Source organism: Bufo bufo, chromosome 10, assembly GCF_905171765.1.
Source record: "Bufo bufo chromosome 10, aBufBuf1.1, whole genome shotgun sequence".
NCBI classification, from domain to species: Eukaryota; Metazoa; Chordata; class Amphibia; order Anura; family Bufonidae; genus Bufo; species Bufo bufo.
Genome location: NC_053398.1, coordinates 67,636,412 through 67,708,500, shown reverse-complemented (window position 1 = coordinate 67,708,500; position 72,089 = coordinate 67,636,412).

The following is a 72,089-nucleotide window of genomic DNA, read 5'->3' as shown; positions in this document are numbered from 1 at the left end:
GGGCCAGTAGCACCTCCTCTTTCTTGGCGGATGCCAGACCGAAACCGCTTAACGAAAAACCGATGGAACCGTAGGAACAGGAACCGAACACAGGAACCAAAGAAAATAACAGTCTGGATGCACCCTGGATACAGCAGACTAGGGAACTGTATGGACGTAACTCAGGTACAGCAGATTAGATGTTCATCCTGCGAAAATATAAAGTGCATGAAGAGTGTGTTAACACCTCTAGAGGTAGAGAAGTATGCATGATTCAGAATACAATCACAAAAATCCTAAATGTATTAACGTACGCAGGATTAAGAATACAATCATCAATCTTAACTTTATAAACCCATAGGGTAGATAACCCAAAGTAAAAATGTCAAGGGGGGGGGGGAAAGAGAGTGGTGGGCAATACTCGCCTCCGTGTCTTTCATAAAATCATGACTTTACGTCATAGACTAGGAAAATCATACAATTTTATTTCAAGACACGGAGGCTCCTATTGCAGGTTCAAAGCTGAGAAACAATATAGGAAAAAGTGTGTGGCTGAGGACGAAAGTAAAACTCTCTAAACGTAGAAACTCTGGACCAACAGAAATCCTCATGATGTCCTCCAAACGAGCGCCGGCCACAAGCATAGAAGTGGATGAAGCGCTCCGCGAAGAGTAGGCGGTAAAGACGGAAGTGTCCACTCCTGCTAGGAACATGATCCATTTGACCCAGCGCGCTAGCGTGGTGGAAGTGACCGGAGCGAAAGGTAAACGGAAGGAAAGAAATAACTGTGGAGAGTCGGGAGAGCGATGCAGAGAAGTTCTCGCTTCATACTCACGGAGACAAGCCACCGGGCAAAGAGCCGGAACTGTTGGGAAACTGGGATACAAGACGGAACGGATTTGCGTCTTGGTCCGACGAGTGATATTAAAGATAACACCCTCGGGAGAGAAGGATCTGGCGTCATAGTCCAGAGCTCGAACGTCAGACACTCTCTTAAAAGATATGAGACAGAATAGAGTGACGAGTTTAGCAGATAACTGACGAAGGGAAAGTTCAGAATTGGAAGGCCAAGAGGAGAAAAAGGATAAGACCAAAGAGACGTCCCACGAAGAAGAAAATCGAGGCCTGGGAGGACGGGATAATCTAGCGCCCTTAAGCAAGCGGCAAACCAATGGGTGTTGGCCCGCCGGGCGACCCTCAAAACCCTGGTGGAGTGACGAAATAGCGGATCTGAAGAGGTTGATGGTACGATATGCTTTTCCCTCCTCAAACAAGGACGTGAGGAATTGGAGAATGTCCGTTACAGGCGCTGAAACAGGATCCACACTTTGTGCCAAGCTCCAGCTAGCCCAAGATCTCCAGGCTGCTCTATAGGCTCGTCTTGTGCCGGGAGCCCATGAATTCTCCAGAAGTCTTTGAGTTGCCTCCGAAAACTCATAGCTGGCTCCGGCAAACCTGATATTCTGCAGGCCAGCAGACGCAGGGAGACGTCCGCGAGAAGTGGATGCTGAAGACCTCCTGAGTCGAGGAGGAGAAAAGGGAACGACGGAAGAAGTAAGGGAGGAAGGATAAGTAATTCCAGAAGTTGAGGGAACCACGACTGGGAACTCCAAAAGGGGACGATGATGACGACGTCCGCCAATTGATAGCGCACCTGATTGAGGACTCGAGGAATCATGGAGAAGGGGGAAAGGCATAATGAAGGACCAATCCTGAAGGAAAGCGTCTACCGCCTCTGCGTCTGGGTCCGGGCGCCAACAGAAGAAACGGGGGAGTTGCGCGTTCAGACGGGAAGCAAAGAGGTCAATAGAAAATGGACCCCAGAGTGATGAAATGCTGGAGAATACCTGAGCGTCCAATTTCCAGTCGCTGCCATCCTTGAGATATCGAGAGCTCCAATCCGCCTGAACGTTGTGTAGGCCGGGAAGATACTCCGCAACTACCGTGATATTCTGGTGAAGGCAGAAGGACCAGAACTCCTTGGCCGAAAGAGAGAGCATGGCCAAGCGAGTTCTGCCCATGGCGTTTACGTAACGGACTGCCGAGACATTGTCCATACGTAATCTGATGCAAGCTCTGGCAATGCCCTTCATGAAACTGCGAATGGCAAACGAGCCTGCAAGAAGTTCCAGCACGTTGATATGGAGAGAGGTCTCGTCCTCCGACCAACGGCCGCCGGTGGATACTTTGCCGCAATGTGCTCCCCAGCCGAGGAGGCTGGCGTCCGAATCCACTGTGAAATCTGGTTGTAGACCGCAAATAGCCTTCCCAATCCAAGCTTCGAGGTTGTGGATCCACCACTGGAGCTCGTCTCTGGTCTCCGGGTCCAATGAGATCAAATCTGCATAAGAGGCCCCCGCCTGAAGATGGGCAGTCTTCAGGCGTTGTAGGGACCGGTAGTGGAGAGGAGCCGGGAAGACCGCTTGAATGGATGAGGAGAGAAGACCGATGATCCGGGACAAATGTCTCAAGGAGAACTGAGGCATGGCTAGAGTTCTGTGCAGTTCCTTGCGGATCCCACGAATCTTCGACATCGGAAGGCTGAGTGTCTCTGCCATGGAGTCCACGAGAACCCGAGGAACTCCATCGTCTGGGAGGGAATCAGAATCGATTTCTCGAAATTGATGAGGAACCCCAGGCGAGACAGGAGGACTGTAGTCGAATCCAAGTGACGGAGAAGGGTTGTGGGTTCCTGGGCCAACAGGAGGATGTCGTCCAGGTATACTATTAATCGAATCCCTCGGCTGCGGAGCCAAGCCACAGCTGGGCGCATGAGCTTGGTAAAGAACCATGGGGCTGAGGAAAGGCCGAATGGTAGGCAGGTGAAGCGCCAAATCTCGTTGTTCCACGGGAAACAAAGAAGATCTCTGGAAGACTCTGCAACCGGAACGGTGAGGTACGCGTCCCTGAGGTGGAGTTTTACCATCCAATCTCCCTTGAGCAGGAGGTCTCTGAGAAGATGGATGCCCTCCATCTTGAAATGCCGATATCGGACAAATCTGTTCAGTGGACGAAGATTGATGACTAGGGATGAGCGAACCCGAACTGCATAGTTTGGGTTCGTAACGAATTTTGGGGTGTCTGTGACACGGATCCGAACATTATCGTAAAAGTCCAGGTTCGGGTTCGGTGTTCGGCGCTTTCTTGGCGCTTTTTGAAAGGCTGCAAAGCAGCCAATCAACAAGCGTCATACTACTTGCCCCAAGAGGCCATCACAGCCATGCCTACTATAGCAAAATAGCAGTACCCTAAATCTGGTGTTTCAGCTGTGGCTAGCCAATTGTAATACTGTCTGCTGTCTGCCGAAGCACAGTTTTTGTTCTGGGTTGAATACAATTCCCAACTTAGCAATCCCCTAAATATTTATTTTCTGCTGTATCAGGCCAAGTTTAAATTGATCCATAAAAGGGTATATTAGATTGAAGGTGCAGATAGTGTCATCCTCAATAACTTCACACGCTACCGTGCATTTCCAAGTTTAAATAATTCTGTCCATAAACGTATACCTGTCACCCAGCGCCTAAATAATAGGCCTAAAATTTATATTCAGCTCAATCTGTGTTTATTGCTGAGGCTGGTCAATTTATTTAGTGTCCGCCAAAGCACAGTTTTTGTTCTGGGTTGAATACAATTCCCAACTTAGCAATCCCCTAAATATTTTTTTTCTGCTGTATCAGGCCAAGTTTAAATTGATCCATAAAAGGGTATATTTGATTGAAGGTGCGGATAGTGTCATCCTCAATAACTTCACACGCTACCATGCATTTCCAAGTTTAAATAATTCTGTCCGTAAACATATACCTGTCACCCAGCGCCTAAATAATAGGCCAAAAATTTATATTCAGCTAAATCTATGTTTATTGCTGAGGCTGGTCAATTTATTTAGTGTCCGCCAAAGCACAGTTTTTGTTCTGGGTTGAATACAATTCCCAACTTAGCAATCCCCTAAATATTTTTTTTATGCTGTATCAGGCCAAGTTTAAATTGATCCATAAAAGGGTATATTAGATTGAAGGTGCGATAGGGTCATCCTCAATAACTTCACACGCTACCGTGCATTTCCAAGTCTAATTCTGTCCGTAAACGTATACCGGTCATCCAGCGCCTAAATACTAGGCCTACAATTTATATTCAGCTAAATCTGTTGATACTGCTGTGGCTGGTCAATCTATTTAGTGTCTGCCAAAGCACAGTTTTTGTTCTGGGTTGAAATACAATTCCCAACTTAGAGCAGAAACCACAAATTTAGGGAATTACCACAAATACTAGGCCTACAATTTATATTCAGCTCAATCTAATGTTACTGTTGTGCCTGTATTAGTGTAATACGGTACCTAATTAGATAGCCAGATAGTGTTAGGTGCCTGTAAAAAAAGGCCTGAATTTGAATTCAATACATTGGGCCAAATAATTTATTTATTATTGTGCTGAACGGTAACAATGAGGAAAACATCTAGTAAGGGACGCGGACATGGTCGTGGTGGTGTTAGTGGACCCTCTGGTGCTGGGAGAGGATGTGGCCGTTCTGCCACAGCCACACGTCCTAGTGAACCAACTACCTCAGGTCCCAGTAGCCAGCAGAATTTACAGCGATATTTGGTGGGGCCCAATGCCGTTCTAAGGATGGTAAGGCCTGAGCAGGTACAGGCATTAGTCAATTGGGTGGCCGACAGTGGATCCAGCACGTTCACATTATCTCCCACCCAGTCTTCTGCAGAAAGCGCACAGATGGCGCATGAAAACCAAGCCCATCAGTCTTTCACATCACCCCCATGCATATCAGGGAAACTGTCTTGAGCCTCAAGTTATGCAGCAGTCTCTTATGCTGTTTGAAGACTCTGCTGGCAGGGTTTCCCAAGGGCATCCACCTAGCCCTTCCCCAGGGGTGGAAGAGATAGAATGCACTAACGCACAACCACTTATGTTTCCTAATGATGAGGACATGGGAATACCACCTCAGCACGTCTCTGATGATGACGAAACACAGGTGCCAACTGCTGCGTCTTTCTGCAGTGTGCAGACTGAACAGGAGGTCAGGGAGGAAGACTGGGTGGAAGACGATGCAGGGGACGATGAGGTCCTAGACCCCACATGGAATGAAGGTCATGCCACTGACTTTCAGAATTCGGAGGAAGAGGCAGTGGTGAGACCGAGCCAACAGCGTAGCAAAAGAGGAAGCAGTGGGCAAAAGCAGAACACCCGCCGCCAAGAGAGTCCGTCTGCTACTGGCCACCGCCATCTGGGACCCAGCACCCCAAAGGCAGTGTTCAGCACTCCATCTCACAAACATTTGAGAAAAAGCATAAATTCCCACCTAGCCACCCTCGATCCCTGGCCCTGAATGCCAGCATTTCTAAACTACTGGCCTATGAAATGCTGTCATTCAGGCTGGTGGACACAGACAGCTTGAAACAGCTCATGTCGCTTGCTGTCCCACAGTATGTTGTTCCCAGCCGCCACTACTTCTCCAAGAGAGCCGTGCCTTCCCTGCACAACCAAGTATCCGATAAAATCAAGTGTGCACTGCGCAACGCCATCTGTGGCAAGGTCCACCTAACCACAGATACGTGGACCAGTAAGCACGGCCAGGGACGCTATATCTCCCTAAATGCACACTGGGTAAATGTAGTGGCGGCTGGGCCCCAGGCGAAAAGCTGTTTGACGCACGTCCTTCCGCCGCCAAGGATCGCAGGGCAACATTCTTTGCCTCCTGTTGCCTCCTCCTCCTACTCGGCTTCCTCCTCCTCTTCTCCCACCTGCTCATCCAGTCAGCCACACACCTTCACCACCAACTTCAGCACAGCCCGGCGTAAACGTCAGCAGGCCATTCTGAAACTCATATGGCAGTTGTGGTGGGGTATAGAACAACAGACCGATGAGTGGTTGCTGCCGGTGAGCCTCAAGCCCGGCCTGGTGGTGTGGCGATAATGGGCGAAATCTCGTTGCAGCTCTGGGACTAGCCGGTTTGACGCACATCCCTTGCCTGGCGCATGTGCTGAATTTGGTGGTGCAGAAGTTCATTCACAACTACCCCGACATGTCAGAGCTGCTGCATAAAGTGCGGGCCGTCTGTGCGTGCTTCCGGCGTTCTCATCCTGCCACTGCTCGCCTGTCTGCGCTACAGCGTAACTTCAGCCTTCCCGCTCACCGCCTCATATGTGACGTGCCCACCAGGTGGAACTCCACCTTGCACATGCTGGACAGACTGTGCGAGCAGCAGCAGGCCATAGTGGAGTTTCAGCTGCAGCACGCACGGGTCAGTCGCACTGCGGAACAGCATCACTTCACCACCAATGACTGGGCCTCCATGCGAGACCTCTGTGCCCTGTTGCGCTGTTTCGAGTACTCCACCAACATGGCCAGTGGCGATGACGCCGTTATCAGCGTTACAATACCACTTCTATGTCTCCTTGAGAAAACAGGGCGATGATCAATGAGGAGGTGGCCCGGGAGGAGGAAGAGGGGTCATTTTTAGCACTTTCAGGCCAGTCTCTTAGAAGTGACTCAGAGGGAGGTTTTTTACAACAGCAGAGGCCAGGTACAAATGTGGCCAGCCAGGGCCCACTAGAGGAGGACGAGGAGGAGGTGGAGGAGGATGAGGATGAAGCATGTTCACAGCGGGGTGGCACCCAACGCAGCTCGGGCCCATCACTGGTGCGTGGCTGGGGGGAAACGCAGGACGATGACGATACGCCTCCCACAGAGGACAGCTTGTCCTTACCTCTGGGCAGCCTGGCACACATGAGCGACTACATGTTGCAGTGCCTGCGCAACCACAGCAGAGTTGCCCACATTTTAACGTGTGCGGACTACTGGGTTGCCACCCTGCTGGATCCACGGTACAAAGACAATGTGCCCACCTTACTTCCTGCACTGGAGCGTGATAGGAAGATGCGCGAGTACAAGCGCACATTGGTAGACGCGCTACTGAGAGCATTCCCAAATGTCACAGGGGAACAAGTGGAAGCCCAAGGCGAAGGCAGAGGAGGAGCAAGAGGTCGCCAACGCAGCTGTGTCACGGCCAGCTCCTCTGAGGGCAGGGTTAGCATGGCAGAGATGTGGAAAAGTTTTGTCAACACGCCACAGCTAACTGCACCACCACCTGATACGGAACGTTTTAGCAGGAGGCAACATTTCACTAACATGGTGGAACAGTACGTGTGCACACCCCTCCACGTACTGACTGATGGTTCGGCCCCATTCAACTTCTGGGTCTCCAAATTGTCCACGTGGCCAGAGCTAGCCTTTTATGCCTTGGAGGTGCTGGCCTGCCCGGCGGCCAGCGTTTTGTCTGAACGTGTATTCAGCACGGCAGGGGGCGTCATTACAGACAAACGCAGCCGCCTGTCTACAGCCAATGTGGACAAGCTGACGTTCATAAAAATTAACCAGGCATGGATCCCACAGGACCTGTCCATCCCTTGTGCAGATTAGACATTAACTACCTCCCCTTAACCATATATTATTGTACTCCAGGGCACTTCCTCATTCAATCCTATTTTTATTTTCATTTTACCATTATATTGCGGGGCAACCCAAAGTTGAATGAACCTCTCCTCTGTCTGGGTGCCGGGGCCTAAAAATATGTGACAGTGGCCTGTTCCAGTGTTGGGTGACGTGAAACATGATTCTCTGCTATGACATGAAGCCTGAATCTCTGCTATGGGACCTCTCTCCTCTGTCTGGGTGCCGGGGCCTAAATATTTGACAATGGACTGTTCCAGTTTTGGCTGACATGAAGCCTGATTCTCTGCTATGACATGAAGCCTGATTCTCTGCTGACATGAAGCCTGAATCTCTGTTATGGGACCTCTCTCCTCTGCCTGGGTGCCGGGGCCCAAATATCTGACAATGGACTGTTCCAGTTTTGTGTGACGTGAAGCCTGATTCTCTGCTATGACATGAAGACTGATTCTCTGCTGACATGAAGCCTGAATCTCTGTTATGGGACCTCTCTCCTCTGCCTGGGTGCCGGGGCCTAAATATATGACAATGGACTGTTCCAGTGTTGGGTGACGTGAAGCATGATTCTCTGCTATGACATGAAGACTGATTCTCTGCTGACATGAAGCCAGATTCTCTGCTATGGGACCTCTCTCCAATTGATATTGGTTAATTTTTATTTATTTTATTTTAATTTTTATTCATTTCCCTATCCACATTTGTTTGCAGGGGATTTAACTACATTTTGCTGCCTTTTGCAGCCCTCTAGCCCTTTCCTGGGCTGTTTTACAGCCTTTTTAGTGCCGAAAGGTTCGGGTCCCCATTGACTTCAATGGGGTTCGGGTTCGGGACGAAGTTCGGGTCGGGTTCGGATCCCGAACCCGAACATTTACGGGAAGTTCGGCCGAACTTCTCGAACCCAAACATCCAGGTGTTCGCTCAACTCTAGAGCCAACGCAACTTGAGGGACCGACTGGTGCATAGCTTTTTACAACCTCACCATCAGAACACATGGCGTTCACTGGCCATAAAGGGGATGTACAGATGTAGTGGTTGTGTGGCTTGCGGGTTTATCCTTGTGGGCAAGACATTCTCAAGTACAGTCACCAAAAGAACATATTACATCAAAACATTAATTAATTTCAAAACCACGGGAGTAATATACCTGGCATGTGGCCTTCAAAACAAGGGTAAAGCTGTACGTAAATCGAGACGTACGCAATAAGAAAGAGACACCAATCGCAAGACATATGAATGACATCCACTCCAATGACCCATCTGTCATTAAGTTTCAAGGGATTGAAAAGGTCAATCACCTAGAGGAGGCGACCTGGATAAGAGGCTTCTGAGAAAGGAGCTTCAATGGATCTTCCGCCTCAATATGGGGACTCAATGAAAGGAGCAGCTATGTCTGCTTTATTGAATAATCTACTTTTGGCAAGAGTACCCCTCTATTACCTGACCCATTCAATTCCACGTACGCTTACACATAGACTCTAGATTGACTGTCACCACTCTAGCCAATCGGATGAGTTGGCAGAAGTGGTGATCGGTGAAAATCACATAGTGGGGATATTCACAACACAGCCTTTAATAGTGGTATCTTTGAGATGACTGCAGCTTCCGTCTTCTTGTAAACCATGGGGCTGTATTAGAGTTTATGTAGTATAGAATCTGTTTCCATGGTATGTTACCATACTTCTGTCACCTCTCCCCTATAGATGACTTAATAGTATCAACACATTTACCATACTTGTGATCCATATGTACCAATATATCCACTATGTTGTGCTTAATACATATGCCGAACGTTCAGTATATGGCGACTGATGGATTTCTACCTGAGAGTGACTGCAGATACAGGCCTTATAATCGTGGTCATATGAACACATATGGCATTTATATTCACGGCTATGCTTTTTACCGCGATATGAATACATCCCGCATTGGAGATGTGGATGGCTTACTGTCGCGGTCATGAGCTAAGAAATACACCGTGATTGAAGGGTATATTTGCGGACATTTGAATATGCTTGCAGTCATTTTAATATTTTTTTATATATTTAATTAAGCCCTCAATCCTGATTTACAGGAAAGGATGTTGTAACTTTCGGTGGGTGTCATGTACATTCACCCTGCCGGCTTTTCATCATTCCTGCAATGGTATTACATTTTAATCTATTACATCAGATCAATGTTCTGAGCTTGACTGTACCGGACAATCTACCTGTTCTATTTTTATCCCCAGCATTATTGTTTGATTTTGTAGCCGCCTAAGGGTCCCTCTTATACATTGAGGCAAAAACTTTTCTGCCAGAGGGGATACATGAGTAAGGTGATGCATCGGGACTCAGGGTATCAGGTTGACACACACCCCTCCTATAATTGGTCACCTTAAAGTTAGTGATCCCGCCCAATACTATCTCTGTCCTGTTAAATAGCGGCAGATTCGGCGGGCGTGTATGGCAATACGAGTGCCGGTGAGCCTCCACGCCACATGTGCTTTACCGCTTGGTCTCTTTCTTACATACAATAACCTAGTGTCCATCTTCTGGAAAGCTCCTGATAAGGCGTTCGTAATATGAACGCATGAAACGCATTGAGCTAGAAGGGCCACGAGGCTGCAATGTGCAGCTGATAACTAGAAGCAGTGATATTCACGCTCCTCTCCTCAATAATGTATGTAGTATTAGTACAGACTAGTTTGACAGGAGCTTAGATTACAGATACCTAGTCAATGTGTATTTTACACTGTAGGGAGAGACTTGTGCCTTATTCTTACCCTAGAAGATCAATTCCATAGTAGGGCATGCAACGGAGCATGGTATGATAGTTCATGGGCTTGCCTGGATCTATAGGTCCTAAGTGAGGGCGATAAGTATTCCCCTCACTGAAACTGCCTAAGGAAATATACGTGCAATTATTCTACCTGTCTGGCGATCACAAGTTATGCAGGGTGGAAATTAGTGCTTTTTGTGGGGAACATATCTAATACTCCTAATACTAATACTCATACAAAATTAGGGTTCAAGAGGAGGGGGACTAAAAAAGTCTATATGTACCCTGATAGATACATACTTGTGTTGTCATGTGATATAGGTGCTTTTTATGTCACACCAATGAGCTAGTACACACGACAGTTCCCCCTATCTGCCTATTTTCCTGACAACAGGACTAATTGTGTATTATTTTATTAACAAAACTAATAAAGAGTTTATTATTTTAAATTTTTAAACGTCTTACATAGATAGTGAGATACTTAATTTATAAAGACGGCAACAAGTTCAAAATACCTTCAGTTAGCCTCTCTCTGAAGAGACCCAGGGTATTGAAGCTTTAATTCTTATTTTGGCCAGCAGGTGGCAGGCCAACATAAGAAATGAGCAATTCTGTACCAATATGGATATTTAATAAACATAGTGGTACAGAATTTTAAAAAATACACCGTTTTAAAGCCTCAAACACGAGCTCCAAAACAATTATAAAAAGTAAAAAAATATATATATAATCTGTAGAATAACAAATTAAATACATAAATAACAAAAAATATAAACATCATGGGCATCACCGCGTCCGAAAACGCCCGTATTATCAAAATATAAAAATATTTCTCCAATATGGCGAATGACATAATGGAAAAAAGGGTAAAAATGACTGATTTGCCATTTTTTCATTGCTTCTCTTACCCAAATTTTTTTATAAAATCTGATCAAAAAGTTACACACACTCCAAAATGGTATCAATAAAAACTACAGATCATTCTGCAAAAAAAATTAGGCCCCCCCCCAATAGCTCAGAATATTGTGATGTAAAAAAAGATTATTTTTTTTCCAAAGTTTACATTTATTTTTACCCTATTTAGAGATAAAAAAAAACTATACATATGTGGTATTGTTGTAATCATACTAATTGGGAGAATGAAGGGAATCAGTTTTGTTGTTATGTGAACGCCGTAGGGACAAAACCTGTAAAGCCGTGGAGGAATTGCGTTTTTTTTCCAATTTCACCCCATTTGGATTTTCTTTCTGCTTCCCACTACATTGAATTCTATATTAAATGGTGGCATTAGAAAGTACAACTTGTCCCGCAAAAAATAAGCCTTCATACAGCTTTGTGAACAGAAAAATTCAAAAGTTAAGCTCAAGGAATATAGGGAAGAAAAATGAAAACGCAAAAACGAGGGTTAAACCTTTTAGGGCAGTGTTCCTGAACTCCAGTCCTCAGGACCCACCTACCGGTCACGATTTGAGAATATCCCTCAGAATGAATACCTGTGGTAAGTCCTAATGCACTGACACTAATTATATCACCTGCTCAATGCTAAGTAAATCCTGAAAACATGACCGGCAGGTGGGCCCTGAGGACTGGAGTTGAGGAACCCTGTTTTAGGGGATCGCAATCCCTTGACATTACAAGTGACCAACTGCATATTAAAATAAACTACTAATAAGGGTTATTCTACTGCAGGTGTTCAATAAGTCAATGAAAGAGGTATGTATCAGGAATGAGAGTTTGATTGTAGGCTCCAAGCTAAGAAAGGCAACCGTCACTGTATTGTAGACCCCATCTGCCAAGCTAGTGCTATGGTTACTCTGGACAAAACATAACTGTGAAAGAAAAGCAATGAAAACTAATGAGCATGAATCAAAGTACTACCACCATTCTGGTACTTCACGCTCTCACTCCCCCTTGAAACTAAACACAACAAAAAAGACAAGGCCACTTATCCACATATTGAACCATAGTTTGCTACAGTTCTCCCTTTCAGGCACAGTAGTGTTGCTCTTTGGCATCACTGGGCGATCTGTTTGGCCTCCTTGCCACTATGATCCCTCCCTGGAAACGGGAGGAGTAGAATGATCATTGAGGTAGGTTCCCTGTGCAAAGAAAGCCTCTGCCTCCGATGGATTCTTGAATGATTGAAAAGTTTCATTACTACAGCACACGTGTAGGATAGCAGGATAGACCAACTGGAGCTTAATGCTGTGCTTGCATAAGGAAGATCATACTCCACTAAAGACTATGGTATGCCCTTATGCTATCTTTGTCCAGAGTAATCCAGGTACTTCATTATGACCTGTGACCAAGGCGGTGCGCTTTTTCCATTTTACGTGGGCCTGGGAAGCCTAGAGCTTGTGGTAAGTCCTGTTCACAGATATGCCTAAATGCTGAAGCAGGAATCATCACTGGTAGGCCCACTATTCATAAATTACTCCTGTTTTCAAGGTCGTTGAACTCTTAACTGTGTCATGCAGCGCCTTAATCTGAATGTTGGTTCAAACCAAGTGCAATACGCCAGTCCTTCAGGGGGAGCGAGATTGAGGTCACGGGGGTCAGTTAACAGACCGAGGGTTGCTCTTAATACTCACAGTTGGTAGTATACCCTGGGCAGGCGTACAGCAGTGATGAAGAGGCCGGCACGTAGATCCTCTGGGGCACTCTCTAGATATAGGGACCAGGCCGGGTGATAGGTGAGATGCCCTGGGTGTTGAAGGTTTAGCGTGCCTGTGGCAAGATCCCTTACAGTTCGTGACGCCAGTGCCGGTAATGGTGGCACACCGATTGTTAGGAGGAATAATGGAGGTACACACGATGGTAGTGAACTAGAATTCTTCTTTACTGAACAGATCAACTATGTACAAACTCCAGACAGTTCCATAAGAAGAATATTTGGTAACAGGCAGGCTCTACATTGATGGCAGGTAGAATCCTAGCAAGATAACTCAGGGGGAATTAAACTCACAGATCAGGCTGTACTTTCTGCAGATCCTGTCTGGCTTTCTCCAAGGCCCGTATGCCTAATAGCTGGCTTTATCCTTGGGTAGGGAAACCTCCTCTGGTATAAATCCTCTTGCTGAACAATAACCTTCTGCCCCTCAGCTTTCCACTTGGCTGGTTAGGATTAGCACTGCTCTGTACTCTGCAGGGTGCAGGATGACTTCAGGAGGAAACTTCTTCTCCTGGACTCAGGTTGGGAACCTGGACTATCTAGCTGCATGGTAGAAACGGATGCTCAGCTACTACCTGACTAAAGTCAACACTGGCCTCTCACCCCCTCTCCCTGGACTGGACCTGTCTATATATACTAGGGGGTTCCCTAGCTCCCTCTACAGCTCAGGAGGAGAAACTACACCCCTAGCAGGCCTGGAACACAGGAATTAACATGAAAATATGCATTACAATGCAATACCAAACACCATGAACATGTTCCACAAGAGGTAGGGAAGAACATGACCCAATTGACCCTTGAGTAGTGCCCACCTTTACGTAGTGGGACACTACATACACCACTGCTTTGAGGTTGCCCGACCTCGGCGCAACACAGGGGGCCTGCCCAGCTGGAAACTGTGACGTGAAAGACAAAAATGCAAAGCAGGCATATACAACAACCACTACATTTGCAATGAAATTAACAGGTAGCTCCGCTGGCAAAGGACAAGTGCGGTGAAAAGGGACGACGTTCTCTACACAGGACGGTACATGGAACGGGGGCGCTGACCTGGTACAGCGTATCAGGAATAACCAGGATAGTCCTTAATAATGAAATACAATAGTCCCATAAAACAGCATCTCAGAGGCCCACATGAGTCGTGGTCATCTCTGGGCACAGTTCTTGAATTAATATTGCATATAAAAGTCACAGCACAGAACTCTACATCTCAGGGATACTTTCTCCTGGTAAGTCCTGGTAAATAAAAGTGAGGCTGTAATACCCCTACTCAACCTGAAAAGGGGGTTAAAAAGGGGAAAAGTTTATATATGACTGATAATGTACATGTCTACTGTCTACAAAAAAAGAAAAAGATTGTAATGTTAATGTTATAAACAATGACTGAAAATTGTTAATAAAGAAACATCTGATTTAAAAAAAAAAAGGGGAAAAGTGCAAAGCAGCAGGCACAACTTGGAATGGCACTTCAAGCAGGCAGGAAGTTCTGGAAAACAGCATGGCAGAAGAGCAATGGAATTCTCAGTGGCCTTACAATCACCACTGGGCCGTGGAAAAACTGGCAGCAGCTCAATATGCCAAAAACATAGGACTCCTGTCCTGAAACAACTAAATTGACTGTGAGGGTCCCTCAGCAATTATGGCCTAGTAGGCCTACTCACAGGTAGGCGTCAAATTCGTCCTGATCATCAGAGGTAGTGCAGCCTGGTTCCGCTCTGAGTCTTGGCCTGGGACATGGATTGACACTTGGCTGGTCCCACAAAACAGTATTGTCTGGAAGCTGAAATGCAAATGGGCCTGTCCATTGTACCGGCTCTGCAAGTCTGGAAGTTATTGATACAGGAGGCTCCACAGGTCTGGGTGTCGTTTGTCCTGTACGACGGACCCGACTTCTGACATAACGTTTTTCTGCTGGCACAGTGACAGTGGCCGCCGAACTGGTGGCGACGGCATCCTCCGCTGCAGGCCTGGGGACAACAGAGTTCATGGACGAATCGCCATCATCATGTTGGATTTGTGTTACTCTGGACGCAGCAATTTGTCGCAGGCCATCAAGGTGAACTTCTAACCTGGCGATCTATTCTTCCCGAGTCTCTTGTGATGCTCCGCAGCAGAGATCCGATACTATTGCAGCATGGACAGGAGACGATTTTCGTCTTTTTCCTCGCCGCAGGACGTCAAGGGCTTCATGGAACTTATGCATATTCTCTAATTCCGCTTGCGTCTTTTCTCTGCGAGGTTATTCAGGTGAAGGATAGGGACTCACCCATTTCTCCAACACCGTAGGCTGCCAGAAGATGTTGGGGCCTGTGAATGAACCCCTCTCTTGGTAAGTATTGCGAACTGGCTCAGACGGAATCTCCGGCTCGCGTCTGGATCGGTGGGCTCATCTGTCTCTTCCCAGTCCTCCGGCTCCAGCTTGGGCCAGGTCACTGCAGTCGCGTAAGAACCCCTCAGGCCCTCAGCAGGGGTAAATTCGACCTCCTCTCCTTCTCGGAGGTTGTGCAGGTATTCTGGTAAATAACTGCACTTCACGGACCTCCGGTTTACATAAAGGTCTCGGCCGGTAGAAAAGTCCTTTATAAAACCGAAACCTCGGCCTTTATCAAAGGTCACAACCGCTCCCATCGTTCTCTCCAGACGGGGCTGGGTATTTGTATGGTGCTCGAACACAGTCTTTGCGAGCTCCTCAAAATAGATCTTCTTGGCTGTGGTTTTGCGAATCGCAGCGGCACGTATCTAGGCCATCAGCAGGGGACATTGTGCAGAAGGCCTAATAAATCCTTTGCGTGACCCGGGGTGTGGCTCGGGCTGCAACCGTGGTGGGGAGCAAGTTGGCCTCTCCGGTCCCGGAGTATAGGCAGGTGGTTGACCTCTCTCTCCGACCATCTCGTGCTCCGGGGTCTTGTCTGCAGGTAACGCCATTCCGGCAGGAGAATCTCCACTCTGCAACATGTCCGGTCCCTCTATTGCACACAGCGGGCAAGCACGCAGGACTTCGCACAGGACCTCCCACTGCTCCAGGAGGCCGCCCCCTAGGTACTCCAACATGGGGAGGCGGAGTCCATATTGAAATCCATGCAAATTAAATGAAGAGGCGGTGGAGCAAAAGTACAGTCCTCCCCGCTCTCTCTTTCTCTCAGCGGAAAGCGCCAAATTTTTCCCGCCAACAAAATGTAGTGATGGCGCAGCAATAATTCCAGTCAGCTTAGGCGGCCATCTTGAAACATAATGCTGTCAATTCACTGACAGCAAGCGGTGGCTCGGAAACCAGCAAACAGTCCACAATGTACAGTTTCACACCGCAATTTTCCACAGTTCTTTGGAAACCCAAATTTTCAGATAAACAGATAGGGCATCAATCACTTAGTAGGCAATTATGGCACACAGTTCAGATTCTACTATGGCATAGAAATATTCGCATCCTGTTCGTGACGCCAAAATATGCAATACGCCAGTCCTTCAGGGTGAGCGAATGTGAGGTCATGGGGGTCAGTTAACAGACCAAGGGTTGCTCTTAATACTCAAAGTTGGTAGTATACCCTGGGAAGGTGTACAGCAGTGATGAAGAGGCCGGCACGTAGATCCTCTGGGGCACTCTCTAGATATAGGGACCAGGCCGGGTGATAGGTGAGGTGCCCTGGGTGTTGAAGGTTTAGCGTGCCTGTGGCAAGATCCCTTACAGTTCGTGACGCCAGTGCCGGTAACGGTGGCACACCGATTGTTAGGAGGAATAATGGAGGTACACACGATGGTAGTGAACTAGAATTCTTCTTTACTGAACAGTTCAACTATGTACAAACTCCAGACAGTTCCATAAGAAGAATATTTGGTAACAGGCAGGCTCTACATAGGTGGCAGGTAGAATCCTAGCAAGATAACTCAGGGGGAATTAAACTCACGGATCAGGCTGTACTTTCTGCAGATCCTGTCTGGCTTTCTCCAAGGCCCGTTTGCCTAATAGCTGGCTTTATCCTTGGGTAGGGAAACCTCCTCTGGTATAAATCCTCTTGCTGAACAATAACCTTCTGCCCCTCAGCTTTCCACTTGGCTGGTTAGGATTAACACTGCTCTGTACTCTGCAGGGTGCAGGATGACTTCAGGAGGAAACTTCTTCTCCTGGACTCAGGTTGGGAACCTGGACTATCTAGCTGCATGGTAGAAACTGATGCTCAGCTACTACCTGACTAAAGTCAACACTGGCCTTCCACCCCCTCTCCCTGGACTGGACCTGTCTATATATACTAGGGGGTTCCCTAGCTCCCTCTACAGCTCAGGAGGAGAAACTACACCCCTAGCAGGCCTGGTACACAGGAATTAACACGAAAATATGCAATTGACCCTTGAGTAGGGCCCACCTTTACGTAGTGGGACACTACATAAGTCCTCCTTGGCAAGTGAGATCCTCTGCACAAATTTATCTTGCAGGACAGCAATGACGCCATTGCGGCCTTCGTTTTCACTCTGTTTCCTCCTACTTTGGAGCAAATACTTCTCCATGCACAGTACAGGTCCAGGCCTGAGATATTATCTCGATATTCTGGTCACAATGAGCCCATGGGAGATATCACAGTGCTTCAGATGGCAACCAAAATGGTCGACAAGACTTTTTAGTTTTGCACCCATCTGCGACTGGACTGCCACCACGCCGCAGCTAAACACTCCTAGTATTACTCCAAGGCATGAGCCTTATGCGGTAGTAAAATCCCAACGCAAGTGGGCATGAAGATGTCATTGTGCGCCTGTTCCGGGATACAGCACCATGACGTGTGCACACCTGCCTCACCATTATGGCCCGTACCATCTACGAGCGAGCGCCGGGACACAAGTCCGTATTAGCTTTTAGTTTTAGTTTTTTGTGTGTGCCAACTTTATGGGACATTACTGTGGGGCACAGGAGGACATATTACTGAAGGGACAGTGGGGCGGCAAACTACTACACAGAGGACAGTGTGGGGGGAAATTACTACATGGGGCAGTGTGGGGGAAAACTACATGGGGGGCAGTGGGGGAAAACTACTACATGGGGGGCAGGGTGGGGGCAAACTACTACATGGGGATTACTATGTGGGGGTAGTGTGGGGGATGTTGCTTTTGGGGAGGCACTGTAGGGGCATTTCTATTATAGAAACATATATGGGGAGATTATTTTTGGGGACACTATACAGGCATTATTACCTGAAGCACAATATAGGGTGTTATTACTGGGGGTATTATAATTGCTGTAGACACTATAGGGACATTTGGGTCAAACTGGTGTAAAGTAGAACTGGCTTAGTTGCCTATAGCAACCAGATTCCACCTTTTATTTTTGACAGCTCCTTTGGAAAATGAAAGGTGGAATCTGATTGGCTGCTATGGGCAACTAAGCCAGTTCTACTTTACACCAGTTTGATAAATGACTCCAATTATGTCTACTAGGGTCACTATTTTTTCAGCAGTATAGTACCTTGGACATTGGGGAGCACAACAGGCACAGTATTGGGAGTAGCAGCAGGATGACATTGTTTGGACACTAGGATAGGGAGAATGATTGAAAAATGGAGAAATCAAACGTGTCTGTGTAACAAACTCTGTAGAGACGAGATGCGGCTGAAAGAATTTGTCATGGTGGTCTGGGACAAACGGAGGAGAAGAGGAAATGTCACTGGATGTAAGGCTACTTTCACACCTGCGTTCGGTGCGGATCCGTCTTGTATCTGCACAGACGGATCCGCACCGATAATGCAAACACTTGTATCCGTTCAGAACAGATCCGTTTGCATTATTCTTTAAAAAAAAAGTCTAAGTCAAAACGGATCCATCCTGACTTACATTGAAAGTCAATGGGGACGGATCCGTTTTCAATTGCACCATATTGTGTCAGTGAAAACGGATCTGTCCCCATTGACTTACATTGTAAGTCAGGACGGATCCATTTGGCTCCGCATCGTCAGGCGGAACGGAGACCAAACGCAGCCAAACTGATGCATTCTGAATGGATCCTTATCCATTCAGAATGCATTGGGGCTGAACTGATCCATTTTGGGCCGCCTGTGAGAGCCCTGAAACGGATCTCACAAGCGGACCCAGAAACGCCAGTGTGAAAGTAGCCTAAGAGGAATGTGGTGCTGTATTCTCCTATATATAGTGCTGGCTCACTACTGTGATCTGCATCTCATCTTCTCCTCCAAGTATTTTTTACTATAATTATATGTATTTTAAATTTGGCGACTAAAAATTTTATTTGGCTCCTAAATAATTCAGTTTAGGAGCCAATGGCTCCTAGGTATTTTTTTTTGTCTGGAGAACTGTAAAATCAGAAGGTAAGCTGTAGGAGAGGTGAGTGAAAAGCTCAGCGTGTCACTCCATACCAGCACCAGAACCAGAAATGTAATAACTAGGAATTGTCACTATTGAAAATTGCTAATTATTCCATTTTCTTTTTTTATATAAATAAAAGTGAAACATATTGACTCAAATTTACCACCATCATGAAGTACAATGTGTGAGAAGAAAACTGTCTCAGACTGGCTTAACCCCTTAGGGACCGGGCTCATTTTCACCTTCCTGCTGTCACGACCGCTATCCCAGCAGCAGTCGTGTCGCACCAGACGGAGGGGAAGGGGGACCCTTATCTACGGATGGGAATAGAATGGCCACCCCTGACTAACCCTAAGCTGGCACCTGTCTGCCCTGATACCCTAGACGGGGTGTGAACCCTTGCGGCGAGCAGGATGCCTAAACCCTCAGTCACCCTAACAAGCCTAGAGTGGGGAAAGGCCGATGGGAGCACTAGTCACCATCACTCATGTCTAGGAGAACAGCAGGGGAAGACAGCAACAAACAAACTATAGCAGAGATAGACTTATCCAGTCACGAGCAGAGAAGGCAATCCCAATCACGACAGTCCACGCCGGACAAGAGCTCCACAGCAACACCATCAAACGATCTCCTTCAAATTTCAGAATAGAACTGGAAGTAAGGACTATATCTGGCAATGACTGCAAGTGAAACTGAAACTAATATAGTAGCTGGGAGTGGCAGACAGGACTCACCTGGGAAGGATGCCTACAAACTCCTAGTCAGGACAAAAAGGTTCACAAGGCAAAACCCGGATGACATACCCTGAACCATGGAGCAAACTCACAAGCTATCGCGAGTAGCAAGTCGCTGCGACCTTCTCCTCCCAGACCTGTCTGGATCAGTCACAGTCGTGACACCTGCCCAGGCCATTTTTTGCAAATCTGACCAGTGTCACTTTATGTGGTGATAACTTTAAAACGCTTTGACTTATCCAGGCCATTCTGAGATTGTTTTTTCGTCACATATTGTACTTCATGACACTGGTAGGTAAAATGGAGTCAAAAAAATTCATTTTTATTTATTAAAAAATACCAAATTTACCAAAATTCTAATTTCAATTTCTCTACTTCTATAATACATAGTAATACCTCCAAAATAGTTATAACTGTACATTCCCCATATGTCTACTTCATGTTTGGATCATTTTGGGAATGATATTTTATTTTTAGGGGATGTTACAAGGCTTAGAAGTTTAGAAGCAAATCTTGAAATTTTTCAGAAATTTTCAAAAACCCACTTTTTAAGGACCAGTTCAGGTCTGAAGTCACTTTGTGAGGCTTATATAAGAGAAACCACCCAAAAATGACCCCATTCTAGAAACTACACCCCTCAAGGTATTCAAAACAGATTTTACAAACGTTGTTAACCCTTTAGGTGTTCCACAAGAATTAATGGAAAATAGAGATACAATTTCAAAATTTCACTTTTTTGGCAGATTTTCCATTTTAATATTTTTTTTCCAGTTACAAAGCAAGGGTTAACAGCCAAACAAAACTCAATATTTATGGCCCTGATTCTGTAGTTTACAGAAACACCCCATATGTGGTCGTAAACTGCTGTACGGGCACACGGCAGGGTGCAGAAGGAAAGGAATGCCATACGGTTTTTGAAAGGCAGATTTTGCTGGACTGATTTTTTGTATATTAATGTTTTATTAGGGTTTTTCCAGAATAATAAAATCAGCATTGAACAGTGTCAACGACAAGAATAATACCAGTGGTGCAGTACAGAAAATAAGCATAAGAGATAATTTTCAAATACATAGACTGAACAAAAAGGCAAATGTATAATCATATAACTACAGGCATCCAAACGAGAACAAAGAAAAAAGACAATAGACATAGGAGACAAACAAACGAGACAGCGGGGGGGGGGGGGGAAGCATGGTGGGGGGGCTACAGCATAGCGAGGAGGGCCTAAACCCTGGTGTCTCGAAACAAGGATGTGGAGCGAAAGTCATCCCAGGGGCCCCAGGTCTTCACGAACCAGGACGCATCTGAGGGCGTTACACTGATAAGGTCTTCCAACCTCTGGTAGAGAGCGATTTCCTCAAACCACTCCTCAGGGGAGGGCAAAATTTGGCCAAAGGAAGAAAAGGGCGCTCATAGGGTGAGTAAGTTCAAAAAACAAGCCTCCAAATACAGGAAAAAGTGGTTACACTCACCTGTTTATTGTTGCACCTGATGTTCAGTGCAACTGTAATGGAGGCGGATAGGGGTGATAGAGTTTGACTGGTTGGTGCTGCCGATTTCATCCGTGTTCACCTTTGGCGGGGGTCAAGACGCCGTCTGGGTCAGTATATGTGGTATGTTTCCACTGGACTTGGAGGTCAAGTGGAGGGGTGGACATTAGGCGCAAAGACACAACCAGAATTTTGCAAACCAATAGGTTTTTATTGTTACTGTGACAACGCGTTTCGGGGTTTTGCGGACCCCTTTCTCAAGTCTAAAAAAACATATACATACAGTTATAAAAAACACAATAATCAGAACACACTGGCTTCGGAACTATTACACCCACCAGTGTGTTCTGATTATTGTGTTTTTTATAACTGTATATATGTTTTTTTAGACTTGAAAAAGAGGTACGCAGAACCCCGGAACGCGTTGTCACAGTAACAATAAAAACCTATTGGTTTGCAAAATTCTGGTTGTGTCTTTGCGCCTAATGTCCACCCCTCCACTCGACCTCCAAGTCCAGTGGAAACATACCACATATCCTCAGGGGAGGGGGGAGAGGTGGATTTCCAGTGTCTGGGGATCACCGCTTTCGCCGCCTGTATCATGTATTTCAATAGAGATTTCTTATAAGCTGGGGCATTCAGAATGCTATCAAACAGCAAAAAGGTCTCTGGGGAGTTCTGCATGGGGACCCTGGTGACCTCAGTGACCGTTTTGTGGACAAAGTCCCAGAAAGGGCGCAGCACACTACACTGCCATCAGACATGGAGCATTGTGCCCTCCTCTGTAAGACATCTCCAGCAACGATCCGATACTGTCGGGAACCATCGGTGGAGCAGCATCGGCACTCTGTACCACCTAGAGACAATTTTATAACTCTTTTCTTGAGCTTTGGTAGAAATCGTGGATTTGTGAGACAAGAAACATTTGTTCCATTGAGCAGGGGTATACTGCCTCCCTAAGTCACGTTCCCATGCCTGGCAAAACGGGGGAGGGCACAAGGACCGCCGGTGTATAAGCAGCTTGTAAACAGAAGATACAGGACGTAGGACCGCAGAGGGGGAAAGACACATCTTTTCAAAGTCCGTTAGGTTGCGGGATAAATTATGAGTCTTGGCCAAAGAGGAGTGGAAATGAAGAAGCTGTAAAAACTCAAAAGAGCCACGTGCGGAGGGGGTCGGAGTGTCCAGTATATAAGATAGGGGCTTCAATGCAGAACCTGAGAGGACATGACACAACCGGAGTGGGCGGCTCCGCGTGCCCCGTAAGGAAGGGTCCAGTCGACGGGGCCAGGGGAAAGTTGGGATGGTCAGTTATCGGCAATAAAGGGCCTTTAGGATCGATTAATGACGCCGTTCGGTTTATGGAAGACAGAATCAAAATGGTCTGGTGCGCCGTAAAAGACAGATGTGAATGCGAGGGGCATGGTAGTCCCGCCAACCATGGGAGGGCAGTAATTGAGCCAGGGGCAGAGTCCCGGGCAGTATGAACCCAAGCCTTAGACATGTCCGTGCGAAACATGTCCAGTAACCGGGCATACGCAGTAGCGTGGTAGTACAATCGACAATCAGGTAGGCCCACTCCCCCCATTTTCCTTAGGACGTGTCAAAACTTCCCATTTTAACCGTGGTCTGCCGGGTGCCCAAACAAACTGCGTGAAGTGCTGGACTGTACAGTTGTGACCAGAATGTGGAGGGAATACGGAGGGGAATCGTCTGCAATAAGTAAAGCAGTTTAGGCAACAGGTTTATTTTCAGAATACTAAACCAGGAAAAATCACTTCTGCGCCAGCCATCTAGATCTTTTTGAAAGCGCTGAAGGAGGGGTATAAAAGTCAAGGAAAAGAGCCGCGAGAGGTCAGAGGTGATTCTCGTGCCGAGATAAGTTATCCCAGCGGGGGGCCAAACAAAAGGGAAGGAGCCCTTAAGGGAGGAAGCCTTGGGTTTCCGGCAGAGTGACATTAAAAGCCTCAGATTTGGACATGTTAATTTAAAAATTTGTCCTAACACCAAAGTCAGAGATCTCTTTGAGCAAGGAGGGCAAGGAAACACGGGGGTTAGTAATATAAAGGAGGAGATCATCGGCATATGCCGCACATTTGTGTTCCCGTGAGCCTATCCTAATCCCGGAGATGTCTGGGTTGGCTCGGATGGAGGCAAGAAGTTGTTCCATAACTAGAACATACAGGAGGGGAGATAGAGGGCACCCCTGCCGCGTCCCATTGTGAATCGGGAAGGAGGAGGAAAGGGTTCCGTTAATCTTAACCCCGGGCTGTAGGGCGCTGATATACAGACAGAACCTTAGACAGAAACATCGGGCCTACACCAATGTGGGATAAGGCAGCCTGGATGACTGGCCACGCTATCCTGTCAAAAGTCTTTTCAATTTGGCATAATCGATAATATCAAGGGTCCTAAGGGTGTTATTCCGGGCCTCCCTCCCCGGCACAAATCCGACCTGATTATTGCAAATTAAAAAAGGCAAATGAACATTCAATCTATTCGCCAGCAATTTGGCAAAGATCTTAAGATCTACATTTAAAAGAGAGATAGGACGATAACTGGTACATAGGTGCAGGTCCTTACCCGGTTTTGGGATGACAGTAATATGGGCCTCTGTGGACTGCCCCGGGAAGGGAAGCCCAGGAGACACCACGTTGAAGACCGACAAGAGGACCGGGGACAGATCTGTGGAAAAGGTTTTATAAAAATGGGCAGTAAACCCATCAGGGCCGGGGCTCTTGCCACCAGGTAGGGTCTTGAGCACTAACTGGAGTTCAGCGTCCGTAAATGGGGCCTCTAGACTGGATGAGTCAGTGTCTGACAGTTTAGGGAGCAAATCGGAGGAGTTAGAAGGCATGCCTGTCTGCTGTACTGGGGTGTGGGGGAGATTATAGAGTTGCGAATAAAAGGTGTGGAAAGTGGCAGCTGTGTCCGGGTGGTGTGTACCATGCGATCTCGAGCCGTTTTGATGGTGGGGATATGGGAAGCAGCCATCTTCCCCCGGAGAGCTCTCGCCAACATACGACCACTCTTGTTCCCAAACTCGTATAATTTACTCCTGCAAATTTGCAGCATACGTCTATAAGACAATTCCAAAAGGAGCTTAGCCTCCATGCCTGCATTCTGGAGGTCGCGCAGGGTTTGCAGAGAGAGTGCTCGCTTGTGGGCAAGTTCCAGTGAGGAGACCTTTTGCAATGCAAGTTTAAGGGAATGGACCTTCTCTTTTTTGAGGCGGGAACCGTGTCTGATAAGAACACCCCGAAGGACACATTTCATAGCCTCCCACTGCACAGGAAGCGGGGTGGGATTGTCTCTATGGTGCGCTAAGAAATGTTTTATGCTATCGGTGAGGTCAGCAACACAGACTGCGTCGAGAAGAAGGGACTCATTAAGGCGCCAAGTCCACTCCTGTTTGGCCAAAAATGGGAGGGTCAGGGAGCAATACACCGGAGCATGGTCGGACCTCAAAATGTTACCAACATGCGTGGCGGTCAGCCAGGACAAGGCCGGTTGTGGGAGAAGGATATAATCAATACGACTATAAGAGTCATGAGGAGCAGAATAAAAGGTATAGTCCCTGTCTGCCGGATGCTGAAGACGCCAGGGGTCTCTCAGCTGCAACTGAAGCAGGGCACGTTTGACTTTTTTTATGGTGGAATAAGGGAGTGATGTGCGGCCTGCAGAATTATCAAGGGTAGGATCATGGGTCAGATTAAGGTCCCCACATAGAACTAAAGTCCCACGGATCACTGGAGCTATTTTGTCCAGCAGATCCTCCACGAAAGAGGCCTGATTCTGATTGGGGGTATATACATTAAGGAAGGTGAATTCCCTACCCCCTATGAGCAGCATAAGAGCTAAATACCGGGCATCCTGGTCGACCGTACAGTCCAGCACCTGGTGAGGTAAAGACCGATGGATCGCTATGGCGACTCCCTTTGTCTTATTAACTGGGTTATTCGCAAAGTGCCAAGTCGTGTAGTGTCGATGACGGATGGCTGGGGCATGACCCACCTTAAAATGTGTTTCCTGGAAACAAACAACCTGTACCTGCTGACGGTGAAAGTGGTGAAGCACCTGGGCTCTTTTCTCTGGGGTGTTAAAGCCCTTCACGTTGAAGGATGCAATCTTCAAGGATTCCATACCTGCAGGGAGAGGGAAAAAACACCAAGTAAGGGGAGGCAAACAATTGACAAAAGACGAGGGGAAAACGAAAGGGAAAGGAACAGGAAACAAAAGCAAAAAGGAAAGCAGAAATGGGAATAGAGTGACCAAAGGGTCAAAAGAGGCTATCACTTGGGACCAGGCGCCCCATGGGAAAGTCTCCGGGTCTTCGGGAGAAGCGTCAACCAGACAGGAGCTACTCGTTACGACCCCGGTAGGTATGAGAAAAACTGAGAAAAAACACAAAATACAACAGCGCCAGCCACATAAGGTTCAAGAAACATCCAAAAAGGGGCAGGCAGAAAACAGAGAAGGGTAAACAGATTCCCCATTTGAGGAAGAGAGATACTAGAATATAGTAACAATCAGCATCCCAAAGAAGGGTCACAGCAAACCCCTCAGGTAGCAGAAAGAGACGGAGAGCTGCGTTTCGGCCCATTTGCACGGGTATGTCGTCGTCCCCGCTGGGTAAAAGGAGGTCATTGGTCATGCCCCCAACTGGTGGTGAACGGGTCGTCCCAGCGGTCCTGGAGCATATGGAAGGATGGATCACCAGGGACCCAGGTCCACATGAGGTATGTTCAACTGCTGAAGAAAATGAGGAAGGTCCGACGAGTCTCGGAGGGTAGTCTGCTGTCCCTTAGGGCCCACGAGGAGAGCAAAGGGGAAACCCCAACGGTAAGGAATGCCATGGTCCTTAAGGAGGGACAGGAGTGGACAGAGAGCGGCTCATTGCGCCAAGGTGTGGCGAGAAATATCTTGCAGCAGAATGAAAGGAGTGCCCTCGTAGGACAAGGACGACGACTGCCTCGCTTTCAGTAGGATCTGTTCTTTCACGAAATAGCAGTGAACTCTGCAAATAACGTCCCTTGGCTTTGAAGGATCCGGAATAGGAGGGGGTAGCACCCTATGAGCCCGGTCAATTTCAATGTTGGCGCTAGGTGGGGGCGCCCCAAGAGTCCATTGAAGATCTTCACCAAGTTATTGCGACGGTTCCTGTTTTCAACATCATCCAAATGATGGTGCAGGATGTGCAATTGAGTATCATAAGATTGCATTTTCTCAGCCAGCGATTGCACAGTAGCTGATAAGGAGACATGGTCCTGTTGAAGAGAGTCCACTCGAACACCCAGTGTGGTCATCTCAGAGCGGACCTGGGCGAACTCTTTTTTACATTCTTGTAAAATATCAGCTGCAAAGCTGGAGAGATCCGCCTTAGACGGCAGGGAGCATAGCAGGTTGCGTAGATCCGCCATAGTGGGCGGCCGAGAATCCTCGTCCAACGACAGAGCGGAGGCGGGAGGCCTCCGAAAGGGCTGAGGAGATCCCTGCGGGTCCGCGATGGCAGTGGAAGCTGAGGCACGCGGGTTAGGAGAGGCAACTCCGCCACGGCGCGAGTGGGATCCATCCCATGAGGAGTTCGTAGACCAGTGCGGTGACGCCGCCAAAGATGGTTCAGGGGAGTGAGAGGGAGGGCGGAATGGGTCCCACGGAGAATGCCGCACCAGAGCCGCTTCAGGGTACGGGGACAAAGCTGGGCTGGAGGCCCGATCGGGATCGGATGCGGCAGTGTGGAGGATCAAGCAGTCCGGAGGCCACTGAGGAGACTGTATGGGAGAATCGGCGCCATCTTGCAGGCGCATGTCGCGCTCTTTCAGGCTGGAACTCAGCACGGCAGGCTGTTTAGCAAACAGCCGAGGTAAGTCACCCTGGGAGGATGGCAGGGGAGCCACAGACTTGGCTCTGGTCTTTTTGAGAGTTTTCCCCATGTGGAACGAGTGGCTGGCACTGAGGAATACCGAGGTAGCAGAGGAGCTCACTCCGCACACCTCCTCACTCCTGCATGGCCAGACACGCCCCCCGCTGGACTGTTTTTTTGACACCATGTTCCATTTGAAGCCCCCCTGATGCACCCCTAAAGTAGAAACTCCAAAAAAGTGACCCCATTTTAGAAACTACAGGATAGGGTGGCAGTTTTGTTGGTACTAGTTTAGGGTACATATGATTTTTGGTTGCTCTATATTACACTTTTTGTGAGGCAAGGTAACAAGAAATAGTTTTTTGTTATTTACAACATTCATCTGACAGGTTAGATCATGTGGTATTTTTATAGAGCATGTTATTACGGACGCGGCCATACCGAATATGTATACTTGTTTTTATTTATGTAAGTTTTACACAATGATTTCATTTTTGAAACAAAAAAAATCATGTTTTAGTGTTTCTAAATAAGTGTAGGGGCACCGCGCACCTCCACTGGGCTACTGCACACTATACTGGGAGACCGCTACTCGATACCAAACTATAAGGCAAGATTTACCTTGTTATTTTTATTGGTCCTCCTTGTAGTTGCTTGTTAGTCCACGTGTGGAGTCACTTTACTTTTATTCTTCAGAGAGCTCAACAAGGATCTCCGCTGATTGTAGGCAAAGTTTTTCAAAGCTTGCCCCGGCCGGTGGCGTAGCTTTTACTTTAGTTTTTCGCTCATGCTCACAGAATGGAGCGGGTGACGTCACCAGAGCTACGGTTCCTCACAGACACCAAAAGGGATCATCTAATGCGTTTCTAGCACTACGGTGCTCTTCGTCAGGGATTCATTAAGGTGCCTTCTTTGTCTACCTTTTAACAGCTACGATCCTTGTCTGTTTAACCCTTCTTCTGCTGTAAATAACTTAATCAAACTAGGGTTATTGCGGGTATCGAAATTTCGATACCCAATCGATACTTTTCTCCCGGTATCGATACGATACCGGGATTTCCATTTTTTCGATACTGGGCTGCGCTGCTGCGCAGTCTAGTATCTCTGAACATGAGCGTGCTGCTGTCGGTGCACTCATGTTCCCTCAGCAGCACAGGGGAGAAGGAAGCAGTGTCTCCCTCCCCCCTGTGCTTGTCACGGTGGACAGTATACAAGATACACAGAATACCACCATACAAGTGTCTAGGCAAGAAGCTGGGGATAAAGGTCACCTACTGACAAATCCCTACCAGCTCTCCCTAGACTTCTATGCACACGTTCAGACCCTGAAGGTGGGAATAAACGTGTCCCCGTGCCTGGGCTGAATATTCCCTAAAATCCCTAAGATGGTGAAAGGGGGAAAGAGACAGCCTGCTCCCTCAGGACCTGGAGGGGGCAGGCATCTCTCAAACAGCCTAGACAGACAACCAGACAACCACAAGAAAGAAAAACCAACTTATCTTGTTACTGAGCAGGAACAGCAAATCTTTCCTTCCTTCCTTCCTCTGAGCCAGACAGAAGCTATAACCCGCACAGGACACTGGGAGTGGGCGTAATTTAAACTCAAACCAACGACCCCACCCAGTGCACCTGAAGGGAGGCGGATACAGCTCAACTCAAAACAAAAACAAAAGGCTACACACGTGCTGCTAACCTGGCAGACCTCCGCACATAACCTGAGCAGGGCATGACAGTACCCCCCCTTCTACGGGTGACCTCCGGACACCCCGGCCCAACTTTATCCGGGTGGGATCTGTGAAAAGCCCTCACCAGTCGGCTGGCACTAACATCCACAGCCGGAACCCAAATCCTCTCCTCAAGGCCATATTCCCTCCAGTGTACCAGGTACTGAAGGGAACCCCGAAGAATTCTTGAGTCGAGAACCCTAGAGATCTCGAACTCTAAATTTCCATCAACCAGAACAGGGGGAGGAGGCAATGGCGATGGTTCCACCGGTTTCACATATTTCTTCAGTAAAGACCTGTGGAACACATCATGGATCCTCCAAGTCTGCGGAAGATCCAGACGAAACGCTACTGGATTGACCACCGCAGATATTTTGTAAGGTCCAATAAATCTTGGACCCAGTTTCCAAGATGGTACTCTCAGTTTCATATTTTCAGTAGATAACCACACCAGCTCACCCACACACAGGTCCAGACCAGTCATACGTCTCTTGTCAGCCATTCGCTTATACCTCTCACCCATCTTCTCCAAATTCACTTGGATCCTCCGCCAGATAGAAGACAAGGCAGAAGAAAATCTCTCCTCCTTTGGCATCCCAGAGGAACTAGTCCCAGAAAAGGTACCAAACTGAGGATGAAAACCGTATGCGCCAAAAAATGGCGACTTACCTGTGGACTCCTGCCTACGGTTATTTAAAGAAAACTCTGCTAGGGATAAGAATGAGGACCAGTCCTCCTGATTCTCAGCCACAAAGCACCTCAAGTAGGTCTCCAGTTTTTGATTAGTACGCTCTGTCTGCCCATTCGACTGCGGATGAAAAGCCGAAGAGAACGAAAGTTGAATGCCAAGCCGAGAGCAGAACGCCCTTCAAAACCTGGAGACAAACTGCGTGCCCCTATCAGAAACCACATCCGAGGGAATGCCATGTAATTTCACGATATTATCAACAAAAATCTGAGCAAGAGTCTTGGCATTGGGCAGACTAGCTAACTATACAAAGTGAGCCATTTTACTAAAACGGTCAACAACCACCAAAATTACTGTTTTCCCGGAGGAACTCGGCAGATCCGTAATAAAGTCCATAGACAAGTGCGTCCAAGGACGAGACGGAATAGACAAAGGAGGAAGTGAACCAGAAGGTCGAGTGTGAGCAACCTTTGACCGTGCAAAGGTTTCACAAGCTGCTACGTAATCCTTAACACTCTTACGTAACCCGGGCCACCAGAACCTCCAAGACACAAGATCAAAGGTGGACTTACCACCAGGATGTCCAGCAAGGACAGTATCGTGATGTTCCTTGAATACCTTGTATCGCAGTCCATCAGGAACAAACAACCTCCCTGGGGGACAAGAACCAGGAGCCCCCTCCTGGGCTCCCAACACCTCCATCTCCAATTCGTGGTACAGAGCGGAGACCACCACCCCATCAGCCAAAATCGGAGCAGGATCCTCTGAATCACATCCCCCAGGAAAACTGTGAGACAACGCATCTGCCTTGATGTTTTTAACCCCCGGGCGAAAAGTAACAACAAAATTGAACCTGGTAAAGAACAGTGACCATCTAGCCTGTCTAGGATTCAGACGCTTGGCGGATTGCAGGTAAGCCAAATTCTTATGATCAGTATATACCGTAATGGGATGAGACGCCCCCTCCAACCAGTGACGCCATTCCTCAAAGGCCAATTTGATGGCCAGCAATTCCCTATCTCCTACATCATAATTCCTCTCGGCGACCGAGAGCTTCTTGGAAAAAAAAGCACACGGAACCCATTTGCCAGGAGATGAACCCTGCGACAGCACTGCTCCAACCCCCACTTCTGATGCATCAACCTCCACCACGAATGGCTGAGACACATCGGGCTGCACCAGAATGGGAGCAGACGCAAAGCATTCCTTAATAGTCGAAAAGGCCTGCAATGCCTCATCCGATCAGACAGAGACGTCGACACCCCTCTTAGTCATATCGGTCAGAGGTTTCACAATGGTAGAATAGTTCAAGATAAATTTTCTATAATAATTAGTAAACCTCAAAAACCGCATCAAAGCTTTCTGGTTCTCCGGTCGGTCCCATTCCAGAACCGCCCGGACCTTTTCGGGGTCCATACGAAAACCAGAGTCAGAAAGCAGATATCCCAGAAACGGAAGCTCCTGCACAGAAAACACACATTTCTCCAATTTGGCATATAATTTATTCTCCCGAAGGATCGACAAAACCTGTCTCACGTGATCCTGATGGGTCTTCAGATCAGGAGAGTAAATTAGAATGTCATCCAAGTAAACTACCACGAACCTCCCCACAAAATGATGGAAAATGTCATTGACGAATCGCTGAAATACCGCTGGTGCGTTAGTTAAGGCATAACCAGATTCTCGAAATGACCCTCGTGCGTGTTGAAGGCTGTTTTCCTTTCATCCCCTTCCTTGATTCTGATCAGATTGTAGGCCCCTCTTAAATCCAACTTGGAGAACACCTTGGCTCCAACAATTTGATCAAAAAGATCGGAGATCAAAGGAAGGGAATACGGATCTCGGACCATAATACGGTTCAATTCCCGGAAATCCAAACAAGGTCTCAGCAATCCATTCTTTTTCTTTACAAAGAATAAACCAACTGCAACCGGAGACTTAGATGGACTAATATGACCTTTTGCCAAACTCTCGGCAATATACTTCCGCATGACCTCTCTTTCAGGTAGAGAAAGATTGTAAAGCCGAGACTTTGGCAACTTAGCCCCTGGGATGAGATTAACTGGACAATCATAGTCACGATGAGGGTGCAATTCCTGAGCCCCACCCTCCGAAAAGACATCCGCAAAATCTGAGAGATACTGAGGTAAAGCCGTAGTAGACACACCAGAGATAGATGTGCCAAGACAATTGTCCGAACAAGATTCACTCCAACCAATGATCTGTCTTGCTTGCCAATCTATAATTGGGTTATGTTTTGTCAACCACGGTAAACCTAAGACTATAGGAGCGGTCAAGTCCTTCATGACAAAACAAGACATGATCTCAACATGTGAATCACCCACCCTTAACTGAATACCATGAGCAATATGAGTGAGACTCCTTTGAGAAAGAGAGGAAGAATCAATTGAAAAAAACGGAATCTCTCTTTCTAAAGTGTAAGTACTTAGACCCAGATTTTGAAGAAAAAGAAAATCAATAAGGTTTACCCCAGCACCACAGTCAATGAATACTTCAACAATAAATTTTCTTGAGTCTAGCGCCACCATAGCTGGAAGGAGAAAACTAGAATTACAGGGAGATGCATACCTGCTTGCTCCACCACCTCATTCACACTACCAAGAGTTTTTTTCTTTAAGTAAACCTCTTTGTGATTCTTTCTCATCAACATGCGGTTTAACAAAAGGACAAGCAAAAATAAAATGACCACTTTTTCCACAGTAATAGCATCGTTTATGCAACCTCCTAAAGTTCCTACTACCAGAACGGATAGACACCTGACCCAGCTGCATGGGTTCCTCCCCTACCCCAGAGTTACATGTCATATCACCCTGGGGAGCAGGTGAGACGAAACCACTCACAGAAGGGATCCCTTGCGCGGAGGGAACCTTACACCTCTCTCTAATACGTCTATCTAACCGTACTGCCAAAGACATAGCATTCTCTAATGTATCCGGGTACTCATGAAAAGGCAGAGAACCGGACGGCAGAGAAAAGGCCCAGGATTGTGTGTCCCCTTTAAGCAGGGATATGATTATCCCTACCCTCTGACTCTCATCACCAGACGAAGATGGACGCAGCCGAAAATACAGTTTGCATGACTCTTTAAAGCGGATAAAGTCATCCACACCCCCTGCAAATCTATCAGGGAGAGCGACTTTAGGCTCCCCATAAATTTGACTTCCTCCTATTGCACCTGATGTCAGAGCATTCTGACACCGTGTGACCGAATTACGCAGATCATCAACCTCTAGGGATAATCCCTGCATGCGATCAACTAGCGCATTAATTGACTCCATCTCAAAACAGCTGAGAAATGGCAGTCAAAGTATTGGCGGGTTATAATGTCATGGTGGACAGGATACAAGATACACAGAATACCACCATACAAGTGTCTAGGCAAGAAGCTGGGGATAAAGGTCACCTCCTGACAAATCCCTACCAGCTCTCCCTAGACCACGTTCAGACCCTGAAGGTGGGAAAAAATGTGTCCCCGTGCCTGGGCTGAATATTCCCTAAAATCCCTAAGATGGTGAAAGGGGGAAAGAGGCAGCCTGCTCACTCAGGACCTGGAGGGGGCAGGCGTCTCTCAAACAGCCTAGACAGACAACCACAAGAAAGCAAAACCAACTTATCTTGTTACTGAGCATGAAAAGAAAATCCTTCCTTCCTCTGAGCCAGACAGAAGCTATAACCCGCACAGGACACTGGAAGTGGGCGTAATTTAAACCCAAACCAACGACCCCACCCAGTGCACCTGAAGGGAGGCGGATACAGCTCAACTCAAAACAAAAACAAAAGGCTACACACGTGGTGCTAACCTGGTAGACCTCCGCACATAACCTGAGCAGGGCATGACAGTGCTGCCGCTGCCACCAATGAACGGAGAGAGGGGTGGAAGAGGGGCGGGCGATTGGACAGCGCTACAGCCAGGGGAGAAGGAACGCCCACTAGAGAAGCTGATGTCTCCTCCCCATCGCTCCAATAGTATTTAGCATATGGAGCAGGAGAGGAGACAGTAATGGGGCATTGCGGGCAAACGGAGCGGCGCCCAGGAATAATAGTAAGTGCTGGGACATCTCTGGGCGCCGCTCTGTGAAGCCTAATACTGAAAGTCTGGACCCAGGAAAAGTAGTCTTTAACGCATAATACAGGAGGCAGGTGCCGACAGCAGAATCGCATAGCCGGCACCCTGCCTCTGACAGGGAGCTGCGATCAGCGGCAGTTAACCCCTCAGGTGCGGCACCTGAGGGGTTAACTGCCGCTGATCTGCCAGTATCCGCCTCCTGTATTAAGGGGTAATTATCATTGTTGGCGCAGTGCGCCCCCCCCCCCTCAACTCCCCACCCCATTAAAATCATTGGTGGCACAGTGCGCCGGCCCATATCAACCCCCCCAGTATTAAAATCATTGGTGGCAGTGGCCACAGGGTCCCCTCCCCTTCCCCTCATTGGTGGCAGTGGCCGCTTCTGATCGGAGCCCCAGCAATGTAATCCTGGGGCTCCGATCGGTTACCATGGCAGCCAGGACGCTACTGAAGCCCTGGCTGCCATGGTAACATCCCTGATGCTGTGTGCACAGAGCACAGGGCAGCAGGGAAAGTGTGAAGTCCTATTCACTCTGATAGATATCTATCAGGGTGAATAGGACAAGGGATGAAAAAAATCCCAGGTTCTAGCCCCTAAGGGGGGAAATCGTTATTAAATAAAAAGTGTTAAAAAAACACAAATAAAAAACACAAAAATATTAAGTATGAATCACCCCCTTTCCCAATTTCACATATAAAATGTATAAATAATAAATAAACATATTACATATCACCACGTCAGAAAAGTCCAAACTATTAAAATATTTTAAAAATGCGGTGAACGCCGAAACCGAAAAAATAAATAAAAACTGCGCGATTCGCCATTTTTTAAAATGCGGAATGCACATGGCTTTTTTGGTTTATTTTTTTTGCGTGGTATCGAATGGTATCGAGTATCGCAATACTTTTTCATGGCAACGAGACCAAATCAAAAATTTGGTATCGCAGGAACTCTAAATCAAACCCAAATAACTCAATTTCTTTATTTAGCCCCCTCGGTTCTAATGTGTCCATATTAAAAATCCACTGTGTCTCTTTTTTTTACATATATTTGAGATAATCTCCTCCACGTATATCCATTTTAACTATTTCCAGCCCACAAAACAGTTTAAGACCACTTGAAAAATGGCAAAAAATCATATTTAGCATGGCTGGATCTTAACAAGGTTCCAAGTAGAGCTTCAACATGCAACAAGAAGAAATGGGAGTGAGACAAAACATTTTTTGAGCATTCAATTTAAGGAAAACAATGAATAAACTGAAACAGGCTGTTTTTCAGCTGATCTAAATTTTAGGACCACATGCCTTTAAAAGGCCAAATCTGTGTAAAGATGTGAATTCATTGTAATTTTCTGTCAAGTAGTCACACGTTGTGATGGCAAAGGCAAAAAAACTCTCGATTTTTGAACGTGGTCGGGTTGTTGAACTGCAAAAGTAGGGTCTCTCACAGCGCGCCATCGCTGCTGAGGTGGCACGCAGTAAGACAGTCATTTTGAATTTCTTAAATGATCCTAAGGGTTATGGAACAAAAAAGTCAAGTGGAAGACCCAAAAAAATTTCATCAGCACTGAGCCGGAGGATCTAATTGGCTGTCCGTCAAGACACTGGACGATCCTCAACCCAAATTAAGGCCCTTACTGGTGCTGACTGCAGCCCCATAACCATCAGACGGCATCGGAGACTGAAGGCTTCAAAAACAAAAAACGTCTTCAAAGACCTCGTCTCCTTGAACGCCACAGAACTGCTTGTTTGGACTTTGCAAGAGAGCACCAAACATGGGTCATTCAAAGGTGGAAGAAAGTTTTATTCTCTGATGAGAAAAAATTTAAGGATGGACAAGAGGATGGAAATAAAGAAATACCACCTATTATAATTTCATTCAATTCAGAGACACATATATTCAGGAAGATAGTGGGCAGGCATTGGGATATACTGAGGGAAGACAAATGGATTGGGGATTTGATACCAGCAGCACCTGCATTTGTATATGGGAAAGCAGCAAATATTGGAAACAGAATCGCATGCACCAAAAAATGTGCAGCAATAATGAATAAAAAACTATTAAAGAACCCACTGACAGGTTTTTATCCCTGTAAAAAATGTGCAGGATGTAGACACACACAGAATAAGAACAAAAAACGGGTACATATAGAAAATAAAAGTGGTACGTATAAGTACAAAATAAAGGATCATATATCCTGTAATTGTCACGACTGTGACTGATCCAGACAGGTCTGGGAGGAGAAGGTCGCAGCGACTTGCTACTCGCGATAGCTTGTGAGTTTGCTCCGTGGTTCGGGGTATGTCATCCGGGTTTTGCCTTGTGAACCTTTTTGTCCTGACTGGGAGTTTGTAGGCATCCTTCTCAGGTGAGTCCTGTCTGCCACTCCCAGCTACTATATTAGTTTCAGTTTTACTTGCAGTCATTGCCAGATATAGTCCTTACTTCCAGTGCTATTCTGACCTTTGAAGGAGATCGTTTGACGGTGTTGCTGTGGAGCTCTTGTCCGGCGTGGACTGTCGTGTTTGGGATCGCCTTCTCTGCTCGTGACTGGATAAGTCTATCTCTGCTATAGATTGTTTGTTTGTTGCTGTCTTCCCCTGTTGTTCTCCTAGACGTGAGTGATGGTGACTAGTGCTCCCATCGGCCTTTCCCCAGTCTAGTCTTGTTAGGGTGACTGAGGGTTTAGGCATCCTGCTCGCCGCACGGGTTCACACCCCGTCTAGGGTATCAGGGCAGACAGGTGCCAGCTTAGGGTTAGTCAAGGGTGGTCCTCCTTCCCCTCTGTCTGGTGCGACACGACTGCTGCTGGGATAGCGGTCGTGACAGTATATCTGGCCTTTTAAAAAAAAAAAAAAAGTGACATTTCTTTTTTTTTTTTTTTGCTTGCTGTTTTGCTTTGTATTTTTTCTGTTCCACTATGGATCCGGTTACGGTTTTGGCGAAACAATTACAGGGGTTATCCCTTGAAGTGGCAGGATTAAAAGCAACAGTGCTGCAGCAGCAATCATTGGGTTCCACCGTTGCTACGGGAAACCAAGGTACTCCTGAGCCAAAAGTGGCTTTACCTGATAGGTTCTCAGGAGGGAGAGACCAATTTGTAACCTTCAGAGAAGCTTGCAAATTGTTCTTCAGGTTACGCCCTAGATCCTCCGGCGGGGAGGAACAACGGGTGGGCATTGTAATTTCTCTCCTGCAAGGAGATCCGCAGGCTTGGGCTTTCTCCCTACCATCAGACTCTTCGGCCTTACGATCAGTGGAGGAGTTTTTTGAAGCCCTGGGTCTCGTATATGATGACCCGGACAGGGTCTCACTGGCTGAGTCTAAACTATGTAGACTTCGGCAAGAGAACCGGTCTCCTGAACTATATTGTTCCGAATTCCGTAGGTGGGCTACTGATACATTATGGAACGACTCGGCCCTTAGGAGTCAGTTCTGCCAGGGGTTGTCTGAAAAATTAAAAGATGCGCTGGCGGTATATGAGGTCTCTGGGTCTCTTGAGGCTGCTATGTCTCTGTCCATAAGAATCGACAGACGACTCAGGGAGAGACCATTCAATTTTACGGAGGCCTCTATAGGGCAGGGATCGGTTTGTTATGATCCGGTCAAACCAATGCAAATAGGGGGCGCCACTAGACGGGTAAATCCTCCTAAGTTCCGCCGTAGGTCAGAGGTTTGTTTTCGTTGTGGGGGGAGGGGTCATTTTGTAAAGGTTTGTCCCTCAGAACCCAAGAGACCACAAACAAAGGAGCCGCCGGAAAACTAGAGTCCCCAGATTGTGCGGAGGATAACAGTTTGGGCGTATTCGTTTCCTCCATACGCATGTCTCAGTTTTTGTTGTCCGCGACCGTTGAGGCGGGCAATAAGACTGAGATCTGTTCCGTCTTTTTGGTGCGTATGGTTTCCATCCTCAGTTTTGTACGTTTAGTGAGGGGGGGCCGTCTGGGATTCCCGAGGAGGAACGATTTGCGTCTTCACTTTCTTCAGTGTGGCAGAGTGTGCAAGAAAGTTTGAAGAGAATTGGTGGTAGATACAAACGTGCGGCTGATAGGAAGCGCTCTGAAGGTCCGGACCTTGGGGTGAATGACTTGGTGTGGTTGTCTACCAGAAATATCAAGTTGAAGGTTCCCTCGTGGAAATTAGGTCCGAGATTTATTGGTCCTTATAGGGTAATTAAGATCATTAACCCGGTGGCTTTTCGTCTGGAGCTACCTCAGACTCTAAGGATCCATAATGTCTTCCACAGATCTCTGCTTAAGAGATATGTAGAACCTCCTGAACCATTGCCACTACCGCCTCCACCGGCAGTCTTGACACATGGCAGTCTTGAGTTTCATGTAGAAAAGATTGTTGATTCACGATGGCAGCCTTGAGTTTCAGGTAAAAAAGATTGTTGATTCACGATATGTTCGCCGCTCTCTTCAGTACCTGGTGCACTGGAGAGGTTATGGTTCCGAAGAGAGAATGTGGGTTCCAGCATCAGAGATAAAAGCGGACAGACTCATTCGGGCTTTTCATAGCTCCCATCCGGAGAGGCCTGGTCTTGAGGGTCCAGGGGCCCCTCGTAGAAAGGGGGATACTGTCACGACTGTGACTGATCCAGACAGGTCTGGGAGGAGAAGGTCGCAGCGACTTGCTACTCGCGATAGCTTGTGAGTTTGCTCCGTGGTTCGGGGTATGTCATCCGGGTTTGTCCTTGTGAACCTTTTTGTCCTGACTGGGAGTTTGTAGGCATCCTTCTCAGGTGAGTCCTGTCTGCCACTCCCAGCTACTATATTACTTTCAGTTTCACTTGCAGTCATTGCCAGATATAGTCCTTACTTCCAATGCTATTCTGACCTTAGAAGGAGATCGTTTGACGGTGTTGCTGTGGAGCTCATGTCCGGCGTGGACTGTCGTGTTTGGGATCGCCTTCACTGCTCGTGACTGGATAAGTCTATCTCTGCTATAGATTGTTTGTTTGTTGCTGTCTTCCCCTGTTGTTCACCTAGACGTGAGTGATGGTGACTAGTGCTCCCATCGGCCTTTCCCCAGTCTAGTCTTGTTAGGGTGACTGAGGGTTTAGGCATCCTGCTCGCCGCACGGGTTCACACCCCGTCTAGGGTATCAGGGCAGACAGGTGCCAGCTTAGGGTTAGTCAAGGGTGGCCATTCTATTTCCCATCCGTAGATAAGGGTCCCCCTTCCCCTCCGTCTGCTGCGACACGACTGCTGCTGGTATAGCGGTCGTGACAGTAATACTAAGGGTGTCATTTACGCCATTAAATGCCCATGTCAAAAGATCTATATAGGCCGAACAAAGAGACCATTGAAGAAGAGAATAAATGAACATATATATATATATATATATATATATACAGTCGTGGCCAAAAGTTTTGAGAATTACATAAATATTGGAAATTGGAAAAGTTGCTGCTTAAGTTTTTATAATAGCAATTTGCATATACTCCAGAATGTTATAAAGAGTGATCAGATGAATTGCATAGTCCTTCTTTGCCATGAAAATTAACTTAATCCCCAAAAAACCTTTCCACTGCATTTCATTGCTGTCATTAAAGGACCTGCTGAGATCATTTCAGTAATCGTCTTGTTAACTCAGGTGAGAATGTTGACGAGCACAAGGCTGGAGATCATTATGTCAGGCTGATTGGGTTAAAATGGCAGACTTGACATGTTAAAAGGAGGGTGATGCTTGAAATCATTGTTCTTCCATTGTTAACCATGGTGACCTGCAAAGAAACGCGTGCAGCCATCATTGCGTTGCATAAAAATGGCTTCACAGGCAAGGATATTGTGGCTACTAAGATTGCACCTCAATCAACAATTTATAGGCTCATCAAGAACTTCAAGGAAAGAGGTTCAATTCTTGTTAAGAAGGCTTCAGGGTGTCCAAGAAAGTCCAGCAAGCGCCAGGATCGTCTCCTAAAGAGGATTCAGCTGCGGGATCGGAGTGCCACCAGTGCAGAGCTTGCTCAGGAATGGCAGCAGGAGGGGGGCGGGGCGCATCTGCACGCACAGTGAGGCGAAGACTTTTGGAAGATGGCCTGGTGTCAAGAAGGGCAGCAAAGAAGCCACTTCTCTCCAAAAAAAACATCAGGGACAGATTGATCTTCTGCAGAAAGTATGGTGAATGGACTGCTGAGGACTGGGGCAAAGTCATATTCTCCAATGAAGCCTCTTTCTGATTGTTTGGGGCATCTGGAAAAAGGCTTGTCCGGAGAAGAAAAGGTGAGCGCTACCATGAGTCCTGTGTCATGCCAACAGTAAAGCATCCTGAGACCATTCATGTGTGGGGTTGCTTCTCATCCAAGGGAGTGGGCTCACTCACAATTTTGGCCAAAAACACAGCCATGAATAAAGAATGGTACCAAAACACCCTCCAACAGCAACTTCTTCCAACAATCCAACAACAGTTTGGTGAAGAACAATGCATTTTCCAGCACGATGGAGCATCGTGCCATAAGGCAAAAATGATAACTAAGTGGCTCAGGGACCAAAACGTTGACATTTTGGGTCCATGGCCTGGAAACTCCCCAGATCTTAATCCCATTGAGAACTTGTGGTCAATCCTCAAGAGGCGGGTGGACAAACAAAAACCCACTAATTCTGACAAACTCCAAGAAGTGATTATGAAAGAATGGGTTGCTATCAGTCAGGAATTGGCCCAGAAGTTGATTGAGAGCATGCCCAGTGGAATTGCAGAGGTCCTGAAAAAGAAGGGCCAACACTGCAAATACTGACTCTTTGCATAAATGTCATGTAATTGTCAATAAAAGCCTTTGAAATGTATGAAGTGCGTGTAATTATATTTCACTACATCACAGAAACAACTGAAACAAAGATCTAAAAGCAATTTAGCAGCAAACTTTGTGAAAACGAATATTTGTGTCATTCTCAAAACTTTTGGCCACGACTGTACACTGCTCAAAAAAATAAAGGGAACACAAAAATAACACATCCTAGATCTGAGTTAATTAAATATTCTTCTGAAATACTTTGTTCTTTACATAGTTGAATGTGCTGACAACAAAATCACACAAAAATAAAAAAATGGAAATCAAATCTTTCAACCCATGGAGGTCTGGATTTGGAGTCACACTCAAAATTAAAGTGGAAAAATACACTACAGGCTGATCCAACTTTGATGTAATGTCCTTAAAACAAGTCAAAATGAGGCTCAGTAGTGTGTGTGGCCTCCACGTGCCTGTATGACCTCCCTACAACGCCTGTGCATGCTCCTGATGAGGTGGCGGACGGTCTCCTGAGGGATCTCCTCCCAGACCTGGACTAAAGCATCTGCCAACTCCTGGACAGTCTGTGGTGCAACGTGACGTTGGTGGATAGAGCGAGACATGATGTCCCAGATGTGCTCAATTGGATTCAGGTCTGGGGAACGGGCGGGCCAGTCCATAGCATCAATGCCTTCGTCTTGCAGGAACTGCTGACACACTCCAGCCACATGAGGTCTAGCATTGTCTTGCATTAGGAGGAACCCAGGGCCAACCACACCAGCATATGGTCTCACAAGGGGTCTAAGGATCTCATCTCGGTACCTAATGGCAGTCAGGCTACCTCTGGCAAGCACATGGAGGGCTGTGCGGCCCTCCAAAGAAATGCCACCCCACACCATTACTGACCCAATGCCAATTCGGTCATGCTGGACGATGTTGCAAGCAGCAGAACGTTCTCCACGGCGTCTCCAGACTCTGTCACGTCTGTCACATGTGCTCAGTGTGAACCTGCTTTCATCTGTGAAGAGCACAGGGCGCCAGTGGCGAATTTGCCAATCTTGGTGTTCTCTGGCAAATGCCAAACGTCCTGCACGGTGTTGGGCTGTAAGCACAACCCCCACTTGTGGACGTCGGGCCCTCATATCACCCTCATGGAGTCTGTTTCTGACCGTTTGAGCAGACACATGCACATTTGTGGCCTGCTGGAGGTAATTTTGCAGGGCTCTGGCAGTGCTCCTCCTGTTCCTCCTTGCACAAAGGCGGAGGTAGCGGTCCTGCTGCTGGGTTGTTGCCCTCCTATGGCCTCCTCCACGTCTCCTGATGTACTGGCCTGTCTCCTGTTAGCGCCTCCATGCTCTGGACACTACGCTGACAGACACAGCAAACCTTCTTGCCACAGCTCGCATTGATGTGCCATCCTGAATAAGCTGCACTACCTGAGCCACTTGTGTGGGTTGTAGACTCCGTCTCATGCTACCACTAGAGTGAAAGCACCGCCAGCATTCAAAAGTGACCAAAACACCAGCCAGGAAGCATAGGAACTGAGAAGTGGTCTGTGGTCACCACCTGCAGAACCACTCCTTTATTGGGGGTGTCTTGCTAATTGCCTATAATTTCCACCTGTTGTCTATCCTATTTGCACAACAGCATGTGAAATTGATTGTCACTCAGTGTTGCTTCCTAAGTGGACAGTTTGATTTCACAGAAGTGTGATTGACTTGGAGTTACATTGTGTTGTTTAAGTGTTCCCTTTATTTTTTTGGGCAGTGTATATATTATAAAAAAGAAAGTAGATGATCACCCATTATCAAGGCATTATAAGTAACAGCATAATGGTAAATTTGAAGGTTCCCTGTTTTGTGGGCTGGAAATAGTTAAAATGGATATACGTCGAGGAGATTATCTCAAATATATGTCAAAAAAGAGACACAGTGGATTTTTAATATGGACACATTAGAACCGAGGGGGCTAAATAAAGAAATTGAGTTATTTGGGTTTGATTAAGTTATTTACAGCAGAAAAAGGGTTAAACAGACAAGGATCGTAGCTGTTAAAAGGTAGACAAAGAAGGCACCTTAGTGAATCCCTAACGAAGAGCACCGTAGTGCTAGAAACGCATTAGATGATCCCTTTTGGTGTCAGTGAGGAACCGTAGCTCTGGTGACGTCACCAGCTCCATTCTGTGAGCGTGAGCGAAAAACTAAAGTAGAAGCTACGCCACCGGCCGGGGCGAGCTTTGAAAACTTTGCCTACAATCAGCGGAGATCCTTGTTGAGCTCTCTGAAGAATAAAAGTAAAGTGACTCCACACGTGGACTAACAAGCAACTACAAGGAGGACCAATAAAAATAACAAGGTAAATCTTGTCTTATAGTTTGGTATCGAGTAGCGGTCTCCTATTATAGTGTGCAGTAGCCCATTGGAGCGGCGTGGTGCCTCTACACTTATTTAGAAATTGCTTTTTGTTCAGTAACCACAGCGGAGGTACGGGGGTGTTTTTTGGAGCACTGCTGCATAGCTGTAATAAGATAGCTCCGATGGATCGTGGTGTTGATACACAGTAGATATTATGTTTTAGTGTTTCCATAGTCTGAGGAGCCATCGTTTTTTCAGTTTTTGGGCGATTATCTTGGGTAGAGTATTATTTTTGCGGGATGAGATGACTGTTGGGCACTATTTTGTGATGTAAGGTGACAAAAAAAATGCCTTTTTTTACACAGTTTTTTTTTATTTTGTTTGTTTTTACGGTGTTCACCTGAGGGGTTAGATCATGTGATATTTTTATAGAGCAGGTTATTACAGACATGGCGATACCGAATATGTATACTTTTTAAAATTTACTTAAGTTTTACACAATAACAGCATTTTTGAAAAACAAAAAAAAATATGTTTTAGTGTCTCCATATTCTGAGCCATAGTTTTTTTTTATTTTTTGGGCGATTGTCTTAGGTAGGGGCTCATTTTTTGCGGGATGAGGTGACTATTTTGGTGTATGAATACATACAATACTTATAATTGGCATGATTACAAGGTTCTGTGAGTACATGATTCAAACAAGTAATTATTTGCAATACAATCATAAATAACATGATTCAAGAAACATGGTTCAAAAAAGGGGGGAGAAGGGGAGAGTTTCATGATTATTAATGAGAGTTCATATGTTCCATGAGACTGGTATCCAGCCATATAGCTGACAAACATCATGTACTAAAAATATGCACTATTAATTACATCAGGCATCAGAGCAAAAATGGACCACTAGAATAAAGTGCACAACAAATAGAGTAGGGAGAAAAAGATAAGAGTGTAAGGAATGGGGCCAGAGTGTATATACACATATTATGCTAAATGCGTATATATGTGTATAGGGGAATGCTCCCTCTGGAGATAAAGTAACAGCACAGTCAGAAGCGTAGTATAAAGTAATTGAGGAGAGAAGTATCTACTCCTGTTTAGCTTACCTAGTTGCGTGAGTGGATGCATAGAGGGCCGGCATATCTGAGGTATGTTTGGGAGTGCTTTAAATAGGCGGATTCCCGCCTTTTGGATAGCGCTCGTGATCTTGCGATATTGGGGAAGTCATAGCTGGACGCCGGCATGTTCATGTTATTTATGATTGTATTGCAAATAATTACTTGTTTGAATCATGTACTCACAGAACCTTGTAATCATGCCAATTATAAGTATTGTACGTATTCATACATATTTATTTGTTTGTTTTCTTTATTGTAATCATGTACTCACAGAAATTTGTAATCATGTCAATTATAAATGTTGTATGTATTCATACATTATTTATTTATTTATTTTTTTCTTCTTTTATCAGCCTGATGAAGGGCATGCTTTTTGCCCGAAACGTTGCCTCAGTCCCAAAAAGGACCTCTATGTCTGGCAAATAAAAAGCATTAATCTAATACTGGAGTGCTGTCTATTACTTACCAGTTCCGAGAGGTGGAGCAAGGAACGCACTTAGACGCGCACCCTAAACCTATCAGCATTAGATAGAGTGCCGTGATCATCTCGTGATTTCTATAGACTATTTTGGTGGCCATACGCCTTTTTAATCACTTACTGTTGTACTTTTTGTGATGTAAGGTGACAAAAAAAATGGTTTATTTAGCACAGTTTTTATTTTTTACGGTGTTCATCTGAGGGGTTAGGTCATGTGATATGTTTATAGAGCCGGTTGATACCTATTTTTTTTTTTTACTTTATTTGGGGGAAATGACGTTTTTGTTTTGTTTTTACTTGAAACTTAAAGGGATTCTGTCATCAGAAAAGAGCCCTATAAGCTAAACATATGGCGATGTCCCTTGTAAAACATTGAATCCTAAATTGAGTTTATCAAATGCCCCTGTGGCTCTATATTCATAAAAAAGCAGTTTACATCACCTGTCAATCACTTCAAAATGTGTCCAAGGGGACGTCTCATGGTGAAAGGTGCCCGGGTGCAGCCATCTCGTTTAGGTGCCCTGCGCCGCCTTCTGAGCTGAAATCGCCGCTCTCCCTTTCATTCGATCCGCCTACCTCAGGTGACTAACCTTCCTTGTGCCCAGCCGTGCCCGCCTGTGAAGGAGCCCAGCACCGCCTATGTCTCCCACTTTGGGACTTCAACTTTTGGGGGTCTGATCCCCTTTACAATGCATTCCAATCCTTCTGTATTGGAATGCATTGGCTGTATGAGTAATACAGTGTATTATTCATACAGCTTCCGCGGCCTGTGAGATCCAGGGGGCTGGATCTCACAGGCTCGTCACAGGAAGGCAGCGCGATGCCTAAGGAAGGCATTGCGCTGCCTTCCATGCCATCGGGTCCCCCCTACAGCTGCACGGGGACCTGATGGCACCGCCGCCGCAACCTACAGTAAAAGCTGCAAACCGCAGGTCTGAATTGAAATGTGGGGTTACGAGACACCCCCCCGCGCATTGACCCAAGGTGCCTGCTCAATGATTTGAGCAGGCACCTTGTTCCGATCACCGCACGGTGGTGATCAGAACTACACAGGACGTACAGGTACGCCCTGTGTCCTTAAGTACCAGGACATCAGGGAGTACTTGTATGCCCTGTGTTCCAAACAGGTTAAAATAAGTAAAACCGTCGCAAAGTTATTACCAGATAAAGGGTCAAATTTGCAAAAAACAGCTTAGTCCTTTAGGTGAAAAAGGGGTTATGGATCTCTTGCAGGTAAACAGCAGTTTTACCTTCAAAACCCTGTGGCCATTACCATTCATTTAAAAATTGTAGTGGTTTTTGGACATGCCACTATGTTGCCCAAAAGATTACACGGTTGCTGAAAAAACTGACAGCATTCTATGCCTTTCAAGCTTGCAGACTTGTGTGATCTTTTTACCTCATTGTGTCAATATTGTATGTGAGTGAGCAATAGAAGTCCTACTCACAACTTAGTCACTGGTACAAAACCTTTTGTTTCTTTTATTTCTTTACTTCATTACAATATAAAATGGTACATCATGAGGGACGCCGAGACAGACATCGTTCATACCTCCTCCCCTCCACGTGATATTTCAGGAGAACACGCCCCCTTACTCATGTGCATGGGTAAGGGGGCGTGTTCTCCCAAAACGTTACATGGAGGGGAGTAGGTGTGGACACAGGCGGACTGGCCATAGATAGAGGCCACCTGAGCTCTCGTCATCCCCGCAGGCTGGGTACATAACGATCTGATACTCTCGCCATTAATTAATGCTAGGAGCAACAGGTACTTATGCCCCTGGCCGGCATGCAAAGGTGCCCTCCTGAATTCAACTTTATCACCATCCTCAGTTGAATATTGCGACACAGGTGGCAGTATTTTATGCTGCACTGTGGTATTGGTTCTGCTAGGGTGGTATTTTGTGCTGCACTAAGGCATTGCTGGCCCTGCCTAGCCTACTTCTGCCAATCTAGATCCGCCTATGACATGGGGCCACATTTAGGTTTCTTTCCAGGGCCACTTTAAGTTCCCAGTCCGCCCCGACTGCGAACGATGTCTGCCTTAGCGTCCCTCATTATGTACCATTTTATATTGGAATGAAGTAAAGAAATAATAGAAACAAAAGCTTTTGTACCAGCACCTTGTGAGTAGGACTTCTATTGCTCATTCACATACAATATTGGCACAATGAGGTGAAAAGAACACACAAGTCGGCAAGTTTGAAAGACTGTCAGCGCTGGGTAAAGCAGAGCTCCCAGTGTGAACTTGTAGGGGGTACAGGTGACTGAAGTGCTTCATATTATACAAGCATTCTATGCCTGCCATACTTATAAACAGTCATCTGTGCGTGTAATAACCAGGTTCAAGAGCGGCTGCAGGCAGCTCCCAATTCTCTGATGTCTATTTGTCCTAATAGGCCACATGGTGAAGAAAACACAGACAACTTGTAACACGGATTTATTTCTAGCCGCATTTTACATACATCTTCATAGAGAAGGCCATCATGGAATACCTGCAGGTTCATAGCTTTTAGTATGTCCACATCCTGGACAGCAGATCTGCAGTGCATTACGGTACAAGCATAGTTAAAGATTTTAACACATTTTATCCATATGCAGTGTTAAAAATATGCAGCAGAAATAACCCTGCAGTGCATAGGGTGAAATCTATGGCAAAATCTGCAGGTAACATGTGGGTTCTGTTGCCCATTCTCTGTTGAAAATCTGCCCCACGTGGTTGTACCCTCACACAAACTGTGCATCAGTAAACTGTTGCTGCTGTCAGTAGAGATTTATGCCGGTAGTACAATTCAGTGCAACAGCAGGGCTCCGGTAATGAGCTCTTCCAAGTGCGTCCCCGGGGCCCCTGTAGTCTCACAAAGTGCCTTAGGACAAGCATCTGATAAGGATTTCATCTGTGGGAAGTTCTGTCATATTCAGCACATCTTCACACAGTGCAAGACCCTCTCTCATACAGCTCTCATTTATTAATAACCGCATGGTGCAATTTTCAGCAGTGTCCCTGGCAGCATATTCACAAAATTTTCTTCAGCTTCACTTCCGACAACCAATGTGTTTTGCTGAGCAGATCTTACTTATGGGACTGTGAATTCTGAGGTCTTGCTAGAATTGTTATTCCAAATGAGACCAAACCTGAGAGACAAGGAAGACATGTTGATTTATGGAAGCAATGATATTTTCAATACCTAGAAGGGTTATCCCAATTGTGCCACGATCCCGACATTGAGTATGTGATCCTGGCCTGGTGTAAGAACGTGCAGCACATGCATGAGTCCAAGGCCTCTTTCACATGAGCGTTACGGATTGTGTCAGGATGCGGAAAAGTCTCTCGTGTGAAAGAAGCCTAAGGCCCCTTTCACACGGGCGAGTATTCCGCACGGATGCGATGCGCGAGTTGAACGCATTGCACCCGCACTGAATCCCGACCCATTCATTTCTATGGGGCTGTTCACATGAGCGGTGATTTTCACGCATCACTTGTGCGTTGCGTAAAAATCGCAGCATGCTCTATTTTGTGCGTTTTTCACGTAACGCAGGCCCCATAGAAATGAATGGGGTTGCGTAAAAATCGTAAGCATCCGCAAGCAAGTGCGGATGCGGTGCGATTTTCACGCACGGTTGCTAGGTGACGATCAGGATGGAGACCCGATCATTATTATTTTCCATTATAACATGGTTATAAGGAAAAATAATAACATTCTGAATACAGAATGCATAGTAAAATAGCGCTGGAGGGGTTAAAATAAATAAAATGTCCACATCACCACAGGTCCTGTTCCTGCACACAGCAAAGAAAGAAGACAAAAGAGATGCCGGGCTGCGCGATCAAGTGGATTAACCCCTTAAGGTCACAGCCCTATTTCACCTTAAGGACCAGGCCATTTTTTGCAAATCTGACCAGTGTCACTTGTAAGTGCTGATAACTTTAAAACGCTTTGACTTATCCAGGCCATTCTGAGATTGTTTTTTCCTCACATATTGTACTTCATGACACTGCTAAAATTGGGTCAAAAAAGTAAATTTTTTTGCATAAAAAAATACCATATTTACCTAAAAATTTGCAAATTTCAAAGTTTCAGTTTCTCTACTTCTGTAATACATAGTAATACCCCCAAAAATTGTGATGACTTTACATTCCCCATATGTCTACTTCATGTTTGGATCATTTTGGGAATGATATTTTATTTTTTGGGGATGTTACAAGGCTTAGAAGTTTAGAAGCAAAGGGTTAACTGCCAAACAAAACTCAAAATGGGTTGCCCTGATTCTGTAGTTTGCAGAAAGACCCCATATGTGGTCGTAAACTACTGTTTGGCCAAACGGGAGGACATAGAAAGAGGGGAACGCCATATGGGTTGTGGAAGGCAGATTTTGCAGGACTGGTTTTGTTTATACCATGTCCCATTTGAAGCCCCCTGTTGCACCCCTAGAATAGAAATTTCAAAAAAAGTGACTCCATCTAAGAAAGTACACCCCTCAAGGTATTCAAAACTGGGTTTACAAACTTTGTTAACCCTTTAGGTGTTCCACAAGAGTTAATGGCAGATCGAGAAACAATTTAGAAATTTCAATTTTTTGGAAAATTTTCCATTTTAACCCTTACTTTATTACTGAAAAAAAATGGGTTAACAGCCAAACAAAACTCAAAATGGGTTGCCCTGATTCTGTAGTTTACAGAAACACCCCAAATGTGGTCGTAAACTACTATTTGGCTAAACGGCAGGACATAGAAGAAGGTGAACGCCATATGGGTTTTGGAAGGCAGATTTTGCTGGACTGGTTTATTTACACCATGTACCCTTTCAAGCCCCCTGATGCACCCCTAGAGTAGAAACTCCATAAAAGTGACCCCATCTAGGAAACTACGGGATAAGGTGGTTGTTGTTTTGGGACTATTTTAGGGGTAAATATGATTTTTGGTTGCTCTATATTACACTTTTTTGAGGCAAGGTAACAAAAAATTTAAATTCTAAAATTGTTTCTACATTCGCTATTTAGTTTTGTGGAACACCTAAAGGGTTAACAAAGTTTGTAAAGTAACTTTTGAATACCTTGAGGGGTGTAGTTTCTTAGATGGGGTCACTTTTTTGGAGTTTCTAGTCTAGGCTACATCAGGGGGGGCTTCTAATGGGACATGGTGTAAATAAAAACTGTCCATCAAAATCTGCCTTCCAGAAACCATATGGCGTTCCCTTTGTTCTATGCCCTGCCGTGCGGCTATATAGCCATTTACGACCACATATGGGGTGTTTCTGCAAACAACAGAATCAGGGCCATAAATATTGAGTTTTGTTTGGCTGTTAACCCTTGCTTTATTACCGGAAAAAAAGGATTCAAATGGAAATTTTGCCCAAAAATTGGTGTTTTGGCACCGTTTTTATTTTATATTTGGTCAAATGTTATTTTTATAGGGCAGATTCTTACGAACGCGGCGATACTTAATATGTCTACATTTTAGAAGTTATTTAGATTTTACACTACATTATCATTTTAGGAACCAAAAAAAATTTTTTTTGTATCTCCATAGCCTGGGATGCTATGCGGGATGAGATGGCGGTTTTATTGGCACTAATTGGGGGTGCATATGACATTTTGTTCGCTCGCTATTACACTTTTTCTGATGTTAGGTGACAAAAAAATGGCTTTTTTTTTACGTTTTTTTTTTTTTTTTAACGCTGTTCATCCGGGGGGGTTGGGTTAAATGTTATTTTTATAGAGACGATTTTTACGGACGCGACGATGCCCAATATGTATGGCTCTTAGACTTTGGAGACACTAAGCAGGCATCCTAAAACTGCGGCCCTCCAGATGTTGTAACTACAATTCCCACCATGCCCTGCTGATGGCTGTAGGTTGTCTGGGCATGCTGGGAGTTATAGTTTTACAACATCTGGAGGGCCGCAGTTTGAAGATGCCTGCACTAAAACTAATATTTTTTGGGGGGAAAAAAATTGTTTCTGTGTCTCCAAAGTCTGAGAGACATAGTTTTTTATGTTCTCTAGGGGACTGTTGGAGATTATAAAAATTTTGTACTCCATGGAAGTGTGATACTCCCTGAAGCAATCGATAACGCAGAGGCCCGGATGATCGGGGCAAGTGTCACATTGAGTAGTGGTGTCCTTCCGTATCCCCCTCCTGTGACACACTCTGCATCTTTTTTGGGTTCGTCCCTTCTTTCCAGTATGGGGGACCACACCTGGAAAATGTTGGCCAGGTACGATCCGGGCGCCTCCAATTCCCAAGCTACTCCGGCCTGCTCTTTCCCGGTCCGAAAAGATCAGGTCTTTGAGGACTGCCTCATAGAATTGGAGGAATGTCCCTGTGCTGCCAGCGCTTCGGGATAGTACAAAAGAGTTGTACTTGGCAACCTGTACCAAGTAGACCGCAACTTTTTTGTACCATTCCCGGGTTTTGCGCATGGCGTTATATGGCTTCAGGACTTGATCAGAGAGATCAACTCCTCCCATATACCGATTGTAGTCGACGATACAATCGGGCTTGAGGACCGTTGCTGCGGTACCTCGCACAGAGACGGGGGTGGTGCTGTTACCGTGGATTGTGGACAGCATAAGGACATCCCTTTTGTCCTTATACCTGACCAGCAACATGCTTCCACTGGTAAGGGCACGGGTCTCACCCCTGGGGATAGCTACCTGGAGGGGGTGGGCAGGGAGGCCGCGTTGATTTTTCCGCACGGTCCCACAAGCGAACGTGGATCTGGCGGCAAGGGACCTGAACAAGGGAATGCTGGTATAAAAGTTGTCCACGTACAAGTGGTAACCCTTATCCAGCAGTGGGTACATAAGGTCCCACACGAGTTTCCCGGTAACACCCATAGTGGGGTGACATTCTCGGGGTTGAATCCGGGAATCTCGCCCCTCGTACACACGAAATTTGTAAGTGTACCCTGAGGTACTCTCACAAATTTTGTATAGCTTCACGCCATACCTCGCCCGCTTTGTGGGAATGTATTGGTGGAAACTGATTCTCCCCTTGAACACAACGAGAGACTCATCAACCGCGACCTCCCTTCCAGGTACGTAGGCCTGCTGAAATGTGGCCCCAAAGTTACCGATGACCGGCCGTATCTTATACAGCCGGTCATAGGCAGGATCACCTCGGGGGGGGGACATGCTGCATTATAGGAATAATGCAGACATTTCCGGATGGCCTCAAACCAGGAGCGTGTCATGGCCGTACTGTAGAGTGGGGTCTGGTAGAGGATGTCCCCACTCCAGTATTGCCTGACACTGGGTTTTTGCACTAGACCCATATGCAGCACGAGGCCCCAAAATGTCCTCATCTCGGCTGCACTGACCAGCGTCCAGCCACCGGGTCTAGCCAAAAATGAGCCTGGGTTTTGAGCGACGAACTGTTGGGCGTACAGATTCGTCTGCTCCACCATCAGATTCACCAGTGGGTTACTGAAAAAAAAAAAAAGTTAATTTCAGTAAACCCCACTGTGGGAATCTGGATTCCTGGATTGCCAGCAAAATCCGGAATCTCGGGCTCAAAGTCCACTGGGGGACACCAGCTAAGTTCATCGGCAGGGGGCTCCGGTGGGCTTATTTGGTGGGCCACAGGATCCCTAGCATGTGGGGCCCCTGGCTCCACCTGGCGGCGTCTCCGCCGCCTTGGGGGCTCATCGTCATCAGATGATGATGAGGAGGATGCGGATGACAAAAGGAACGTGGGGTCATCCTCACTGGGGCTCTCAGAGTCGGAGGCAATCTGGGCGTATGCCTCCTCCACCGAGAACATCCGGCGGGCCATGGGTGTGTGTGTGTGTGTGCGTGTGTATGTGCGTGTGTGTAAACCTTTATTCTATGTGCGTGTGTGTGGGGGCACGGGTGTTCGCGTACTAAAAAAGTCCAGGCAAAAAAATGGGCAAGTGTTAGGAAAAAAAAAAAAAAAAAAAGTTCAAACTTGCTGATCAGCGGTACAACGCTGATCAGCGATGGGGCGGGCGATGCGCTAACAGTGGCCGGACGATAAGAGTGCCGGCCAGTCTGAAAGCTGAAACAAAAAAAACAAGTTTAGAATAAATGTGCTTCCCCCCCTTCCTAACTTTTCCCTTCTATCCCTGCCTAACGGTGCCTCTCCCTCACTGACCCTAACCTACCTGGAGGGTGATGGGTGCAGGAGGGTGATGGATTACGATTAGGGGGACTCAGGAGCTGGTGCTGGACGGTGCTGCAGGGTGCTAGTGCAGAACAGGAAGAGGAGGGGAGAGAGGAGTGCAGGAAGTTTGAATCTCGCACCTCTCTCCCCTGCACTAATCAGCACCCTGGAAAGCAGCATTCAGCACCAGGGCCAGCACCGCCTCTCCAAATCTTCGGACTGCGATTGGTGGTGTATAATCACGCCACCGATCGCAGTCTTTTTCCGGACTGGAAACGCAGCAAACCGCAGGTCTGAATTGAATCAAATGACCCCCCCTGGCGTTGTTACAGGATGCCGGCTGAATGATTTCAGCCGGCATCCCGTTCCGATTAACCCCCGCGGCGCCGGCATCGCGATTTAAAGCCATGACGTACCGGTAAGTCATGTGTCCTTAAAGGGTTTCTATCACTTCGTATGACATAATTAGCTCTCAGACACTAGCGATCTGCTAGTGTCTGCTCTGGCCAACCATCCTACTATAATCACTTGTGGGGCAGCCGTTTTGCTAAAAAAATAACTTTTATAAATATGCTAATGAGCCTCTAGGTGCTATGTGGGCATCATTAGCACCTAGAGGCTCCGTCTACCTTCATACACAGCCACCGCCCAGCGCGTCCCTCCAGCCCGCCCATCTCCTGCTGAATGCGATCCTCCGTGTGACGCAGCGGACGAATTCTCGCGCATGCGCCGTGCGCGGCTGTATTCGGCGCATGCGCAGTGAATGTCTGACCGCTTCCCTGCTCAGACATTTCCACTGCGCCTGTTCCTTGGAGCACTATGACGTCATCGGCGCAGGTGCAGTGGAGATGTCTGAGCAGGGAAGCGGTCAGACATTCACTGCGCATGCGCCGAATACAGCCGCGCACGGCGCATGCGCGAGAATTCGTCCGCTGCGTCACACGGAGGATCGCATTCAGCAGGAGATGGGCGGGCTGGAGGGACGCGCTGGGCGGTGGCTGTGTATGAAGGTAGACGGAGCCTCTAGGTGCTAATGACGCCCACATAGCACCTAGAGGCTCATTAGCATATTTATAAAAGTTATTTTTTTAGCAAAACGGCTGCCCCAAAAGCTGTTATATTAGGATGGTTGGCCAGAGCAGACACTAGCGGATCGCTAGTGTCTGAGAGCTAATTATGTCATACGAAGTGATAGAAACCCTTTAAGGGGTTAAGGGGAGTTAAATTTATTTATTTTTTAACCCCTCCAGTGCTATTTTACTATGCATTCTGTATTCAGAATGCTATTATTTTCCCTTATAACCAGGTTATAAGGGAAAATAATACAATCTACAGAACACCGATCCCAAGCCCGAAATTCTGTGAAGAAGGTCGGGTACCAAACATGCACGATTTTTCTCACGCGAGTGCAAAACGCATTACAATGTTTTGCACTCGCGCGGAAAAATCGCGCATGTTCCCGCAACGCACCCACACATTTTCCCGCAACGCCTGTCTGAAAGAGGCCTAAATTTCTCACTAGTGCTGTGGTGAGAGGTTGACTCATGCATGTGCTTCAGGTTCTAACCCCAGGCTAGGACCACATACCCAATGTATGGCTTGTGCTGGACTGTTTTGTTTTTTTTACACCATGTCCCATTTGAAGCCCCCCTGATGCACCCCTAGAGTAGAAACTCCAAAAAAGTGGCCCCATTTTAGAAACTACGGGATAAGGTGGCAGTTTTGTTGGTACTAGTTTAGGGTACATATGATTTTTAGTTGCTCTATATTACACTTTGTGAGGCAAGATAACAAGAAATAGCTGTTTTGGCACCGTTTTTATTTTTTGTTATTTACAACATTCATCTGACAGGTTAGATAGACCAGGTTGTCACGGATGCGGCGATACCTAATATGCATACTTTTTTATTTTTATTTATGTAAGTTTTACACAATGATTTCTTTTTTGAAGCAAGAGGGTGTTGTTACCGTGACTTGAAGCAAGTGGGCGCGTGACTTGAAGCGCTGTCTCATTGACTTCAAGCATGTGTGGAGAATCGCGCCGGGCAGGGGACAAAACAACGTTTTCAGAAACACACTGCTGGCGGCTTGGGAGGTGACAGGTCCTCTTTAATTATGTCCGTTGGACAACCTCTTTAAGGCTACTTTCACACTTGCGGCAGAGAGATCCAGCAAGCAGTTCCGTCGCCGGAACTGCCTGCCGGATCAGGCAAAACGTATGCCAACTGATGGCATTTGTAAGACTGATCTATCTTAAAAATGCCTGATCAGTCGAAAAAATGCATTGAAATGCTGGATCCGTCTTTCCGGTGTCATCCGGCAAAACAGATCCGGCATTTATTTTTTTCACCTTTTTTTCAGTCTGCGCATGCGCAGACCGGAAGGACGGATCCGGCATTCAGGCAAGTCTTCAGTTTTTTTTCGCCAGAGATAAAACCGTAGCATGCTGCGGTTTTCTCTTTTGCCTGATCAGTCAAAACGACTGAACTGAAGACATCCTGATGCATCCTGAACGGATTACTCTCCATTCAGAATGCATGGGGATATGACGGATCAGTTATTTTCCGGTATAGAGCCCCTGTGACGGAACTCTATGCCGGAAAAGAAAAATGCTAGTGTGAAAGTACCCTAAATTAGCAAAAGAAATGCATGCAACATGTGGATTTGTGGGGCAGATTGCAGGCTGATTAGAGGGCCAATTACACAGACTGACACCTATACATTACACCTAGCTATGTACATACATACATACGCCCCTGCATTCCCTTATATCTTACCCAAGGCAAACATGATCTGAGCCATAGTCCCCATTGAAGCCATGCCTCCCCTCACAGACTTCCGAGCTGCAGCGTACACGTAGCCGCCGGCCGCAATCAGGCCGCCCCCACACACTAGTTTACAGCTCAAGCAATTCTCCATAGTCCGCGGCGTAGCAGGAGCTACAGGGCCCCCCAAGGAGGACATGAGGGACGGCAGAAGGATGGACGTCGTTACCGGAAGTAGCGCTGCTCAAAGTCACCCGCTGCACCAGCGTTTACAGAAGGACGGAGCCGCCCACAGCAGCCTCTGTCACCATCTTCTAGGGTTGTGGCTTAATACCATGCGCCGTAGGGACCTTCCGACGTCACAGGGTCACATGACTTGTGCTCTGAAGCACGTGATATAGGAGCAGGGTAATATAGGAGCACGTGCCCTGCTGCTAATAATGATTAGTAATAGAAAAATGAGAAGTAATAATAAAAAATAAGAAGTAATGATGGTGTGTTTGGTGAGGCGCATAGTAAGTGTGGGGTTCCGGCTTCGCATGTCATGTGACCCAGTGACGGCAGATATAATTGGTAGATTACAACTCAGTTTACCTCAGCCTGTGCACAGCATGCCTACTTCAGTGCTGATCTGTGTGAACATACACTGGATTTATGTTGTCATTTTGTAAGGTTTATTTTTTTGCTTTGATTTTTATAAAAACGAGGCAGAAGTTAGTTTCTCATTCGTCAATTTTTTATTTCTTAATATTTTTTTCATGACTTTTACTATCACCAGTAGTAAAAAAAAAAAAAAAAAAATTGCCGTGAGCTGTCCTAAATAGTGTTGAGCAAACCTGTGTTTTAAGTTCGGCTTCCAAAGTTCGGGTTATCGAAAAATCCCATTATGGATTCCAAATTCCATTATGATTCATGGTAGCAGAATCCATAACAGGATTCTTCGATAACCCGAACTTTGGACGCCAAACTTACAACACAAGTTCGATCAACACTAGTTCTAACGGGAAATCAGTTGAAAGTGGCATTAAAGACGGGCACAAAGTAGGCATGAAAGTGTGATTTAAAGGGATAAATTAATTTGGGCCACTGATTTTGAACTGCCAACATACAGAGGGTGATGCCCTGCATCATATACAGTTGAGATCAGCCTGGCCCGAACAAGTTCTAGGCACGTGAACTGGCATCAAAGTTGGCAAATGGATGCTTTTCACTGATTTGAATAAGTATCTGGTGTTTTTAAAGGGTTAAATGAATTTGGGCCACTGATCTCATACTGCCATCATATAAAGGATGATGCCCTGCATCATATACAGTTGAGATCAGCCTGTCCTGAACAGGTTCTTGGCATGAGAACTGGCAACTGATTTGAATAGGAATTGATTGCGCCAGTCCTGTGGAACATTCCCTGTCTGTATAGAGTCCGCAAATATCAGAAATAAGGGTCTGGCTATGACATTACTTAATTCCCTTAGGATACGGGGGTGTATGCCATCCGGTCCTGGCGATTTGTCTATTTTAATCTTTTTAAGTCGCTGATGTACTTCTTTCTGGGTCAGACAGGACACTTTTAATGGGGAATTTATTTTTGCATTCTGCATGTCATCTGACAGTTTATATTCCTCAGTGAATACACTGGAGAAAAAAATATTTAACAGCTTTGCTTTCTCCTCGTCGCTCTCTGCGACACCCCCCTCATTACTCTTTAAAGGGCCGACACCTTCAGATTTATACTTTTTAACATTTATATAATTGAAGAACATTTTAGGGTTAGTTTTACTCTCTTTGGCAATTAATCTCTCGGTCTCTAGTTTGGCCGCTTTTATTTGTTTTTTACATGTTCTATTTTTTTCCTTATAGTTTTTCAGTGCTTCCGTGCTACCCTCCTGTTTTAGTGATTTATATGCTTTCTTTTTGTCATTTATTGCTTTCTTTACAGTTCTATTTATCCACATTGGTTTCTTTTTGTTCCTTAACCTTTTATTCCCATACGGTATGTACCTCTCACAATGAGATTTTAGGATGTTTTTAAAGATATCCCATTTTGTGGCTGTATTTTTATTTTTGAGTACTTTGTCCCAGTTAGTTAGGCCTATGGCCTCTCTTAGTTGGCTAAATTTAGCTTTTTTGAAGTTTGGTATTTTTGTTCCTCCCAGTAGAAACGCTCTTTTGAATGATAATTGGAAGTGTAACGGATCTCCTGGCACCCCGACCGGGTACCTCCGTTGATAGATGCTCCTAGTGCTTTCCGAGGACTCCAAGCACTCCACTTGACACTGTACGCACTGCAGACCCCACGAACCGCCGAAGCTATGTTGAGGTCTCACCGTCTCCTACCCACCCTGGACCTACGACAAGGCTCCAGGCTCCAGTGGGTGAACCTCTCCTAAAACCAGAGAGCAGGAACAGCTCTTAAAAGAGCTAGTAGTTATAGCCAGGGGAGTATAGCAAATCTTCAGCGTATAGCAATCCCCCAGTGTTGATCAGTTACCCAAACATCAGCCTCAACATGATGAAGGATAAAGCAGGAACACTTTATTGAGGGCTACCCGCCCGTATTTATGCAGGTCCCCATCTGGTGGACACGCCCCTAGGGGACCAGAATGAAGACTGTGACACAGGACAGATATGCAGCACTGCAGGATACACAGACACAATACATCCCCACAATGCATCATGGTTTCCTCCTCTCTGCCCTGGAGACACCCAAGGAGTAATCCAATTATCTCTCAAGACAAAGGGAAATCGCCAATACAATAATTTTATTGTATTTGTGTATTCTGAGTGCCATTCACCTAATGATATGCACTCAGACTTGCCCTCTGCTGTGGGGGTGTGACATTGTGTGTTTGGGTGGTGATTTCTGTCCTGTTGTCCCCACGGACAACAGGACAGAAATCACCACCCAAAAACACAATGTCACACCCCCACAGCAAACACAGACATTTAACATATTTCCAGATAGCTCAAGTCTGAGTGCATACCATTAGGTGAATGGCACTCAGAATACACAAATACAATAAAATTAGCTATCTGGGTACCCTCACATAACAAAATACAATTGCAAAGACAGATTTAAGCTGTGCGGCCGGTCTGTCTGCTCCTTTAAAGTTAGTATGGGCCATAATCCTGAGGCAAGAGGCTGGTAGCCAGGCCCCTCCGAAACCCAGTGGTGAGGTTGGTTTTGCCACACATCTCCCCCTCCCAGGGAAGACTAACCAGATACCTGACCTCATGCCGGTCGGTATCTGAGTTAGTCTGGCAGTCCACCCACAACCCAATACTGGACCTGTTGAATTTTGGGGCCTGGCTCTGTTCTGTATGTCCCCAGCTGTTGAGGGGGTATCTGCTACTCCTTGCTTCCTTGTTGCTCTCTAGCTTGGAGCTGTAGGTACTTGGTGGGCAGAGGCCGACTGTGCTCTGCCCCGATGCCAGCTCTTCCGCTGGGGTAGCCTGTGGGAAGTCCGGCTCTGGAGAAGAGGATAGAGGAGGGCAGAGGGCAACTGCGCTCTGCCCAGATGCCAGCTCTTCCGCTGGGGTAGCCTGTGGGGAGTCAGGCTCTGGATAAGAGGATAGAGGAGGGCAGAGGCTGACTGCGCTCTGCCCAGATGCCAGCTCTTCTGCTGGGGTTGCCTGTGGGGAGTCAGACTCTGGATAAGAGGATAGAGGAGGGCAGAGGCCAACTGCGCTCTGCCCAGATGCCAGCTCTTCCGCTGGGGTAGCTTGTGGGATGTCCGGCTCTGGAGAAGAGGATAGGGGAGGGCAGAGGCTGACTGCGCTCTGCCCAGATGCCAGCTCTTCTACTGGGATGTGGTCAGGGAATCCTATCCCCAGGACCTTGTTGCAGATCGGCTGTGGAGAGGAGGAATCGCTTACCTCCTCCTGGAATTCCTGCAGGGTTGGTGGGGGATCTGAACCGGCCGTCCAGCATCTCTGTAGGGCCGGTGGAGAGACCTCGGTCCCATCTCCACCTGCCATCGGGAGGTCTTCCCAGAACCAGTCGATGAAGTTCCCTACTTTGGGAGTTGGTAGGGAAGCAGGGGGTATCGCCGGCAAGTCTTCCCAGTTGCAGGAGGGCAGATCTGGCTCTGCTTGTCGAGTAGATTGGGGATGAATGGAGCTGAGCAGGTGTTGGTAGGTCTGCTCCAGCTCCCACTCCCTTGTTACCAGGTGGGTCATGTCTTTGCTCACCTCCCTTCCATCAGCATAAACATGCATGCCCATCCGGTAGTCGTAGATATCCCAAAACCTAGACTCCTCCGTGCTGCCACGATCAATGTCCTCCTCCAAGGCATCCCATAGTAACCCCGGTCCATCAAACTCCTCACCCTCGGGTCTGTCGTGCTCAGCCATCCAGGGGAAATGTTGAATGACATGCCACCTTAGGGCCTGGTAAGCGTCCTCTAGCCAAAGCTCCTTACATACCAGGTTCTGGAGCTCTGTTACCCAGTCATCCAGGGGCTGCTCTCCCATCCGCATCGCCACACGCTTCTGTAGCCGCTGCTCATAACTGGGGAGACTCTCACCTCGCCGCCGCTGGCCATTTTCCAGGGCATCATACCAGACTTCCTTTCTGGGGGGATCTGTGGATGACGGACACTTATGGGGGGATCTGTGGATGACGGACACTTATGGGGGGATCTGTGGATGACGGACACTTATGGGGGATCTGTGGATGACGGACACTTATGGGGGGATCTGTGGATGACGGACACTTATGGGGGGATCTGTGGATGACGGACACTTATGGGGGATCTGTGGATGACGGACACTTATGGGGGGATCTGTGGATGACGGACACTGTTACGGGGGGGGGGATCTGTGGATGACGGACACTGTTACAGGGGGGGGGATCTGTGGCTGGCACTGTTACAGGGGGGGAATCTGTGGATGGCACTGTGCCATCCACAGACCCCCCCAGCCCATTACAGTGCCATCCACAGACCCCCACCCCTTAACTGTGCCATCCACAGATTCCGTGTGCCCCCCCCCGCCGCCCCCGCCGCTGCCCCCCCAGTATACAAATATAAAATGTATTATTGAATTAAAAGTTATTAAACATGCCCCCCTCACTCCTAATAGTACCGTATATCCTAATTGCTTCTGTATAATGCCGGCAGGCGGGCCGGGGCGGCCGGCGCGTCACTCACTAACGTCACTTGCCTGCGCCGCCTGCTTCATTCATAAAGGAGGAGGCGCAGGCACGTGACATCAGGGAGTTACGCTGCCGCTGTAAACTCCAATTAGTAATTTATTGTTGTTTTTAGCTCCATGTATCTATACCCACAGTGACTCCACATGTTCATGTCCCTCACTTATATATTCCCGGAGTGTGGGCTTTAGACAGGACTTTACCTAAAGGCAGACCCCTCCCCCTCTCCGATTTTGACGATCCTTTCTAAACAGACTGTAACCTTGTACATTAACTGCCCAGTCATAGCTATCATCCAGCCATGTCTCAGTTATTCCCACTATGTCATAGTCCTCCTCACACATCACTAATTCCAGCTCCCCAGTTTTATTAATCAGGCTTCTGGCATTAGTATACATACTTTTGAGAGGTTTATGTATATTTTTTACCCTACATCTTTCCTTCTGAACTGTTCTAGTCCCTCCTTCCATTCCTCCCAAAGTCCCACTACCTTGCCCCCGGTCTCTATCTGCCCTATCCTCCTCTCCTATAGTGTAATTCCCCCCCCCCCCCCAGTCCCTAGTTTAAACACTTCTCCAATCTTCTAGCCATCTTCTCCCCCAACACAGCTGCCCCTTCCCCATCGAGGTGCAGCCCGTCCCTACGATAGAGCCTGTAGCCGATAGAGAAGTCGGCCCAGTTCTCCAGGAACCCAAACCCCTCCTTCCTACACCAGTTCTTGAGCCACTTGTTAATCTCCCTAATCTCCCACTGCCTTTCTTGTGTGGCTCGTGGTACAGGCAGTATTTCGGAAAATACTACCTTCAGTAGGCTTGATTCATTTTTCCATCACATTATACACTGCTCATTTCCATGGATACGACCACCCTGCAATCCAGTAGCGGTGGCCGTGCTTGCACACTATTGGAAAAAGCCAATGAATCAAGCCAGCAAAGGATGCAAAATGGCCAATCACAATACATTAATGTCTTGTATTAACTTTGTCTACATGATAAATGCAATTTGCTGAAGTGAGACAACCCCTTGTAGTTAGTGATGCCTGGAGTGCATTACCTAACACACATTGAAACTCCCTGTAACTAGTGAAAAATAGTGAATGATGGTGTGTGTGTGTGTGTGTGTGTGTGTGTGTGTGTGTGTATGCTGTCTATACAGATGCATCTCAATAAATTACAATATCATCAAAAACTTAATTTCAGTAAATCAATTCAAAATGTTAAACTCATATATTATATAGATTTTAAACTCATATATTATATAGATTTAGTACACAGAGAGTGATCTATTTCAAGAGTTTATTTATTTTAATGTTGATGATTATGGCTTACAACTAATGAAAGCCCAAAAATCTGTATCTCAGAAAATTGACACCCTTCAAAAGGAGGGTAAGCCACAAAAGGTCATTGCTAAAGAAGCTGGCTGATCACAGAGTGCTGTATCCAAGCATATTAATGGAAGGTTCAGTAGAAGGAAAAAGTGTGATAAAAAAGGTGCACAAGCAACAGGGATAATTGCAGCCTTGAAAGCATTGTCAAGAAAAGGCCATTCAAGAATTCACAAGGAGTTGACTGCGGCTGGACCCACCATACAGACGTATCCAAGTAATGTGCTACAACTGTCGCATTCCTTGTGTCAAGTCACTCATGACCCAGAAACAACGTCAGAAGTGTCTTACCTGGGCTAAAGGGAAAAAGGACTCGACTGTTGCTCAGTGGTCCAGTCCTGTTATAAGATTAAAGTAAATTTTGCATTTTATTTGGAAATCAAGGTCACAGAGTCTGGAAAAGTGGAGTGGCACACAATCCAAGTTTGAAGTTTTCACAGTCAGTGATGGTTTGGTGAGCCAGTCATCTTCTGGTGTTGGTCCACTGTGTTATATCAAGTCCTAAGTCAGCGCAGGAATCTACCAGGGAATTTTAGAGCATTTCATGCTTCCCTTTGCTGATAATGGAGATGCTGATTTCATCTTCCAGCAGGACCTGCCCACACTGCCAAAAGTGCCAGTACCTGGTTTATTAACCATGGCATCACTGTGATTGATTGGCCAGCAAACTCACCTGACTTAAACCCCATAAAGAATCTACGGGGTATTGTCAAGAGGAAGATGAGAGACACCAGACCCAACAATGCAGACGATCAACGCAACCTGGGCTTCCATAACACCAAAATTGTGCCACAGGCTGATCACTTCCATGCTACACCGCATTGATGCACTAATTCAGGCAAAGTATTGAGGAAATATACTGTACATACTTTTCAGTAGGCCAAAATTTCTTTATTAAAAATCATTTTTTAATTGTTCTTATATAATATTCGAATTTTCCGAGATACTGACTTTTTTATTAGCCGAAAAGCCATAATCATCAACATTTGACAACACTTGATATAGATCACAATTCTTTATACGGCAATATATGTGTTTCACTTTTTAAATTAAATTACTGAAATAAATAAACTATTTAATTTGATATTCTAATTAATTGAGATGCACCTGTATGTGTTTGTATATGTGTATATGCTATATATATGGGAAGTATATGTATGTATATACAGTATATCTATATACACTGGGAGTAGGGTTGCCACCTGGCCGGTATCTCACCAACAAGGCTGCTATTTTAGTGGCCCTGCCGGTGCCAGTATTTTTCTAATTGTTTATACACTGCTCAAAAAAATAAAGGGAACACTTAAACAACACAATGTAACTCCAAGTCAATCACACTTCTGTGAAATCAAACTGTCCACTTAGGAAGCAACACTGAGTGACAATCAATTTCACATGCTGTTGTGCAAATGGGATAGACAACAGGTGGAAATTATAGGCAATTAGCAAGACACCCCCAATAAAGGAGTGGTTCTGCAGGTGGTGACCTGACCACTTCTCAGTTCCTATGCTTCCTGGCTGATGTTTTGGTCACTTTTGAATGCTGCCGGTGCTTTCACTCTACTGGTAGCATGAGACGGAGTCTACAACCCACACAAGTGGCTCAGGTAGTGCAGCTTATCCAAGATGGCACATCAATGCGAGCTTCGGCAAGAAGGTTTGCTGTGTCTGTCAGCGTAGTGTCCAGAGCATGGAGGCGCTACCAGGAGACAGGCCAGTACATCAGGAGACGTGGAGGAGGCCGTAGGAGGGCAACAACCCAGCAGCAGGACCGCTACCTCCGCCTTTGTGCAAGGAGGAACAGGAGGAACACTGCCAGAGCCCTGCAAAATGACCTCCAGCAGGCCACAAATGTGCATGTGTCTGCTCAAACGGTCAGAAACAGACTCCATGAGGGTGATATGAGGGCCCGACATCCACAGGTGGGGGTTGTGCTTACAGCCCAACACCGTGCAGGACGTTTGGCATTTGCCAGAAAACACCAAGATTGGCAAATTCGCCACTGGCGCCCTGTGCTCTTCACAGATGAAAGCAGGTTCACACTGAGCACGTGACAGACGTGACAGAGTCTGGAGACGCCGTGGAGAACGTTCTGCTGCCTGCAACATCGTCCAGCATGACCGGTTTGGCATTGGGTCAGTAATGGTGTGGGGTGGCATTTCTTTGGAGGGCCGCACAGCCCTCCATGTGCTCGCCAGAGGTAGCCTGACTGCCATTAGGTACCGAGATGAGATCCTCAGACCCCTTGTGAGACCATATGCTGGTGCGGTTGGCCCTGGGTTCCTCCTAATGCAAGACAATGCTAGACCTCATGTGGCTGGAGTGTGTCAGCAGTTCCTGCAAGACGAAGGCATTGATGCTATGGACTGGCCCGCTCGTTCCCCAGACCTGAATCCAATTGAGCACATCTGGGACATCACATCTCGCTCTATCCACCAACGTCACGTTGCACCACAGACTGTCCAGGAGTTGGCAGATGCTTTAGTCCAGGTCTGGGAGGACATCCCTCAGGAGACCGTCCGCCACCTCATCAGGAGCATGCACAGGCATTGTAGGGAGGTCATACAGGCACATGGAGGCCACACACACTACTGAGCCTCATTTTGACTTGTTTTAAGGACATTACATCAAAGTTGGATCAGCCTGTAGTGTGTTTTTCCACTTTAATTTTGAGGGTGACTCCAAATCCAGACCTCCATGGGTTAAAAAATTTGATTTCCAGATTTTTTTTTGTGTGATTTTGTTGTCAGCACATTCAACTATGTAAAGAACAAAGTATTTCAGGAGAATATTTAATTAATTCAGATCTAGGATGTGTTATTTTTGAGTTCCCTTTATTTTTTTGAGCAGTGTATATATTTTTTCTAATTTTTTCTAGGAAGCGAAGATCGTTGTTAAACCAGGCAAATTTTGTAACCATTTCCAAAATGGTGAGAATAGTTTCAGGAAAAAGGGATTGTAAATTCAGAATGGATATTTTAACCTGTTCCGGACATAGGGCGTACAGGTACGCCCTGATGTCCCGGTACTTAAGGACACAGGGCATGCCTGTACGTCCTCTGTATTTACGATCACCGCCGCGCGGCGGGGGCGGTGATCGGAACTGGGTGCCTGCTCAAATCATTGAGCAGGCACCCGGGGACAATGCGCCAAGGGGTCCTGTGACCGCCCCGTGTAGGCCATCGCAGCAAACCACAGGTCAATTCAGACCTGCGGTTTTCTGCGTTTCCGGGTTATTCGGGTCTCTGGGGACCCGATAACCCGGAACAGGATGGTGATCGGTGGTGACATCACCTCTCAGGATTGCCTCTCATTGGTCGGCGGCAGGGGCGGGCAGTTCAAATTACTGCAGCGCTCCTCTCTTCTTCTTTTCAGTACGGGAGCCGAGGAGAGAGGAGCGCTGCACGTCGGATCTCAGAGCCAGCACCCCCATCTGTTCAGAAATCATCAGCAAGCACCCCATCTGTGCCCCAGCACCCCCATCTGTGCACCCATATATTTAGGGAAAGGTTAGGTTAGGCAGGGAAAGTTAGTGGAAGAAAAAAAAAAAGTTTTTTAATGCATCACCCTAAATCGGGTGTCTGGGGTCCACAGCACAGCTGTGTGACCCTAGACCCCCAGGGGTGCTGCAGCTTGCCCCCCTGCCCCCCCTCCCCACAACTTTTTTTGGGGCGCAAACATTTTTTTTTTGTGCGTACGCTGACTGTGGCCACTTCGGACGGTTGATCAGCAATTTTGAATTTTTTTTTAAAAAAAATTCACATTTTTTGCCCTTTTTTCAGTTATTTTTATTTTTTTGTCTGTTAGGTTTAGGGTAAGTTCGCGAACACCCGTGCCCCCAGACACACGCACACCAAATAAAGTTTATTACGCACACACACACTTCCCTATGGCCCGCTGGATATTCTCGGCCGAGGAGGCATACGCCCAGCTTGCCTCCTAGTCCAAGAGCCCCAGTGAGGACGAGGATGACCCCACTTTCCTTTTGTCATCCGTGTCCTCCTCATCATCTAGCGATGATGATGAGCCACCAAGGTGGCGGAGACGCTGCCAGGCAGAGCAAGGGGACCGCCATGCTAGGGACCCTGTGGCCCACACTAGTACAAGCAGCTCAGCTCTGTACAAACTTTGTAAGAGTATCTCAAGGTACACTTACAAGTTTCGTGTGTACGAGAGGCAAGATTCCCGTATTCAACCCCCAGAATGTCCCCCCACTCTGGATGTTAGCGGGAAACTTGTGTGGGACCTTATGCACCAACTGCTAGATAAAGGTTACCACTTGTACGTGGATAACTTTTATACTAGTATCCCCTTGTTCCAGTCCCTCGCCGCCAGATCCACGTCCGCTTGTGGGACCGTATGGAAAAATCAACGCGGCCTCTCTACCCAACCCCTCTAGATACCTATCCCCATGGGTGCGACCCAAGCCCTTACCAGTGGAAACCTCTTGCTGGTCAGATATAAGGACAAGAGGGATGTTCTTGTACTGTCCACAATTCACGGTAACGGCATTACCCCTGTCCCTGTGCGAGGTACCGCGGCAACGGTCCTCAAGCCCGATTGTATTGTCGACTACAATCGGTATATGGGAGGAGTTGATCTCTCTGATCAAGTCCTCAAGCCATATAATGCCATGCGCAAAATCCGGGCATGGTACAAAAAAGTTATGGTCTACTTGGTACAGGTTGCCTTGTACAACTCTTTTGTGCTGTCCCGGAGCGCTGGCAACACAGGGACATTCCTTCAGCTCTATGAGGCAGTCCTCAAGACCCTGATATTTTCTGACCAGGAAAGAGCAGGCCGGAGTACCTCGGGAACTGGAGGCACCCAGATCGTCCCTGGCCAACACTTTCCAGGTGTGGCCCCTCATACTGGAAAGAAGGGATGGACCCAAAAAAAGTGCAGAGTGTGTCACAGGAGGGGGATACGGAAGGACACCACTACTCAGTGTGACACGTGCCCCGATCATCCGGGCCTCTGCAGTGACGGTTGCTTCAAGGAGTACCACACTTCCATGGAGTACTACATTTATATTCCAATTTAGCCACTGACAATCGGATAAAAAAACTATGGTTCTCAGACTTAGTAAAACTAAAATAAATAAAAAAAGTAGACATATTAGGTATCGCCACGTCCATAAGAATCTGCTCTATAAAAATACCCTATGACCTAACCCCTCAGATGAACACGGTTTTTATTTTTTTGTCACCTTAGATCACAAAAATTGTAATAGCAAGCGATCAAAGTAAGGTACTCCATGACCTAATCCCTCAGATGAACACAGTAATTTTTTTTTTATAAAAACGGTGCCAAAACAGCAATTTTTGGGCAAATTTTCCATTTTAATCCGTTTCCAGTAACAAAGCAAGGGTTAACAGCCAAACAAAACTTAATATTTATTACCCTGATTCTGCAGTTTACAGAAACACCACATATGTGGTCGTAAACTGCTGTATGAACATACGGCAGGGCGCAGAAGGAAAGGAACGCCGTATGGTTTCTGGAAGGCAGATTTTGATGGCCTTTTTTTTTGGCACCATGTCCCATTTGAAGCTGCCTTGATACACCCGTAGAGTATAAACTCCATAAAAGTGACCCCATATAAGAAACTACACCTCTCAAGGTATTCAAAACTGATTTTACAAACTTTATTAACCCTTTAGGTGTTCCTCAACAGTTTATGGCAAATGGAGATGACATTTCAGAATTTTTATTTTTGGTAACCTTGCCTCACAAAAATATAATATAGATAAACCAAAAATCATATGTACCCTAAAAATAATCCCAGCAAAACTGCCACCTTATCCCGTAGTTTCCAAAACGGGGTCACTTTTATGGAGTTTCTACTCTAGGGGTGCATCAGGGGGCTTCAAATGGGACATGGTGTAAATAAACCAGTCCAGCAAAATCTGCCTTCCAAAAACCATATGGCGTTCACCTTCTTCTATGTCCTGCCGTTTAGCCAAATAGTAGTTTACGACCACATTTGGGGTGTTTCTGCAAACTACAGAATCAGGGCAACCCATTTTGAGTTTTGTTTGGCTGTTAACCCATTTTTTTCAGTAATAAAGTAAGGGTTAAAGTGGAAAATAAACCAGTCCAGCAAAATCGGCCTTCCAAAAACCACACAGCGCACCTTTCCCTCTACGCCCTACTGTCTGCCCATACAGTAGTTTACGGCCACATATGGGGTGTTTCTGCAAACTACAGAATCAGGGCAATAAATATTGAGTTTTGTTTGGCTGTTAACCCTTGCTTTGTTACTGGAAAAAATTGATTAAAATGGAAAATTTTCACAAAAATCTAAATTCTGAAATTTTATCTCCATTTGCCATTATCTCTTGTGGAACACCTGAAGGGTAAACAACGTTTGTGAAATCTGTTTTGAAAACCTTGAGGGGTGTAGCTTCTAGAATGGGGTCATTTTTGGGTGCTTTCTATTATGTAAGTCTCACAAAGTGACTTCAGACGTGAACTGGTCCCTAAAATGTTTTTGAAAATGTAAAAAAAAAAATCAAGATTTGCTTATAAATGTCTAAGCCTTGTAATGTCCCCAAAAACTAAAATGTCATTCCCAAAATGATCCAAACATGAAGTAGACATATGGGAAATGTAAAGTAATAACTATTTTTGTAGGTATTACTATGTATTATAGAAATAGAGAAATTGAAACTTGGAAATTTTGGTAAATTTGGTATTTTTTTTATAAATAAAAATGTTTTTTTTTTTTACTTCATTTTACCAGTGTAATGAAGTACAATATGTGATGAAAAAACAGTCTCAGAATGGCCTGGATAAGTCAAAGCGTTTTAAAGTTATCACCACATAAAGTGACACTGGTCAGATTTGCAAAAAATGGCCTGGTCCTTAAGGTAAAAATGAGCCCGTTCCCTAAGGGGTTAAATTCACAAAGTAGTTTGTGAGTTTTGATGCGACCAATGTCTAGCACATGTGGAGCAAGTACATAGTGGATGCTAGGGGTAGTAATCAGGACTACTACCCCTAGCATCCACTATGTACTTGCACCACATGCATTGCCTATGCAAAACTACAGAGGCACTGCATGTGGAGCAAGTTAAATTCACAAAGTAGTTCATGAGTTTTCATGCGACCAATGTCATTCTCTCCCATATGAACAATAAGAATATTTGGAGATGGCCAAATTTTTGCTAAATTAGAGCATACTAATAACAGATTTTTTATTTTTTATTTTTTAATTATTGAGTCCTTTCCAAAATACTGTAATCTCAGAATTCAGATTGAGGAACTTCTCATACCCACATTCAATAGCTCTCTGTTCAGCTCCCTGAATAATCAAATTTCCGATGATCCATATTATGAATAAAGGATCTGAAAGGAAAATTAATTAAGAAACTAAGAGGTTAGGTCTAACTTATATCTATTGGAATGCCATCTACCAATGTTTTTTATTAGGTTTTTATTCAAGCCAAGTTGAGATGCCAAATTGGCTGCTCCTATACGAAATTAATGAGCAGATATTTTTTGTAACCTAAAAGGCTGATGCATTTTTTCAAAATGAAAGAGAATTGAAATTTTGTTAAAGAAGAAAAAGTGAATGGAAAATGGACCTTGAACCTTTGGTCTGATTTTTAACCAATCAAATGTGGCTTTTACTAGAAAAATGAAAGAATTCATAAAGGCATTTAGTTTGATCCAATGACTGTTTTAGATTTTTAATGAAAATTTTGATGAATGAATCGTTGAATTGAGTGAAATAGGTGAAATACAGTACTTTCTTTATTTGCAGCTGTGATTTTGCTGATTTTAGGAGCTGCAAAGAAGGTGAAAATGAAAACCGTTCTAAATAGTAGTGATTCGTAGGAAGAATTGCAGATTGCAGGTAAACAAAGACAATTTTTTTCTAACATATTAATAGATATAGGTCTAGTTCTTTCTTTGACTTCCGTTTTAAACCTTTTAATATTTGACTGATTATAAAATAGGATCTAATGGATTCTAAACCAGCTAGTTTTAAAAAGAAGGAAATTCCAGTGTTTTTAGAATAGAATCTGCAGAACCTTTTTTTCCAATTAAATATATAACAAATTTTTAATTGTGTGAAAAATTGTCATCTAACTCATGAATCTTGTTGAGATCACAGAAGTTTTTCCAAGTGTTCCATTCAACCGAATAAGCAGTCCATGTATTATTTTATCAAGTTTTGAATTAATCCCATATCACTTCCCAGAGGTGATATGTACATGATGAATTCATTGGAGCTGCATCTGGAATGAGTTGTTTTAAGAGTTCGAAATTCTGACGGGACAGAGAGTTTTACTTTTACCTTCTTAGGGTACTTTCACACTTGCGTTTTTGTTTTCCGGCATAGAGTTCCGTCAAAAGGGCTCTATGCCTGAAAACAACTGATCCGTCATATCCCCATGCATTCTGAATGGAGAGTAATCCGTTCAGGATGCATCAGGATGTCTTCAGTTCAGTCATTTTGACTGATCAGGCAAAAAAGAATACCGTAGCATGCTACGGTTTTTTGTCCGGCGTCATCAGGACTACCACCCCTAGCATCCACTATGTACTTGCACTACATGCAGTGCCTATGCAAAACTACATAGGCACTGCATGTGGAGCAAGTACATAGTGGATGCTAGGGGTAGTAATCAGGACTACTACCCCTAGCATCCACTATGTACTTGCACCACATGCATTGCCTATGCAAAACTAAAGGAGAAGGACCTCCACTAGAAAGAATGACTATTAAATCGTTTGATGCATGTATCTTTACAGAGGAAGATGTTCTAAGTTTGCTGTCTAAGGTGAAGACAGATAAGTCACAGGGGCCTGATGAGATACACCCAAAATTATTAAAAGAGCTTAGTGGTGAGCTGGCAAAACCGTTAACAGATTTATTTAACCAATCATTAGTAACAGGAGTCGTCCCGGAAGATTGGAAATTGGCAAATGTCGTGCCCATTCACAAGAAAGGTAGTAGGGAGGAATCGAGCAACTATAGACCAGTGAGTCTGACATCAATAGTAGGCAAATTAATGGAAACCCTATTAAAGGATAGGATTGTGGAACATCTAAAATCCCATGGATTGCAAGATGAAAAACAACATGGGTTTACTTCAGGGAGATCATGTCAAACAAATCTTATAGATTTTTTTGACTGGGTGAATAAAATAATAGACGGTGGAGGTGCAGTAGACATCGCATATCTAGATTTTAGTAAGGCTTTTGACACTGTCCCACATAGAAGACTTATCAATAAACTGCAGTCATTGAGCATGGACTCCCATATTGTTGAGTGGATTAGGCAGTGGCTGAGTGACAGACAACAGAGGGTTGTAGTCAATGGAGAACATTCAAAACAAGGTAATGTTACCAGTGGGGTTCCACAGGGATCTGTACTGGGACCGATTTTGTTTAATATCTTCATAAGTGATATTGCAAAAGGCCTCGCTGGTAAGGTTTGTCTTTTTGCTGATGACACAAAGATATGTAACAGGGTTGATGTTCCTGGAGGGAAACGCCAAATGGAAAAGGATTTAGGAAAACTAGAAGAATGGTCAGAACTCTGGAAACTGAAATTTAATGTGGATAAGTGCAAGATAATGCACCTGGGGCGTAAAAACCCAAGGGCAGAATATAGAATATTTGACACAGTCCTGACCTCAGTATCTGAGGAAAGGGATTTAGGAGTAATTATTTCAGAAGACTTAAAGGTGGGAAGACAATGTAATAGAGCAGCACGAAATGCCAGCAGAATGCTTGGATGTATAGGGAGAGGTATAAGCAGTAGAAAGAGTGAAGTGCTTATGCCGCTGTACAGAACACTGGTGAGACCTCACTTGGAGTATTGTGCGCAGTACTGGAGGCCATATCTCCAGAAGGATATAGATACTCTAGAGAGAGTTCAGAGAAGAGCTACTAAACTAGTACATGGATTGCAGGATAAAACTTACCAGGAAAGGTTAAAGGACCTTAATATGTATAGCTTGGAAGAAAGAAGAGACAGAGGGGATATGATAGAAACTTTTAAATACATAAAGGGAATCAACTCGGTAAAGGAAGAGAGCATATTTAAAAGAAGAAAAACTACCACAAGAGGACACAGTTTTAAATTAGAGGGGCAAAGGTTTAAAAGTTATTTAAGGAAGTATTACTTTACTGAGAGAGTAGTGGATGCATGGAATAGCCTTCCTGCAGAAGTGGTAGCTGCAAATACAGTGAAGGGGTTTAAGCATGCA